General features: G+C 42.5%; 7 protein-coding genes across 8 annotated transcripts; 4 read left to right on the forward strand and 3 right to left on the reverse strand.

The window, feature by feature from the left end:
- The first annotated feature begins 1,495 nt into the window (after window positions 1–1,495).
- On the forward strand, window positions 1,496–8,578 carry LOC146558560 (uncharacterized). 2 transcript variants are annotated; one of them, XM_085246628.1, is made up of 3 exons: window positions 1,496–5,899; window positions 5,990–8,315; window positions 8,406–8,578. In XM_085246628.1, the coding sequence occupies exon 2, from the start codon at window positions 6,227–6,229 to the stop codon at window positions 7,541–7,543; it is 1,317 nt and encodes a 438-aa protein (XP_085102754.1). In that variant the 5' UTR covers window positions 1,496–5,899; window positions 5,990–6,226; the 3' UTR covers window positions 7,544–8,315; window positions 8,406–8,578. The 2 variants fall into 2 exon arrangements, with proteins under 2 accessions (XP_085102754.1, XP_085102755.1); XM_085246629.1 differs by lacking the exon at window positions 1,496–5,899 and having other exon boundaries at window positions 5,913–8,315.
- Window positions 8,579–8,593: 15 nt separating this feature from the next.
- On the reverse strand, window positions 8,594–38,154 carry LOC146558561 (uncharacterized). Its single transcript, XM_085246624.1, has 16 exons — window positions 38,024–38,154; window positions 34,283–34,533; window positions 24,163–24,256; window positions 23,897–24,070; window positions 17,612–17,785; window positions 17,184–17,230; window positions 16,527–17,074; window positions 16,398–16,438; window positions 16,155–16,186; window positions 15,979–16,043; window positions 15,638–15,687; window positions 14,333–14,547; window positions 12,878–13,146; window positions 11,727–11,840; window positions 11,493–11,634; window positions 8,594–10,941 (listed from the first exon to the last, which is right to left on the reverse strand). The coding sequence occupies exons 2-16, from the start codon at window positions 34,524–34,526 to the stop codon at window positions 10,631–10,633; spliced, it is 2,520 nt and encodes an 839-aa protein (XP_085102750.1). The 5' UTR covers window positions 34,527–34,533; window positions 38,024–38,154; the 3' UTR covers window positions 8,594–10,630.
- Window positions 18,443–23,881, reverse strand: LOC146558562 (uncharacterized). Its single transcript, XM_085247671.1, has 2 exons — window positions 20,352–23,881; window positions 18,443–18,479 (listed from the first exon to the last, which is right to left on the reverse strand). The coding sequence occupies exons 1-2, from the start codon at window positions 21,749–21,751 to the stop codon at window positions 18,443–18,445; spliced, it is 1,437 nt and encodes a 478-aa protein (XP_085103797.1). The 5' UTR covers window positions 21,752–23,881.
- Window positions 38,155–55,070: 16,916 nt separating the features above from the next.
- Window positions 55,071–55,957, forward strand: LOC146558563 (uncharacterized). Its single transcript, XM_085246637.1, has one exon. It carries the CDS (start codon window positions 55,150–55,152, stop codon window positions 55,753–55,755), a length of 606 nt encoding a protein of 201 aa, XP_085102763.1. The 5' UTR covers window positions 55,071–55,149; the 3' UTR covers window positions 55,756–55,957.
- Window positions 55,958–56,622: 665 nt separating this feature from the next.
- Window positions 56,623–57,757, forward strand: LOC146558564 (uncharacterized). Its single transcript, XM_085245898.1, has 2 exons — window positions 56,623–56,697; window positions 56,980–57,757. Exons 1-2 carry the CDS (start codon window positions 56,623–56,625, stop codon window positions 57,730–57,732), a joined length of 828 nt encoding a protein of 275 aa, XP_085102024.1. The 3' UTR covers window positions 57,733–57,757.
- A 581-nt stretch (window positions 57,758–58,338) lies between these two features.
- Window positions 58,339–60,941, reverse strand: LOC146558565 (uncharacterized). The gene is made up of 5 exons (XM_085245899.1): window positions 60,735–60,941; window positions 60,309–60,400; window positions 59,736–59,930; window positions 59,571–59,647; window positions 58,339–59,314 (listed from the first exon to the last, which is right to left on the reverse strand). Exons 1-5 carry the CDS (start codon window positions 60,883–60,885, stop codon window positions 58,339–58,341), a joined length of 1,491 nt encoding a protein of 496 aa, XP_085102025.1. The 5' UTR covers window positions 60,886–60,941.
- Window positions 60,942–63,999: 3,058 nt separating this feature from the next.
- LOC146558566 (uncharacterized) lies at window positions 64,000–67,651 on the forward strand. Its single transcript, XM_085246638.1, has 4 exons — window positions 64,000–64,064; window positions 64,364–64,781; window positions 65,200–65,359; window positions 67,450–67,651. The coding sequence occupies exons 2-4, from the start codon at window positions 64,440–64,442 to the stop codon at window positions 67,464–67,466; spliced, it is 519 nt and encodes a 172-aa protein (XP_085102764.1). The 5' UTR covers window positions 64,000–64,064; window positions 64,364–64,439; the 3' UTR covers window positions 67,467–67,651.
- Window positions 67,652–70,705: the final 3,054 nt, after the last annotated feature.

The raw sequence follows: 70,705 nt of genomic DNA on the forward strand, positions 1-70,705 counted from the left end.
TCATATACAGCACATGAGCAGCTATGCAAGCATTAATTACAGCCTTTGCATCCTGTCTTACTTCAACAAGACATATAGAGAACACACAACTGACAACGTGCCTTAGCATCGCTACGGTACTTGAAGCTCACTTCCCCCGCTAGCCAGTCCATTAGCCTAGCACGGTCACGTTCACATCACGATCTCATTCAAAACACAATACTTCAACAGTACTTAACTTATAATGGTATACTTTCATTCATGAGTTCACAAAAGTCTTATTGCTTCTACTGTGTTACCTATTAGTCATTTTGAGGACTAGTAACCCACCTGTGTATTGAAATAAAGAGGCACAGATCATGAACTTGTTTACGATTAAACTGCAGGATTTATTCTGCAGATTTGCCTCCCAGGGGGGTTTACGCTCCTCCTGGCCGCTATGCGCCACCTACTGGTATTTTTTAAGTAATGCCATGGAAGATGTAAAGTGTAAGTAGAAAATACTGAATCAACACTGAACGATATACAAAGACCAAAATATAACTGGGGTGTTCCCTTTTTTCCTTGTATGAAGACATAAACTGAACTAACATCCCCATAAGTCTGTTTATCTCTTAACTTTTTAACTATTAGTGTAATCCAGATTTACCAGCCACACATTTCAACTTAAACACATATGGTAACCTTTTACAGGTTCAGCAGGTGGGGGGGGGAGGGGGGGGGGGTTGTAATGTCTGGTGTGAGGGAAATAATCATAACTAACAGTAATTTCTATTGACAGCTTCACTAGATTTTCTTAATGTACAGGCTGTGATCAGCTGACCTGCTGCTCTTTGTGGATGTACACAACTTAAGTTAGCAGATGTTCCCTGAGTTGTCCTGGCTGATTTCATCCTCTACACTGGCAGTACACTGTTTGTTCTGTCTTTATATTAGACACTATACAACCATCATCAGCTAAAATTCATATGAATCTCTGCTACACTTGATGTAAGCTAACTGTGACCATGAAACCACAGCAACTGTGCACCAGTCACCAGAGGTGGGACCAAGTCATTGTTTTGCAAGTCTCGAGTAAGTCTCAAGTCTTTATCCTCAAGTCTCAAGTCAAGTCTCAAGTAATGTCAGGCAAGTCAGAGTCGAGTCTCAAGTCACTGGTGTAAAAGTCCAAGTAAAGTCACAAGTCTGAAATTTTGAATTTCAAGTCCTTTCGAGTCATTAAAAAAAACGAAAAAAAGCATGTTGCAGTTATGCTAAATGTAAATATTAGACCATGTAATTTTTAAATCTGTGTTTTTCCTCAACACATGACAAAATAGTGAACTTAGAAAATATACACAAATTGTGAAATTGCACCTCTTTAGAATGCAGCTCAATTAAACCTAGCTCCAAGAATAATTTTCACCGACGGTTCTAAGATAAGCTGCATGTTATTCTTGGATGCGGTTGTAGGACCAGCTTTAAAATCGCATGATAAAAATATCATACATATAAAAAAAAAAAACTGCATCACCAACGTAGCCTGGACAACATTTGCTAGTTAGATGAAGTCAGCTATCTCATTGTAGCATATTTATATGCATATTTATAATTATACGGTTCTTGGAGTGAGTGCATACACTCGTGAAGTTTAGTAACTTACGGTCACTGCAACAAGCCCAGGTACAGTTTACCGACGGATGGGTACAGGACCTTGAAATGCACCGTGTAGAAAGTAAAGACCATCGTACGAACAAAGGTAAGTTTACCAGTCTCACAAATCGTCGTCATAAATACACATTCCTTAACCGTTTATTAATAGGACCTTTGAGCTCAACGATAATTAATTAGTAGTGGAAATAATTTCTGGTAGCATCACAGAAATGTAGCAGTGACAATAATACTGTATGCTGTAATCGCACTGGACAATTAGTGATACAAAACAACTGTTTTACCCTGTGAATAAAAGTATATGTTTTTGTCAGTGTACCATAATAACAGAAGCGAAACGCAATATTGTGTCAGGACAATTCACTATTTATGCACAATAAACAAAGGAGCATAGCGCGACAATTTCTGTTCAGCGCCAGACTTGCTTGTAACCTATGTAACCTATATCACCAATTATGTTATGAAAATGACTCATTAACTACAACAGCAGACTGACCTTCGTGTAAATGCTTGGAGCAGACTAACCTGTGAGCTGGAGTGTTCTGGGACGTTATATTTGATCTTTGAATGGCTGCAATCCAGGCCATCCGTCGCCTCTTTGTTACTTCGGAAACATGGCTCGAACAATTTCTCTTCAACGACGTAATCCGATAACAACCGATCTCTTTACCCGTCGGCTTCCCGTGGCTGTCATGTGACCGGCTATTGCAGTTAATAATACAACAGCTTCTTGACATTTTTGTGTTTCTTTTTATCGCTGTGTGACTGATTTCAATTGAAAGCCTGCGTGCGCTAGTAACTCTTGTCACGAGTTCCCAGAATCATTTGCGGTTCTACCCGTGAATGACGTCACATTTTCAATCTCTATATAATATGCATGTTAAATTTTATATTTGGGGTGAAATATCAAGTCTTTTCAAGTAAACCGGTTCAAGTCCAATTCAAGTCCCAGGTCATTGGTGTAAAAGTCCAAGTCAAGTCACAAGTCTTACAACATTTTTTCAAGTCAAGTCTAAAGTCATAAAATTAATGACTCGAGTCTGACTCGAGTCCAAGTCATGTGACTCGAGTCCACACCTCTGCCAGTCACACACTGTTCTTTACTGTAAATCTTTCACAGTGCAGCAAACTAACCTGTTTATCCTGCAATAACCTGCAGAGGATTTTCATGCAGCCTTTAAATAACATAGTTAGTCTTCCTCACTTTGTTTAGCAGCAGGTTTTACACTATAAAAAAACATAATGTCACATGTACAGATTTTAAAACATGAGGAATTACATTTGAGCTTTAAATGAGCAGTCCTTCCCTTTAAATCTAAGCTCTCTTCTTCATCTCCTGTCCTGTCTTTCTTATTTTTTCCATCTCTGAGTGAAGTTACCTCTTTCTATGGGTAGAACTTTGTGCCATCAGAAACTGAATTAAATAAGTTAAATTCGAATTTGAATTAGGGGAGACCGGGGATAGTTGTAACGTGGGTCAGTTGTAACACTTCCAATTTCTCCAATCAGGGCTAAGTTTCAAATGATGTGACTCATCCTGTGCATGCCCAATTCAGTTCTGCTATCACACGTGAAAAATCAGCACATTTTGTCAAACACAGACAATTTAACATGAAAAAAAGTAATTTGTATGCCAAAAAGTAAGTTTTTCTACTTTATTTCAATTTGTGATAGCATTATCTGCTTTGCAGTTAAACTCATCAAACTTAAATTATGTTATTTGTATGTCTATGGGGATATATTCTGTGTAAGTCTTTAGTGCTAATGTTTTAGCCGTTGGCTGTAATGTTAGCTAGTTCATGGCTATAGGAGTCTGGGTCAGTTGTAACAGCAACAGTCTGGGTTAGTTGTAACAATAATGCAGATGTTACAACTTGCCACACTATTACTTTAACTTATATTAAACAAGTTGGGGCAACGACATCAGCAGAGAGAGGTTCACTGGTCGGATTTGTATATGCGGTTAATGCCATTGGCAACACAATTCCTCCACTGTTTGTGTTCCCACACATACCGGTACATTATGCAGACCTCTGTGTCAGAGATGGACCAGTAGGAAGTACTGGTAGTGGAAATAAATCAGGATGGGTGCAAGAAACAGATTCCCTCATCTTTCTGAAGCACTTTGCAAACCACACCAAGGTAAGCCATGATAAAAAGTAATGGAATTGCGATGCTGGTGAACGACTACATTTTTTCAGCTTCATTGTTATGTTCAAAATTGGTGCAAGAGTTGTAGGTTATAATGCCCACTGAGCCAATGAGGCCAAACTCAAGGAAGACCAACCAAAATTAATGAAATATTCAGTTGCAGAAAATTCCATAATATGTCTTTTTTGGGGGGTTGGAATATGTTCAAAAGCTAGATTTCTGCATTCTGTCACACACACACAGCTACATAAATGGATGTAAGTGCATTCATGTGTTGAATAAACAAAGATTACATGTTAATGTTTTGTTAGTACCCTTATTTCATTGTGTTACATTTTACCCCAGGATGTGTTACAACTAACCCAGACTATGGGGTTAATTGTAACATTTCACTCTTTGTGTTTGAGACCATACCATGCAATGGGTAATTGTGCTGCAGAGAAAATAGCTGCATTATTTAATAGCAGAGACATGTAAATACTTTGCATTACATTTTGAATCCACTACCTTAAAAGAGCTTCAATTTACAGACAGAAATGTCAAAAATGTTACAACTATCCCCGGTCTCCCCTACTCAGATTGAATCTGAATTGTAACTTGAATAAATGCTTTTCAAAACTAAAATTAAAATGTTTTGAAATTTGAAAAATTTAAAATTAAAATGTTCATCATGTCAAATGACTACCGGATAAATTCTCAGGTTGGTAATAAATGTATTACATTTAAAAGAACAAGCGTCATGTTAACAAATGATAGCCGTACAGTAACTTTTATGCTTATTGTAGCTGTTAGCTAAAAACGCTAATTTAGCGTGATCGACTGTTTCCAGTTGAATTCCAAAGTTGTCATCTTGTACCCTCTCAGAGCCCTGTAGGCTTGCAGAGACTCCTACAGTAGGGAAATGTACAAAAGAATGTCCAACCATTGTATTTTAGGTTTATATATGTGTTACACTGCATCCAAACTCTTTAGCTAACTCAATAACTTTAGCTACAGTGAATAGTTGGTCAAATTCTTTAGTGCAGCATTACTGGATCACCTCTGTTTGAAGTGATATAATATGATATATAACTATGACTGAAACAGCAAACTTTGTAAAAAAAATAAACTAAACTAAACAAAAAACCAACAACAACACTTCTCATTCTCTAAACGTTTGGCCACAGCTGTAGATTACACTATCAGTGCTCGTTCACTCTTGTCAATAATTACATTTCTAAATTCTCTGTGCAGTTGGAGGTCAACAATATCTAATATGGGATGTAAGTCCCCAAAAAATGAATTCTGAAACTGAAATTGAATTGTAGAACTGAAACTGAATGCTGAGAAGTGAAAGTGAAATTATTCGGGAGCTACATTTTTAAATGATAAAATAGTTTCAAAGCAAATGAATTCATTTTCAAAATATAAAATTCAATTTCAATTTAGTGACGATCATTTTCAAACCAATACACTGAATTTCCAATTAAGCTAATTCAAATTCAGTTTTAAAAAAGCATTTATTCAAGTTACAATTCAGATTTAATCTGAGCAATTCAAATTCAAATTTAACTTATTCAAATTCAGTTTCTGATGGCACAAAGTTCTGCCCATATCTTGCTTTTCTCTCCCTGTGAAATACAGCAGCTGCAACACACTGTGAGACAAACTGCACACAGTTTGTGTGTTTGCTGATGTTTGGTGAGCTGATAGAAACGCTGCATTTCAAATTACCTGACACTTAAAAAACATTACACACAGTCTCAGTTACATGTGGTTGAGCTTCAGCGTCGGTTACAGACTCCTCTACAGTGACTCTGTTTGTCAGGGTCCTGGGTCTGAGCAACCCAGGATCCCTGAGCAGTTATGAATTATATGATTATTATTATATGTATTTTGGTGTTGCTGCTGCTCTTCTCCATGCTTGTAGATGTGAGTGTGTGTGTGTGTGTGTGTCTGCGGGTATGCTTGGAGGATGGAGCTCAGCCACCTGCAGGCCTGAGGGGTGTGGCCCTGCGGAAGGACTGGCCACACCCGAAGTCACACCACACACCTGCTGCTGATCAGGCCTCGTCGGGGGAGCTACTTAGGAGAGAGTTGGAGCTCCCACCGACGCGGGATCATTTCCTTGAGACTCCACGTTAGTCGTCCCATTGAATTGAGTTAATGTGTGTAAGTGTATGCCCGCGGTTATTTGTGTCCTGACGGCTGCGTCTATTGTTTCCCGCAGGAGGAGCGTGGAAGGCACGAAGAGCAGCGAGCACCGGGGGGTGCTGACACGGGAGCGGAGAGCACAGAGACACGAACTATTCACGCAGAGACACGACACGGGAGTCTGGGAGAACACGGGGATTTATTGTTGTTTTTGTTCCACTCTGTAAATAAACACACTGTTTATACATAGAGCACCGCGCCTGGGTCCTCCTTTCCCCACATCCCCACGGTCTGCCAGCCAGACCGTGACAGAATGATCCCGCCACTTATGGACCCAGCGGTCTCCGAGGAGAGGCTCAGGAGGGAAGTTATGGATGAAGTGTACCACCTATGTGAGGTGTGGTGGGAGAAGCCAGCGGAAGGTTTGCGTCGCGCTGTGGAGAGGCGGCTGCAGGAGATGCTTTTTAAATTCCCCTGGCTGGTGGACTCCCTTAATGCGGTGGTCCTGGACTTCCTACTTTCCACCCTCCACCTCCACTCTCCTCCTCAGGCTGCCCACCAGCTCGGACAGCTGGTGGATTCACTGCCTGAGACGCCGGCCCCGACGCCGACACGGAAACGACGTTCGCGCCGCCAGCGTTCCTCACCGCAGCTAAATCCACAGACATCTCAACAGCCGGCTGTAGTGAGTCATATGGACAATTCATCGTCACTCACCTCAACTGTTTACTCTGGGGCTATGTTTATACGGTCAGCTGCCCAGCCGGTAGCCAAGGCGCTGCCCGCGGCCCAGCTGGTCGCTATACCTCAGCCTATCGCCCGGCTAGTGATCCAGCCGTCACCTGCTGAATCATCCCCCGCGACATCTACCTCACCGCTTACCGTTTCATCCTGTTCACCATCCACATCACACGCTCAGCCATCTTCTCCACCAGCAGCAGCCTCCATTCCACTGCCCACTCCAGCGGCCTTGTCCGGAGAGAGCGACCTCACCCGCGTCCAACGCCTGATGGACTGGGTAACTCACACCACCAACGCAAGGGCAGGAGTGGTGGGGTTAAACGCCATCGAGGCAATCCTGGAGGGAAACCCCTACCTCGGCCAGCTCAAGGGAGTTTCCGCCTGCCTTTGCACCCTGCGTAAAGCCCGGGGGGTAGTGCAAGCTCGGGAAACCTCAGACTTCGTCCGGCTGCAGCAGGAGCTCAGCATGCCCGAGCAGGAGCTCAGCGAGCCGGAGGAGCCCGCACCGTCAGCTGAGGCGCTCAGCGAGCCGGAGGAGCTCAGCATGCCCGAGCAGGAGCTCAGCGAGCCGGAGGAGCCCGCACCGCCAGCTGAGGAGCTCAGCATGCCCGAGCAGGAGCTCAGTGAGCCGGAGGAGCCCGCTCTGCCAGCTGAGGAGCTCAGCGAGCCGGAGGAGGAGCTCTCGCTGCGAGCAGTGGAGGAGCTCTCGCTGCCGGCCGAGGAGGAGCTCTCGCTGCGAGCGGAGGTGGAGCTCTCGCTGCGAGCCGAGGAGGAGCTCTCGCTGCCGGCCGAGGAGGGTCCCGCTCGGCCGGAGGTCAGCGGACCGGAGGGACCTCCACGTCTAGCGCGGCCTCCTCGCCGTCCACGTCCGGTGCGTCCACGTCAGTGATCGGCGCGTCATGGACCTGGTGCCACGCCTCGCTGTTGCTCACCGGAGCAGCGACATTGCCATCGGACCCGTGGCAGGCCACCAGAACCGTTCCGCCGCCACCGGACCCGTGGCAGGCCCCCTGAACTGTTTTGCTGCTGCTGCCGGACCCGGGGCCGTCCGCCGGAGCTGCTATGTCGCCGCCGTTGGGCTCGAGGTAGGCCCCCTGAACTCTCTTGTTGTGTTGATGGGCCGCCTGTGACTGTTTGTGGCGTCTTTTCGTTTTCTTTTTGCACCGCTGCGGGATGCGCGGTCTGACTCTGAGACTGTGGACTGGGTCGGTTTGTTGTTTTGTTGTTTTTGCTTGTTTCGGTTCTGGCCCTCCGTCCTGGTTACCCCAGCCGCCCGCCCTGGGTTGGTTGTGCTGTTTTTTATTTTGGTTTTGGGGTCGTCGGGAGCCGACCCTTAGAGGGGGGGTACTGTCAGGGTCCTGGGTCTGAGCAACCCAGGATCCCTGAGCAGTTATGAATTATATGATTATTATTATATGTATTTTGGTGTTGCTGCTGCTCTTCTCCATGCTTGTAGATGTGAGTGTGTGTGTGTGTGTGTGTCTGCGGGTATGCTTGGAGGATGGAGCTCAGCCACCTGCAGGCCTGAGGGGTGTGGCCCTGCGGAAGGACTGGCCACACCCGAAGTCACACACCTGCTGCTGATCAGGCCTCGTCGGGGGAGCTACTTAGGAGAGAGTTGGAGCTCCCACCGACGCGGGATCATTTCCTTGAGACTCCACGTTAGTCGTCCCATTGAATTGAGTTAATGTGTGTAAGTGTATGCCCGCGGTTATTTGTGTCCTGACGGCTGCGTCTATTGTTTCCCGCAGGAGGAGCGTGGAAGGCACGAAGAGCAGCGAGCACCGGGGGGTGCTGACACGGGAGCGGAGAGCACAGAGACACGAACTATTCACGCAGAGACACGACACGGGAGTCTGGGAGAACACGGGGATTTATTGTTGTTTTTGTTCCACTCTGTAAATAAACACACTGTTTATACATAGAGCACCGCGCCTGGGTCCTCCTTTCCCCACATCCCCACGGTCTGCCAGCCAGACCGTGACACTGTTGTTCTCACAGGACTTTTAAACTGGAGACAGATTACAAGAACAAGAGAAAAAGTAACCAACACTCCATTTCCACCTTAGGGCCTAAAGCAGGATCAAAGTTCTCTTGGGCCTCTGTGCAATTCAGTTTTATTTATACAGCACCAAATCACAACAACAGTCACCTAAAGGTGCTTTATATTGTAAATTAAAGACCCTACAATAATACAGAGAAAACCCAACAATCAAATGACCCCCTATGAACAAGCACTTTGGTGAGAGTGGGAAAGAAAAACTTCCTTTTAACAGTAAGAAGAAACCAACTGATTGAGGGGAGGAAGACAGGATAAAGACATGCTGTGGAAGAGAGCCAGAGATTAATAACAAGTATGATTCAATGCAGAGAGGTCTATTAAGACACAATGAGTGAAGAAGAAACACCCACTGCATCATGGGAATCCCCCAGCAGCCTAGACCTATTGCAGCATAACTAAGGGAGGATTCAGGGTCATCTGATCCAGTCCTAACTATATGCTTTAGAAAAATGGAAAGTTTGAAGCCTAATCTTAAAATTAGAGATTTCTCGATTTAACAGGGAGCCAATGAAGGGAAGCCAATATAGGAGAAATCTGCTCTCTTTTTCTGGTCAATAATGTCAGTGTTATCTGAGTCCGGTCCACTAACACCGATATGAGCGTCCCTGTACTGAATGTGGGAAACTACGGCTGGTCTTTATTGTCTGATCTAATGACTGCATCAGAACTAAAGAAGCCATTTTCATAACTTTAGTTCAATGAGATCAAAAGTTTGTAGGCGAATAAAACTGTCCTTTGAAGAAAAAAAGGATAACTTTTAGTTTGAGAGAGCTGAGGCACGTACCACAGAAGACGGATGGAAGATGGATGACCTAGTAATACCTTTTCAAGATTGGGCAGACCTCCTACAGCAGTTGATATTTATTAAGAAGTGGTTAAAATGATGCATCCTCAGCCACTTCCAATAACACTTTTGAGTTATAACAATCAGTGTGAGAAGAGCATGGTGCTAATATCAGGCCCACGTTCACACTTGTGCACTCGCCTCACATTGTGGAAGCAGGACCATCTCCTCCCTGCGGGTTTGTTGGTTCATGGAGTCATTTTCATTTGATTTACCAGCCAAAATATTGGCATCCTTGTAACTCCCAGATCTCTTACTTACTTTACAAGAATTCATTCTGTTTTTTAACTAAGCCAGAAGACAATAAACTTTCCTCTGCTCAGTGAACATCAATGAACATCACTGTTAACAACCTGAAGCCTAGTCGGTTCAGCGGAGTCATTGGTGAATTTGAACTTGGTCAACATGTCAGAGCACAAGTTTGGCTGCCATGCTTCTCACCATAATTTAGATTTATTTACTAAAAGTGAAGCAGAAAAATAAAACCCCATCATCAAATCAATAAATCAATATAAAAGTAGAAATGTAACTACTTATATTTTATATAATACAAGTTTTCACAAACGACAGTTCAAATATCTGAACGATGTAAGGCGTTTCCAGGGTATTCAGTTACTTTTAAGAAACTGATGCACATTAAATTTCAACATTCAAATATACACGTTGGTTGTCAACCAATTGGAGGTCACTGTATTTTACAACCTGGGTGATGTCATCAGGAAGGAGGTGCCAGAGTAAAGCAGAGATTCTGGTGTTTCAGCATCTTTGTGTTGCTGGTAACCTTCATGACGTAGTTTACATTGAAGTTATTAGCTGCCATCATGATGTTACAGTCACATGCCATCCACACAGGAAGTGATTCGCAGTGGCATGGCGCCCAGCGACCACAAGTCAGTAAGATTCAGCAACTTCAAGCATCTGTGGGCAACAAAAAAAAGGACAACCCCCTCCCCCAAAAAAAAAAACACAGGCAAGCGGCCGGGTCCTGAGATAATCTTTTCTTAGCTTTGATGTGTGGCAGTGACCATCAGTTTCAAAGCTTCCTGTGTGGACATAGCTGAAGCTCCATCTCAGCTCACATGCAGGGTTTCAGAAAAGTATGGATCCAACTCACGGAGGCCATCAATCAGGGATGAGCTGGCTTCTTCTCCTTTATTTCGCACCACATCGATCACATCCCGAGCTCGGTCAGCTCTGGGTTTGATTCTGGCTGAATCCATTTCTTCCATATTTATGATTCCCTGTTGGAACAGGCTGTCCAGCAGCTGGTTCAAAGTCGAATCCGACACTTGATCCACAAACTGCTTCCGAATGAAGAGCAAATGCTTGTCTGGTGGGAGGCTCTGCAGCCTCAACCGATTGTCTCTGGTCTGAACAACATCTGAGGGAATAGAGAAAATTTGTAGATTTCTTCATAGCAGAATAATCAGCTTCAAAAAATCGAGATAATCTCTGCTGGTAATTAATCAGCACTGAATGTCGCTGAGCTTCAGACACTCTGTCAGTAATAGCATGAATCACGTGGCTGGAGACAAATTCAAAATGAGGAGATACAATTTAATGAACACAGGACAGGAGGCCGAGCTGGAGGTGCTCAGGGCCTCGGTGAGAATGGAAACAAGTCCATCAGAGGGACAGCTGAGAGTCAGAGAGGTTGCGATGGTCTGAGCATGTGCAGAGGAGGGAGGGTGGAGAATGAAGATGAAACTGCAGGCAGAAGGAAGGAGTGAAGAAGGACATGCACAGGTTTAGAGGATGCTGGAATAGGAAGAGATGGTGGCAAATGATCCTAAACAGAACAGCCGAAAGAAGAAGAAGAGGAGAATGAAGGAGGAAGAAAACTTGCGGGTGATCCTTGGTCATTACTCAAAAGCTACCACGGACCACCGTTTCTCATCATTTCTGATCGAGTGTCAGGTGTAGTGATGTTACCGCTCAGATCAATGTCCCGCCTCCAGACATCTGTCTGCATTTGGTCCTTGACTGTTATCGATACTTCTTCAGTGTTTGCAGGAAGGCGGATCTCAAATGTTGGGTGGTAGTTTGGTCCAAAATCCAGGTGAAATTTTTCCTCCTGCAAACACAGTGCAAGTGTCTCCATCATATCCAGAGTCCTCTGATGGAAGCGTGTCAAAGGGCTCCACCACAGAGAGATGAATTACTCACCTCAGGCTGGATTCTACAGGCGACTGGACACAGAACTGTGTATATGCAATCTTTGAAGAATTCACAGTTGGAAGGCACCGGGATGTAGTCAGAATATCTGTGTTTCATCCTCACCTTAAAATATGACAAGTTTATTTCTAGAGTAATTTTAAATGACCTCATGATGAAATATACATGTGAAGAAAACTGCTCTTTAAGAGGCAGTGAAATTATAAAGAAAGAGTATAATTATAAAGTAAACCGACAATCTTCTCCCTCTGAACTGCACTGGATGCAGTGATAAGGAAACGTTCTTACTTTAAGACTAACAGTCTCTTTTCCATGTTTCACCCTCTTTGCAACTGATTTCCCACTAGGGATACCCAGCAACCTCTAACAAACATTCACCAACCAGTTGGGGAATACATAGTTTTCCTAGTGACTGGAGATTGCAGGGGTCCCCGATCTTGGCTCTGTGACAGCGCAGAGATGCAGCAGTGGTTAGCCGAGAGACGTAAATCATCTGCCTCTGAGCTGTTGTGGTAACCCGGAGACAAAGATCCAGCTGTGGGACAGTTGTACGTATTCTGACCACCATTTTTAACATGATGTTTCTGAGAAACACTGTTTGTGTAATTTGTACATTTCGTTGTACAAAATATAAAAATACTACAATACCATGGAGCCTTAGCTGTCTTTGCCATTCCATGTAGCCATGATAGTAGTGAATTCAACACTATGAATAACAACAGTTTCAACAGTGAAACCCAAGCATGAAGCCACAAATGCTCAGTTCACCCACAAATGATGCTGAATTCGATGGTAAGGGGCAGAATGAGGTTTGAGTTTTCTTCCACTCAAATGTAACCTCCTCTAGAGCAGGTTAGTTCTTTATCATAAATTCCCATTGTAATGCACCCTAGTATTACTTAAACCACCTCATGAAGTACAACATCCATAAAAGATATATAGTCCCAGTCGGTCTGGGACCTCCCCAAGATCCCCTGGAAGAGGTGGAAGATTCTTCTGAAGAGAAGGAAACCTGGAATAACTTGTATTTTCTGCTGTCTCTGAACCTGACTTGACCCAAGTAACAGAAGATGGACAAGCTCCGAGAAAGATAAAATTAATTAATACTGAAGGTAAAGGTATAACCTTTCCTAGATCTTTACCTCTTCCACTGGGATGTTGCTTGGCAAGAGAAACACATTGAGGTTTTGCTTCTGTGTTTTGGGGTTTGGCAGACGGAGGAACAACAAAACTTGGCCCAAAACTGGTTTCTCCTTGTTCCAAAACCTCCTTATTATGTCCCACACGAGTCCAAAGGAAGAGAGGTGAGGAAATTCCACAATCACATGAGTGTCTGTGATCTTTAGGGGCTTGAGGACGTTCATTTCCCCATCAGAGATGTGGACGACAGACAGACAGTTGGAAAGCAGATCTGTGAAAACAAAGAGCCAGCAGATATCTCTTCGACTCCCAAAACCTCATTACAATGACAGTGTGAATCTGATTTTACAAAGAAAACACTTCAAATGGTGTCCTGGGTCAGGCAATGGATCAAACCCCGTTGCAGAGACACAAGTGAGTCTCCTTCATTTCTACCAGGTAGGACCTCTGTGGGGAGAACACAGACTGATGTCCCTGTGTTGGTGTTCCTCCATCATCATAACAATGATGGTCCAGGATCAAAATCACTATTGACCATTCACATTGTCTGAGCATTCAGTTGACATTAGCTAAGAAGTTAGCTTATGCCATCAAATGCTGTCACTAACAAACTAGCAGAAGTAACCTAAATTTGGAAAAGGAAAACTAACTTGATAATACAAGTAATTATAAATATAAATTTTTCCTTCTACTTCCCAAAGCTACAACAACGCAACAACGTGATTGGTCAGCTGCAATGCCTATCCTGGGCAAACGTTCTTATCAACACCAACACAGAGATATCAGACAGACTACGGGGGAGAGGCTTCTGGAGAATATTTAAACGCACCACTTATGTGATATGCAGAGGTGACTGATTTTGCTTTTAAAAGTACACTGTGCATTTTAATCCAAGTATAGGCAGTTACTCTAGTAGAGCTGGAGATGGCCGTAGACGGCCTTAACCCAATAGCGGGACCAGTATCTTCTCCTTTGTGCAAAGAGGAATAGGACGAGCATTGCCAGAGCTACAAAATGACCCCCAGCAGGCCACTGGTGTTAAAGTCTCTGACCAGTAAGAAACATGGGGGCCTGAGGGACCGACATCCTCATTCAGCATGACGGTGGGTCAGTGACGGTCTGGGTAGGGACAACAAGTAAGGCTGCAGTGTGAGAGCAAAGTGGCTGTACCATGGGATGATATGGTACTATAAGGTCATTAAGATAAGATGAGGCCTGATTATTCAAGACCTTGAATGTGGGGAGCATGATTTTGAATTCTGGATTTAACAGGGAGCCAATGAAGGGAAGCCAATTTAGGAGAAAAATGCTCTCTCTTTCTAAGTCTACATTAACCAAGAGTCTCCTTTTGAGCTCTGACATTAACAGGGTCTCAGTGATCATTATGGCAGTCAGTAGGAAAATTTCTGCAGCCTGTAGGGGCGTTAGCATCCCCACATGAGGAGTGCTTTGCTCACCATCCTTTGGTACACAGTGTGGTAGGTGGAGCTGACGGACTGCATCCTTTGAACTCTTAATGTTAAACAGTGGGCCTGCAGCCATCTTATTGGACTGCTGAAGGAGTTTCTCATCCCATTGGACGGTCTTGTACAGAAGCTCTGCCTGCTGACTGATATCAAACACGAGTCCAGTCAGAGTACACTGGAACACACCTTGACCAGGACACCTGAAACTGAAGCAATGCAGAGATGAGTGACCATGTTAAAACCTGCAAACAAACAGATATCTGCATATGAATAAATAAGGTCATATATAGTTTGTTCCTTTGTTATTATTTGCTTCCTACTTTTTTAGGTTATAACCCATTTGTTTAAAAATCTACCTGTGTTCCTGTTTCCAACCAGCTAGGTCTACAACTGTTAGCTAATTTATCTGCTATATTCCCTGATACAAACCATCTTGTGAATGAAAACTTAACTTTCAGTTTTTTAGTTGTTGGTGGAGTTTACAAGCTAACCAACCGATCTGCAGGCCTGTGTGACTGACACCTCTGACTCTGTCCTTAAAGCTACTGGAGTCACTCTTCCACGTTCAGGGTTACAGCTCCCAGTGCTCCTGTTACCTGGCCACCTGTTATCATTGTTTTCTGGGTTTTATTGTTTATCTTCAAGAAAAGAGATAAAGGAAAAAATATAATCCCAATAAAAAATCCTCTCTGTTTCCAGTCCTGTTGGTAAATTCATCGGAGAGATAACAAACTGCTAAGCCTCCCACACTTAAATACACGAAAGCACGTCTAGCTTTCAAATCAATGTTTATGTCATGGCTGTGTGCAGGCAGGCAGGAAAAGGACCCAATATGCAGACTCCTGGAGGCAGAACTTAAACTCAAGGACCCCTGCTTTATTGGAGGCATAAGTTGAAAACCGAAAAAAAACTAGAAGGGCTACAAACTGAAACAGAACCAAAACACACAGGCCAGAATGAGGGATGACGCGACACTGAATGGGAACACATGCAGACACTAAATACAAAGACGAGTTTGGGAGGAAGCAAAACAGAATATGTTGACCTTCAAAGTAAAACGGGAAACAGACTGGGCACAGAACTAAACCTAAGAACTAGACAGAAAAAAACCCTCAAAACTAGAATACAAAAACAGAACTCAGAATACAAGAAGTCATATACAAAGGAGAACTCATAGGATAACAACCGTGACAGTTTAACCCCAATAGAAGGAAACTGTGGAGACGGGAGGAGGAAGACATAGTCTGAGGTCTGATGAGCTTCAGATTTGTTACATGCAGACTTGTGCAGGATTACCTGTAAAAGATGTGTGCAGATTCACCGTACACCTCAGGTGTGAAACTGGACTGAAAGAAGTAACATTAGAGGTTTCAGGAACATATACTTGGAGAAGAAAGCTAGGTCGTGAATCACATCAACAATATGTACCTGAAAGGGTACAAAACTGTCAAAAAATTACAAATTAGTATTTGCTGGGAATGAGTACAAAGCTTGGATACAGCACAAAGTTCTCATATGAAATGATGAATCCGTTTCTGTACTGACAGTTTGTTGTACAAAGAGTTGAAAAAGTACCAGCCTACAACAGATATTTGTTAAATCTGTGTTTTAGAGTCCTTAAATATCTGGAAACTCACCTCGATCATCTTTGTGTTATCCTCTGACAAACCAGGCTGTGTGTCTGCTTTTACACTGGAAACACCTAAAGACAAAAGATCAGCAGCAGACGTCAGTAGGTTTGGGCAATTTGAACCTGGCTTGTTAACATTTTTGAAAACTTTCCAGCAAAATACTTCTAAGTCTGAGTACTCACAGGAAGCTTTAATCATCGTGAACCCTTCAATCCTACAGAGACAAACAATAGTAACTGTTTCTGTAGATCCAGTTTATGGGTTAGTCTGCCCCCTTGGACATCATACAAAGAGTACATCCTTTCTTTGCTGTATACTGGTGTATTAAGCTGTAACTAACCAGAATGAGCTAAACTTTCAACTGAAGTAAGTTATGACATAATCTAGTCTCAGGTTCAGTTTTACTGCATTTAATAATTTGATACCTGTGTGAAGGTTTTTCGGTCAGCTGTCTTTTTCTGGCATCCTGACGTGGATATGGGAACAAAATCAGCAAGAAACTCTACACAATAAGTAAGTGTTTCTATAACAGGAAGAGACCAGTGATACTCAACTGCACACAGAGACACTGAAGAACCAAATGACCAAAATCCAAATCCAGGATACAGAGTTTCAGTGAATGTGGTGTTAAAGGTGTGGAGGTGGATCAGAGTGTCAGGGGAGACACTGTAGAAGGACAGAGTGCCAGCAGGACAGTCCACATACACCCCTACTCTGTGAGAGACCGAGGAGGAGGAGGAGGAGGAGGAGGAGGAGGAGATCGTAGTTCCTCTGTCATTGTGCCACACAGAATAACAACCATCATCAGAGCAGTTCAAACTCCACGACTGGTCATTCCATCCAAACACACAGTCTTTACTGAATCCCCTCCTTCCGATTCCTCTGTAACTCAATGAAATAAAAATGTCTCCACTCCACTCCACCTCCCAGTAACAGCGACCAGTCAGACCATTTCTACACAGCAGCTGAGTGCACCATTCGAATCTGTCTGGATGATCCGGATACAGTTTATCGCCTTCCATGTATGTCACCTTCCTGTTTCTATCAGACAGTTTGAGGTTTCTGTACGCTGTGTTTGTGTCGATGTTGAGTTCACAGAAATCTGAGTGAAAGTATAATACAGCTGCAGTTATTGATCCATCATCTGTTCATTGAAGATGGTTGAATGTGTGCTGCTTTGTTTTCATGAATCACATGAAAAACACACTTACACTTCCTCAGGCCTGGTATCAACCATTGGACTCCAGCAGGCTCCACCCTGAAAGGAGGAGGAGCACAGCTTGTTGCAGCATGCACACATGGACATTGTGTTGAAATAATAAACCTAAATTAAAGTTGAATCTAAGATGAATGTCATGTTAGTTTGGTTTTTTTTAATTCCATCTTAGACTAAATTAAGTTTTGCAATATTTTCAACAACTGGACAGGTACACTTAAGTAAAGTATCTCTAAAATATTGTGCTGTGGTCGCTCCTTTCCAGGACAAACTGACAATTAACCTTCAGGAATGATTTATTCTGCCTTTCATAACATCACTTGGGCTCGGGAGGTAAAACGGGTTGTCAACTAATCAGATGGCTCATGAAGACTTTGGTTCAGGACCTGAGGAAAGGACAGGTTCACTTAGGACTCTACATACTTGAGAGTGTCCAGTCTCCAGCATGGATCCTTCAGTCCAGCTGACAGCACCGTCGTTCCTGAGGCGCCTGGATGGTTGTAGCTCAGGTCCAGCTCTCTCAAATGGGAGGGGTTGGAGCTCAGAGCTGAGGCCAGAGAACAACAGCCTTTCTCTGTGATCAGACACCCTGATAGACTACAGAGACACAACACACTCACTGCATCATGGGTTTCTTGTTTTAATGTGTCAGAAGTTACTTTGAAAAATACTTATGGTGTGTTTTATTAATACAAACACTTAAATCAAAGCACATTACTGGTCCGCGTGTGGGGTTGCATTAGCAGGCAGCAAACTGTTTAAAACCACAGACACGTTTTAAAGAGCAGCGCACCGGCATACATTTGACTCCCATCTCCATTATTTCTGTTTGGTTTTGTGGTTAACTGAACTGCAGGAGCTTGTTGGTAGTTGTTCACAGTTGTTTCCATTTCTTGAACAGTAAAGAGGGATAATTGTGAGGTTCATGAAGCTAGAATAAAATCAATAATCATTGCCGTCTACAGGAACGGAACAGTCCTGCTCCTTGGCATTATTTAACTCCTTTTGAATGTTGGTGAGGTACTGAGATAAACTGCTACTTCACTGGCTGTGCCTTGTCAGTGTAAGATGGAAACTTAAATAATAGAGTGAATGCTAGCAATAGGTAAATCAGCCGCGATGATTCTCCTTGAAGATGAGCCAGATTTGAGCTTGGTGGCCAGTTTCGTAATCAAATTCCAAGGCAATCAAATAGTAATATAATTGTCCTGGGCAGACTGTGGCTCAGGAAGCAGCTTACTACCAGTCAGAGGGTCACTGGTTTGCTCCGTGCTTCTCAATCTCAAAGTATCTTTGGACAAGGTACTGAGCCCATCCATCAAAATTAAAGTGTGTCAATGCAAGTGTTAAACAATGTTTGTGTGACTGGGTGATAGAAGTGAGTAACAGATGTTAGGTGTGGCTGTGTGCAGGCAGGAATAGGACCCAAGGTGCAGACTCCGGAGACAGACGTGAACTCAAAAAGGCTTTAATTTGGTACTCAAAAATATAACATAACTGAAAAAACTCAAAACAAACTTAAACCAGAGGAATGACAGAACACACAGCTAAGAAAACGGTAGATCGCGACACAGACACTAAGAAACACAGGGCTTAAATACACAGAGGGAGCAATCAGGAAATGAGTAACAGGAGGGAAACACAGCTGGGGCAAATCAGAACTGACGAGACCAAAGAAGCGTAAACTGAACACACTGAGAAAAGACGGAGACCTTCAAAGTAAAACAGGAAACACATAACACAGACTGAACAAAGACACAGACTCACATGCAGGCACTACAGAGGGAACAGAGACGTGGGAACAGGGCAGACACAAACACTGACTGAACACGGGGATATAGGAACTTAAGATACACATAGACGCGAACTAGACAAGGGGATGCAGGTGATAGGGGAGACAGAGCAACTAAAGAAGACAGAGACCTAAGCCATAAGACAGAACTCAAAGAAACCAAAAACTAGACAGTATAAATAATATCATAAACTCAAAAACCCTGGGTCGACGACCCAGGCATCCTAACAGTACCCCCCCCCCCCTTAAGGGGGGGGGGGGGGGGGTACTGTTAGGATGCATCAAAAACAAAACATCAAACATCAAAAACAAAAAAACAAAAACAACCCAACCAGGGTGGGCGGCGGGGGAAACAGGATGGAGGGCTCGAAACAAAACAAGGAGCTCGAAACAAAACAAGGAGCCAAACCAAAAAAAGAAAGAACAAACAACGGAGCCTGGAAAGCAACAGAAGAAAACACAGGAACAAAGTCCAAAACAACAGCACCAAGGCCCAGGCATAGTCCAAAAGCAAACAAACAAAAGAGCTCACGAAAAGCGCAGAGGCCCAGGCAATAGTCCCAAAAAAGTTCAGGGGGCCGGCCCGGAGGCTGACAGCACGATAGTCCAAACCCGGGCAGTTCAGGGGGGCGGCCCGGAGGCTGATGGTCCAAGAGCCCAGAAAACAGTTCAGGAGGCCGGCCAGGCGGGAGACGGCGACGGAGCAGATCAGGAGGCCGGCCGGGCGGGAGGCACCGACGGCGACCGAGCAGATCAGGAGGCCGGCCGGGCGGGAGGCACCGACGGCGACGTAGTTCAGGGGGCCGTCCATGACGGCAATGACGTCCAGTCATCGGCCGGACAGGACGTGCAGGACGTGCAGGCCGTGCAGGACGAGCAGGACGTGCAGGACGTGCAGGACGTGTAGGACGTGTAGGCCGGGCAGGCGGAGCTACAGAGGCTGAGGTCGGATCAGGGAGAGCTGCAGACTCGGGGGCCGGACCAGGCGGAGCTGCAGACTCGGGGGCCGGACCAGGCGGTGGAGCCGGTGGTGGCTGAACGGCCTCGCCAGAACCATCAGCAGACACTAGGACGTGCTGGCTGGGTCCTCCCGGACCCCCAGCTGACGAGGCACGAGGCTGAACGGGCCCCTCGGACCCTCCAGCGGAGACAGGTGGCTGAAGCGGTTCCTCGGACCCTCCAGCGGAGACAGGTGGCTGAACGGGCCCCTCGGACCCTCCAGCGGAGACAGGTGGCTGAACGGGCCCCTCGGACCCTCCAGCAGAGACAGGAGGCTGAACTGGCCCCTCGGATCCTCCAGCAGGAAGAGACGGCTGAAGCGATTCCTCGGACCCTCCAGCGGAGACGGGTGGCTGAAGCGGTTCCTCGGACCCTCCAGCGGAGACGGGTGGCTGAAGCGGTTCCTCGGACCCTCCAGCGGAGACGGGTGGCTGAAGCGGTTCCTCGGACCCTCCAGCGGAGACGGGTGGCTGAAGCGGTTCCTCGGACCCTCCAGCGGAGACGGGTGGCTGAACGGGCCCCTCGGACCCTCCAGCGGAGACAGGAGGCTGAACGGGCCCCTCGGACCCTCCAGCGGAGACAGGTGGCTGAACGGGCCCCTCGGACCCTCCAGCGGAGACAGGTGGCTGAGCAGGTGACTGAGCCGATAGGTGAGCTAATGTCTGAGCTATGGAGAGAAGTTTAAGTTGTATTGACTGTTGTAACGATGGCAGTAATGGCGGGTGAGGTGGTGGATTAGCAGACGGTTGGACTAGGTTGTCTGAGCCTACGGATCCTACAGAAAACTGCTGGACGGGCTCACCTGAGCCTCCAGCGAGGTCAGAAACAGGTGCAAGTACCTGCCGGACACCAGCCACTCCCACCCGAGGAGAAGGTACGGGTGCAGGAGCTAACTGGTTCCCGGTCATCCTCACCCTGGGAGCCGGGACAGGCACAGTCAACGGCTGGGCAGCTGCAGTCCCCACCCGAGGAGCTGGTACGGGTGCAGCGACAGGCAGAGGCTCAGCCAGCCTAGACACCCGAGCAGGGACCAGCTGGACCTCAGCTTCCCTCACCTGAAGCACTGAAACAGGTGCAGGGGAATGCTGGGCCTGAGCTGCCCTGGGAGCAGGAACACAATGGTGCGAAGGAGCAGGCTCAGCAAACACAGACTCTTCTAAAATGTTTTTTAACTTCCTACCACCACCACGTCTAACAGTCTTAATATTCTCAGTCTTAGCAGTGTTCATATGATTGTTAGTCTCCAGCTCCAAGGAACGACAGCAATCACAACTCACCACCGGGAGTTGCTCCGCAGAAAAAGAGTGGTGACGGTGTGAGCGTCGCCTCCTCCGGGAAGTGGGAGGTGGCGAACTGGGCTGCGAACCCTCCAAAGGACCGGGCTGCGATGAGGAAGCAGAGAGTTTGTGAAGCTCAGAACGCAGCAGACCCAAAAACAGAGCGAAGGACTGCAGCGGAGTGAGTCTAACGTCCGGTGTCACATAATCTCTCTTCCTCCGCCGCTTAACTCTCTTGTCGGACTGGTAATCCAGGGGTGAAGGCGGAGGTGTAGCGACTGGAGAGAAGGAGCACGTGCTCAACCTGATCGCCCGAGGCATAGACACTGGCTCGGCCGTAGCCATTTGGAGGCTGCGGGGCCCTCCCAAAGCCAAACGTGACCCATAGAAGGGTGACTGGAGCTCCTGGGCATGCTCAGCTTCCTCCCTCACGATCTCCTTGAGGAAGGCAGAAACTGCGGGTCGCTGATACCACACGGAGTCTGCTGGGTCCATGTTCTGGTCGCGATCTTCTGTTAGGTGTGGCTGTGTGCAGGCAGGAATAGGACCCAAGGTGCAGACTCCGGAGACAGACGTGAACTCAAAAAGGCTTTAATTTGGTACTCAAAAATATAACATAACTGAAAAAACTCAAAACAAACTTAAACCAGAGGAATGACAGAACACACAGCTAAGAAAACGGTAGATCGCGACACAGACACTAAGAAACACAGGGCTTAAATACACAGAGGGAGCAATCAGGAAATGAGTAACAGGAGGGAAACACAGCTGGGGCAAATCAGAACTGACGAGACCAAAGAAGCGTAAACTGAACACACTGAGAAAAGACGGAGACCTTCAAAGTAAAACAGGAAACACATAACACAGACTGAACAAAGACACAGACTCACATGCAGGCACTACAGAGGGAACAGAGACGTGGGAACAGGGCAGACACAAACACTGACTGAACACGGGGATATAGGAACTTAAGATACACATAGACGCGAACTAGACAAGGGGATGCAGGTGATAGGGGAGACAGAGCAACTAAAGAAGACAGAGACCTAAGCCATAAGACAGAACTCAAAGAAACCAAAAACTAGACAGTATAAATAATATCATAAACTCAAAAACCCTGGGTCGACGACCCAGGCATCCTAACAACAGATTAAGGAGGCAGATCTTAGTTCATCCCTCTAGCCCGTGTGATATGAGACCCAGCTGAGATCTGGTGATATGTTAACTTTAAAAACTGCTTTGACAGCATCAATCCTTTCAGATTGCAGTAAGTTTGGCGCATGACCAAAATACATGAGTGTGAGCTGTTATTTGAATGCCACACTTTCTCCAGCATGAGCCGGGATTATTTAGGTTCATCTTTGATTTTTGGAGTTCTGAAAAAGCTTAATATTATAGTCCACTTAAACTCCCTCGATGTGTATGAATTTGTAGTAAAATTAGCTTCAATGCATATTACCTCTACTTACTTTAAAAAAAATAACAGTTTCTTCCTCCCAACTCTGCTTAATAGCTACAAGATTATGCTGGTTCATGGACACAAAAATGTCATATAAAGTACTTATTTTCTATCCTCCTGTCACAGCTGGTGTGACAGGCAGGATGGTGTGTTTAGAGGTGTGGTGCAAAGCACAGGAATGGGAGAAAAATGAAGTATAACAAAAAGTGAGCCTTTATTTGGGCTAATGTCAAAACAAAAACATGGCAAACTAGAGAAAAACTAAAAATAAAACATGAAAAATGTGCCATGAACATGGCCTGCAGAGGAACATGAAAAACTATAACGTGAGATAATCAGAACATGAACAGGAGCTGGAGGGAAAACCTGAGACATGAAGAGCCGAGACTCACAGAAGCATGTAGCGAGACAAACAGATGACCCGAGACTGAACAGAGGAAGACAGAGGACTTAAATACACAGAAGGGTAATGAGGGAAGTAGAAAAACCTGGGGAAACACAGCTGACACAAATGAACATGACACCACAGGGGAAGCAAAACTAAACACACTGAACATGGAAACACAAACCTGCCAATTAGGACATTGAACATACAGACATGAAATACCTGAGGAGACACGGAACACAGGGAGACACTAAAGCAGTGGCATAACTCTAAGTAAAACACAGGACAAGACAGATTATACAGAGCACAGAAAAAGACTCATAAATCAGTAGACATAGAAGAAACGAAAACTAGAATAAAAAGTCACCGCTGCGGGGGTAAGTGTTTCTTGCACATATTCTATTGCCTTTACAGGTCTTGGAACTCTTTATCTTCATCTCCATTTTTAATATGGAGCCTCGCCGGGTACAGTCACTCAAGTTAGTATTCATGGACCCAGATTACTCTGCAAGGCTCCTCACTACAGTAGCCATATTGCTCTGACTATCCATCAAGCAGTGCAGCTTCATAGCTTACCAAAGATGTGCTAAAACATTTTTGACCGATTTTTGAGCACTGTGTACCACATAAAATCGGTTCGAGGTCAGTAAGCACAACGGGTATTCATACATAAGGCGCACTGGATTATATGGTGCACTGTCGATTTTTGTGAAAATGTAACAACTTTAGGTCCATCTTATAGTGCAGAAAAATACTGTACATCATGTCTGTTTTAAGATGTGCAATGTGTATTGACCTGAGAGTTTCCAGTTTACAGTGTGGACTTGCCAGACCAGCAGACAGAAACTTTATTCCTGAATCCTGTAGGTCGTTGTTACTCAGGTTCAGCTCTCTCAGGCTGCAGGACTCCGTGTCAAGAGCCGAGGACAAAGCTTGACAGCTTCTCTCTGAGAGGTTACACCCACCCAGCCTAAATTGAAAATGAAAATGTTCAGGGGGTTTTTCAATTCCATATCTAAACAGTTAAAGCAACAATGTTGAGGTGTGTCTCTACACACTTACAGAGATTTGTTGGAAGTTTTTACCCATGGCAACAACCTCAGAAAAGTCTTCTCTGAAGCAGTGTGTTTCTTCAGGTCAAACACCTCCAGGTCTTCTGAAAATAAGAGTTGATCCTAGATCTATTCAATTCAATTTTATTTATGTAGCGCCAAATCACAACGAATGTCGCCTCAAGGCGCTTTATATTGTACAGTAGATACAGAGAAAAGCCCAACAATAATATGACCCCCTATGAGCAAGCACTTTGGCGACAGTGGGAAGGAAAAATGGTAAATGGCTTGTATTTGTATAGCACTTTACTAGTCCCTAAGGACCCCAAAGAGCTTTACATATCCAGTCATCCACCCATTCACACACACATTCACACACTGGTGATGGCAAGCTACATACACAGCCACCCTGGGGCGCACTGACAGAGGTGAGGCTGCCGGACACTGGCGCCACCGGGCACTCAGACCACCACCAGTAGGCAATGGGTGAAGTGTCTTGCCCAAGGACCAACGACCGAGACTGTCGGAGCCAGGGCTCGAACCGGCAACCTTCCAATTACAAGGCGAACTCCCAACTCTTTAGCCACGATTGCCCCAAACTCCCTTTTAACAGGAAGAAACCTCCGGCAGAACCAGGCTCAGGGAGGGGTGGCCATCTGCTGCGACCGGTTGGGGTGAGAGAAGGAAAACAGGACAAAGACATGCTGTGGAAGAGAGACAGAGATTAATAACAGATATGATTCAATGCAGAGAGGTAACACATAGTGAGCGAGAAAGGTGACTGGAAAGGAAAAACTCAATGCATCATGGGAATCCCCGGCAGCCTACGTCTATTGCAGCATAACTAAGGGAGGATTCAGGGTCACCCCTAACTATATGCTTTAGCAAAAAGGAAAGTTTTAAGCCTGATATTGAAAGTAGGGATAGTGTCTGTCTCCCGAATACAAACTGGAAGCTGGTTCCACAGAAGAGAGGCCTGAAAACTGAAGGCTCTCCCTCCCATTCTAATTTTAAATACTCAAGGTTCTTCAAGGTTCTTCAAGGTTCTTTATTATTTGTCACATGCATAGCAATACAAGTATAACACACAGTGAAATGTAGCCTGACACGCTCCTCGACATGTGCAAAAATTGGGGGGGGGGGGGGGGGGGGTGTAGAGGAAGAACATTATATATATATATATATATATATATATATATATATATATATATATATATATATATATATATATATATATGCACACAGACGGCTGTTAAGTCCCAGATCCCTCAGCTTTGTGAACAGTCTGCTGGGCACTATTGTGTTAAACGCTGAACTGTAATCAACAAACAGCATTCGCACATAGTTACCCTGTTTCTTGTCCACGTGGCTGAGAGTGGTGTGTAGGACGTGGGCGATGGCATCCTCTGTGGATCTGTTGGATCTGTAGGCGAACTGCAGCGGATCTGTGGTGTCTGGGATGGCGGAGGAGATGATGTTCTTCAGCAGCCTCTCAAACACCTTCATTACTACCGAGGTCAGTGCAACTGGCCGGTAATCGTTCAGGGATGAGGGTTTGCTGTTCTTGGGCACAGGGATGATGGTGGATCTTTTGAAGCATGTGGGGACCACAGACTTCGCCAGGGACTCGTTGAAGATGTAAGTGAACACACCTGCTAGCTGGTCAGCACAGCAGCGCAGCAGACGGCCGGTGATGCCGTCTGGCCCCGCCGCTTTCCTTGTGTTCACTCTCCTCAGTGCCGCTCGGACGTCATGCTCCGCGATGCTGGTCACCGGTCTCTCACTGATGACGTCACTGTCCTCGGTAGTCAGGCGGTAGATAGCATTAGCCGCCTGGCTAACCTCGAAACGGGCGTAGAACCGATTCAGCTCGTTGGTGAATGCAGAGTCGGCGTTGATCGGCGCAGTGTCCCTGGCTTTGTAGTCCGTAATGGTGCGTAGTCCGTGCCACATACTCCGTGTGTCGCCCTGGTGGAAGCAGGACTCCACACGTTCCCGGTACCTGCGTTTGGCATCTCTCACCGTGCGCTGCACGCCGTATGAGGCCGCTTTGTAGGCGCTCATATCGCCAGTGGCGAGACCCGCGTTGTAGGAGGCGGTCCTGGCGTTTACTGCAGTGCGGATCGATCTGTCCATCCACGGTTTCTGGTTTGGGAATGTGGTGACTCTCACAGTGGGGATAATCTCCTCTGCTAGCATATTGACGAAGCATACTGCTACTTCCGTAAACTTGTTGATGTCGACTGCGCATGTTCTGAACATGTCCCAGTCTACGTCGTTGAGTGCGTCCTGTAGCGTAGCTTCTGATTGGGCAGTCCACCGTTTTACTTCCTTCGTGGTCACGTCTTCCCTCCGTATGCTTTGTTTATACTGGGGAATGAGGAAGATGGCGTTGTGGTCAGACTTCCCAAAAGCCGGGTGTGAGACAGCTTTGTAGCCCTGCTTGTATGGCGTGTAGCAGTGATCCAAAATCCGATCCCCTCTCGTTGGACACGAGACATGCTGGTAAAAGTTTGGCATGACTTGTCTGAGGTTCGCTTTGTTAAAGTCTCCTGCTACAATGAGGGCTGCGCCCGGGTCCTTGTTTTGAAGCGAGCTCAGCACATCATGTAATTCGGACAAAGCCATACCTGTGTCCGCTTGGGGTGGGATGTAGACCGCCGTGGCGATGACTGAGGTGAACTCACGGGGCAGATAGAAAGGGCGGCACTTAATGCTCAGGAACTCCAGATGTGGCGAGCAGCCGCTGGAGAGAGTAGAAATGCTCCTGGCATCACACCACTTTCTGTTTACCATGAAACACACTCCTCCACCTTTGGTTTTGTTCGACTCTGCCATTCTGTCCGCGCGGAGCACAAAGAATGAATCCGACGGAGTTACGGCCTGGTCCGGCACGGTGGGGGACAGCCATGTCTCCGTGAAGCACAGAATGTTGCAGTCCCTCATGTCACGTTGGAAGGTGACCCTTGCTCTTAGATCATCGAGCTTGTTCTCCATGGATAGTACATTGGCCAGTAGGATACTGGGCAGTGGTGCGCGATGCGCCTGCTGTCTCAGTCTGTTCCTAATACCAGCGCGTTTTCCCCGGCGCTTCTTTGTTCTGCGCCTCGGATGAGCGGCCCGTCCTTTGTTGTTCTCCGCGCCGCGTAGAATCTCTGGCGGCCAGGAAGGGTCAGGTTTAAAAGTGTCCAAGATTAGATGTGCAACCTTGGCACCGATGTTTACAAGTGATCCGCTGTCGTATACTATAAGACTAGAGGATTTTGGGATGTAAACCAGAGCAAAAAATAAGTAGTGGCCGCGCCATCTTTTTTTTTTTTTTTACTCTAGGAACAACAAGTAGGCCTGCAGTGCGAGAGTAAATTGCTCTAATAGGGTGATATGGTACTACAAGGTCATTAAGATAAGATGGGGCCTGATTATTTCAGACCTTGTATGTGAGGAGCATGATTTTAAATTCAGTTCTGGCTTTAACAGGAAGCGATTGAAGGGAAGCCAAAACAGGAGAAATATGCTCGCTCTTTCAAGTCCCTGTCAGTACTCTTGCTGCAGCATTTTGGATTAACTGAAGGCTTTTCAGCAAGATTTTTGGACATCCTCATAATAACAAATTGCAGTAGTCCAGCCTGGAAGTAATAAATGCATGAACTAGTTTTTCAGCATCACTCTGAGACAGGATATTTCTAACTTTAGAGATGTTGCGCAAATGGAAGAAAGCAGTCTTACATATTTGTTTAATATGTGCGTTGAAGAACATATCCTGGTCAAAAATGACTCCAAGGTTCCTCACAGCGTTACTGGAGGCCAAAGTAATGGCATCCAGAGTAAGAATCTGGTTAGATACCATATTTCTAAGATTTTCAGGGCCAAGTACAATAACCTCAGTTTTATCTGAATTAACAAGAAAGTTGGCGGCCATCAAGGTCTTAATGTCTTTAAGACATTCCTGCAGTTTAACTAATTGGTGTGTGTTATCTGGCTTCATGGATAGATAGAGCTGGGTGTCATCTGCATAGTAGTGAAAATGTATGCTATGTCTTCCAATGATACTGCCTAAGGTAAGCATGTATAATGTAAACAGAATTGGTCCTAGCACCAAACCCTGTGGAACACCATAATTGACCTTAGTGGGTGAAGAGGACTCTCCATTTACATGTACACTGTAAAATATAATATTGTGTTTAATTAAAAATATTAAATAGGCTGAACTCAGTTTTTATCAATTTGTTATTAGAACTAGATTTAAATAAGTTACCAGTACTTTTTATGCAAAAACACTATAAACTCAATTTATTTGAGTTGTCTTAACTTAGAAAAACTAAGTAAGATGGAAGTTTTGCTTCTCAGGGCGGAAGGATGAAAGATGTGTTTTGAAAATGCCATGTCACTACCGTCCTCCTCCCTCGCGGATCAGTCTGCATGTTCATGGTGGCAGTATTTGTTATGGAATATGTTGATTAAACCTGGAAAAGCGTCAGCTCAAGATATTATTATTGTCATTGCTATGGATCTTTACCTGATACACTGACTTGGTGAGTAAATGTTTACTCTTATTCAAACTGATTTTGTGGCTTCTCTTACTTTAGCACCAGGTTTATAATCTTGCTAGCTAGTTAGTGTTAGTGTTTGTTTTGTGCCCAAATCATTTTGCACATCATTAGAATGAAAGTTATTGGCCATGTTTGCATAGCCCTTTTTAAAATTATGCTTTCATGACATTATTGTGTGTTGGGTGGTAGTCATGGCTATCCAGACTGACAATTGGGACATTGAGTGTCACCTCTCCGGTGGGGAGGCAGCCTGAGATTGTCCAAATTGGAGTCTGTTTTATACCAAATGCAGAAAAAAATGTTTTAAGAAAGCAAATGGCCTGTATTTATATAGCGCTTTACTAGTCCCTAAGGACCCCAAAGCGCTTTACATATCCAGTCATCCACCCATTCACACACACTGGTGATGGCAGCTACATTGTAGCCACAGCCACCCTGGGGCACACTGACAGAGGCGAGGCTGCCGGACACTGGCGCCACCGGGCCCTCTGACCACCACCAGTAGGCAACGGGTGAAGTGTCTTGCCCAAGGACACAACAACCGAGACTGTCCAAGCCGGGGCTCGAACCGGCAACCTTCCAATTACAAGGCGAACTCCCAACTCTTGAGCCACAATCGCCCCAAAAGCAATTAAGTTCATGTTCCAAAAAATATGATTGTTTGCTTGCAGGACAACAGGAGAGATGAGTCCTCCGTCACTGATGGTGTGGTCAGTGAAGATGGTCGCCTGCAGGTTCAAGCTCATTGCATCTCCAACCCACATCCACTGCCACTATACTTAAGGGAAGTTAAAGACTTTCTTCTGCACCTACATTTGGATCACCTCGATCCATGATAGTCATTCAGGCAGTAATGCCTGGACTGGAAACAAGCCATCCTTAAAATATTACAACATTGCAGCTCCTGTGTTGGAATGCAAAACAAATGTGTTGTTTAAATTAGAGACTGCACTTGTGACAGAACAACAAATATTTTATTTTGATTATATAAGTAATGTAAGTACAAAACAAACTTGTGGTAGGTCTAAACTTATTTTCAATAATTGCATCTGAGACTTTGTTTCATTGTAAGATTATAACAGTGATGACAATATAATTGTTTGTTGTTCAGGAGAACAGTGTCCAGTATGTTGGCTGTTATACTTTCTTGTGTTTGAAAATAAAAGTTGGGCTCATTTTAACATCATTACAAAAAGTGTTGTTAATTATTTTTAATCATATTCAGGTTACCACAAATTGTTTTTTCATTTAGTTGAACTTGAAATGTTTGTCAGTAGGTAAACAATTAGTATTGTACAGTCAGAAATATCAAGTTATTCTTAATACTGCAGACTTGCAATGTATAAGTTGTCCTAATAGTCATCTTAAGTAAGCTTTACTTAGTTTTTTTGAGGCAACGAGTTTCCTTAATTTTTTTGAGTTCTGGGAACTAACAAGGCTGTACAGTGTACAAATTGGAGTCTATTAGATAGATATGATACAAACCACTGCAGCACAGTACCTGTAATACCTACAGCATGTTCTAATCACTCTAATAGGATATTATGGTCGACAGTATCGAACGCTGCACTGAGGTCTAGCAGGACAAGCACAGAGATGAGTCCACTGTCAGAGGCCACAAGAAGATCATTTGTAACCTTCACTAAAGCTGTTTCTGTGCTGTGATGAGCTCTGAAACCTGACTGAAACCCTTCAAATAAGCCATTCCTCTGCAGATGATCTGTTAACTGTTTGACAACTACTCTTTCAAGGATTTTTGATATGAAAGGAAGGTTGGAGATTGGCCTATAATTAGCTAAGACTGCTGGGTCTACAGATGGCTTTTTGAGTAAAGGTTTAACTACAGCCACCTTGAAGGCCTGTGGTACATAGCCGATTATTAGAGATAGGTTGATCATATTTAAGATTGGCGCATTAATTAATGGCAGGACTTCTTTGAGCAGTTTTGTAGGAATGGGGTCTAAAAGACACGTTGATGGTTTGGAGGAAGTAATTATTGAAGTTAACTCAGAAAGATCAATTGGAGAAAAAGAGTCTAACTTAACATCAATGGTACTAAAAGTAGCTGTAGATAATATTAATGTGGGAGGATTATTGGTAATGTTTTCTCTAATGGCTAAAATTTTATTTGTGAAGAAGTTCATGAAGTCATTACTAGTTAATGTTAAAGGGCTGGTTGGTTCGATAGAGCTCTGACTTTTTGTCAGCCTGGCTACAGTGCTGAAGAGAAACCTAAGGTTGTTCTTATTTTCTTCAATCAGTGATGAATAGTAAGATGTTCTGGCTTTGTGGAGGGCTTTCTTATAAAGCAATAAACTATTTCTCCAGGCTAAATGATGATCCTCTAAATTTGTGAAACACCATTTCCTCTCCAGCTTACGAGTCATCTGCTTTAGGCTACGTGTTTGAGAATTATACCACGGAGTCAGGTACTTCTGATTTGAGGCCTTAGTTTTCACAGGAGCTACAGTATCCAGAGTCGTACGTAGTGAGGAGGTAAAATTATTAACAAGATAATCGACCTCTGATGGGGTAGTGGTCAGATAGCTGCTTTGCTCTATGAGCATTGAAGATGATAACAGTGGGTGGATTATATTCTTAAACTTAGTTACAGCGCTTTCAGAAAGACATCTACTGTGATAAAGTCTGCTCCCCACCGCTGTGTAATCAATTATTGTAAATGTAAATGTTATCAGGAAATGATCAGACAGGAGAGGGTTTTCAGGAAACACTGTTAAATGTTCAGTTTCTATGCCATATGTTAAAACAAGATCTAGACTGTGATTAAAGTGGTGGGTGGGTTCTTTTACATTTTGAGAGAAGCCAATTGAGTCTAATAACAGATTAAATGCCATGTTGAGGCTGTTATTTTTAGCATCTACATGAATGTTAAAATCACCCACAATAATTATTTTATCTGAGCTGAGCACTAAATTAGATAAAAAGTCTGAGAAATCAGAGAGAAACTCTGTGTAAGGCCCAGGTGGACGATAGATGATAACAAGTAAAACAGGTTTCTGATTTTTCCAGCAGGGGTGGACGAGGCTAAGCGTCAGGCTTTCAAATGAATTAAAAGTCTGTCTTGGTCTTTCGTTAATTAATAGGCTGGTGTGAAAAATTGCTGCCACACCGCCCCCTCGGCCTGTGCTTCGAGATTTCTGGTAGTTAGAATGACTCGGGGGTGTTGATTCATTTAAATTAACATAATCATCCTGCTGCAACCAGGTTTCTGTAAGGCAGGAGTAAATCGATTTGTTGATCAATTATTAAGTCATGTACTAACAGAGACTTGGAGGAGAGAGACCTAATATTTAATAATCCACATTTCACTGTTTTACTCTTTGGTTAAGATGTGGATACTGTATTGTTCCTTCTTTGTGATTTTTTATGTTTAAGTTGTTTGTTGCTGGTTTTTAGTTTGTTTTTTGTCTGTTTGGGAGCTGACACAGTCTCAATGGAGATGGGTTTTGGGGGGGGGGGGGGTAGCAGGAGGAGAGAAGCTGCAGAGAGGCGTGTCAGACTGCAACTCTGCTTCCTGGTCCCAACTCTGGATAGTCATATTTTGGGGGGATTTAATACATTTGTCCATATTTCTAGAAATGAGAGCTGCTCCATCCAAAGTGGGATGGATGCCGTCTCTCCTAACAAGACCAGGTTTCCTCCAGAAGGTTTGCCAATTATCCATGAAGCCCACATCGTTTCTTGAACACCACTCAGACAGCCAGCAATTTAAGGAGAACATGCGGCTAAACATGTCACTCCTGGTCTTATTGGGGACCGACCAGAGAAAACTACAGAGTCCGACATTGTTTTGGCAAACAGATCTTTATACAAAGTCTTTTTCAAACATGCTGTGGTAGCTTTCTTCCTGATCCTAGTTGTGCCTGATTTCTCCCTTTCACTTGGAATCAACCCTAGATCTTTTCTGTATAATCTGGAATGGAACAGACCTTAGCTGACCTTGAATCAGTTTGTCAGACATTTCCAGTTGGTTTTGAACCTCTGAAAAATGGGGGAACCTTGGAAAACCTTGAATCAGAGCTGGAAGCCTGTCACAGATTGATTTGATTTAAAGTCCACAGTAATGGTGTCCAAATTCTTATGGACCTAACATTAGCAGCTGAAGCAAGTGATTACATTTTGTCTAGTAGTTCCTGTTTTGTCTTTATCTCACTATGATTGCATTTTCTATCTTCTCTTTGCTATCACCTACCAAAGTTGGCAGAAGCAGAAGGATGCCCCTCCCTGATTCTGGTTCTGTTAGAGGTATCTCCTAGTTCAAAGGGAGTATTTCCTTTCCACTGTCACCAAGTGCTGCTCATTGGAATGGTCTCTTTAATACTGTTGCTCTTTGCCTTATAATGTAAAGCACCTTGAAATAACTTTTACTAAACTGTTCTATAAAACTGAACTGATTTGACATGAAAGTGCATTGTGAATTGACCTCTAGATGAAATTGTGTATGTTCTTCATCTTTTTACAAATACTTGTAATTACTTGTTTATTTTTGTCCCACTCACACTGGCAATAAAAAGATAATACAATCAAAGAAATTCAAACCAGAAATTCACAACATAGTAATCATTCTTTGCACAAATAGCCCTAAGCTACAAAACACACTGGAACAAGTCTACCTCTGATAAGATGAGTAGAAGTATGCCCCCCAACTTTATCTTGGAAACATCAAATACTGTTCCCCCCAGTCTGTGAATTATTCACCCTCAGGTACACACCAGATTTACCTTTTGTCACGTAACGCTATGTGGCAGGCATGATTTATCCCAAACGCAGGACTCAAAATGCAACAGGATACACTCCAAGAGGCAGCTTTATTTTGGCTGTGAACATGCTATGTTCATTATAAATAAGAAAACATGGAAACTGGAAACTAGAAACTAAGAACTAAGAACTGAAAAACAAGGAACCTAAGAACAGACTCTGAAATAACCTGGGTAACTCAGCTTTATCCCAACAGTTTTTTTTTTTTCAAAACAATCACTTTGTGTCCTTCACCAATTTAGTCTTGACATTTAAAATTATAACCCAACATAACATTTAATTTGTGAAAATCAAGACTTTTTTTAAAAAGCAAAACAGGAAAAAACAACACTCTAACAACACTCTAAAGACAGAAGGGGTTATCATACAACGCAAAGATCATAAAATCCAGGATCCATCCACCCTGCTCACTCCAGATCAGGCCTGACAGGAAGCTGCAGCTTGTCCAACACAAAAACACAACGTAAGACAAGTAAACCCAGTGCACCGTGGAACACAGAAAAGTCCCTTTATGCAGTTTACTCTTTCGTCACACACACACATTTTATTTTATTTTGTGGACCTCCTCATCACCACCATGTCACCATCACAGTATCTCCAGTTGTTCCATACTTTAAAGTATTTGAGCAGTAGAATAAAAAGCAGAAGCTAATGGTCCTCACACCTCACTAGGTATCCTTCTCTTCCCCTGTTCTTCCCTTCTCCACAGTGGAAGAAAGTGAAGTGTGTTTAAATCCTTTCAGCAGAATAAATCTGAGGCTCTTATGTCCACATGCACCTTCTTCTCCTCCACTGACTTACCTTTATTCATCTTGAGCTTCTTTGTGATCAGATTGGTCACTGTCACAGCATCATTCAAAGCATATTTCTGGACTATCAGATCCACCGTTTCCGTCCTGCTCAAAGTCTCCAGGCCCATCTTCCTGATGGCCGGGAAATCTCCCAGTAACTCCGGATCCTGGAGATAGCACTGGAATGAATTCAGCTCCTCATCTCTCAAATCCTGTAGCACCTCCAGCAGCTGGTGCTTCACCCGCATCTCCATGTCTGACCTGTGGAAACATCAGAGCTCACCTGTGACTGTCAGAGAGCTCATGGGGTTTCAGACCAGCATAACTGTGCACACAACACAACACAAATTCCTCCTACCCGTGACATCAGTCTTTATAATTCCTTCCCATTTCACCTGGGCTCCTCAGTTGTAAGAGCTTGGTTTTATTCTACATCGTACTCTTTAACTTAGGACCATTTACAGTGGGATGCAAAAGTTTGGGCAACCTTGTTAATAGTCATTATTTTCCTGTATAAATCGTTGGTTGTTACAATAAAAAATGTCAGTTAGATATATCATATAGGAGACACACACAGTGATATTTGAGAAGTAAAATGAAGTTTATTGGATTTACAGAAAGTGTGCAATAATTGTTTAAACAAAATCAGGCAGGTGCAAAGATTTGGGCACTGTTGTCATTTTATTGATTCCAAAACCTTTAGAACTAATTATTGGAACTCAAATTGGCTTGGTAAGCTCAGTGACCCCTGACCTACATACACAGGTGAATCCAATAATGAGAAAGAGTATTTAAGGGGGTCAATTGTAACTTTCCTGCCTCTTTTAATTTTCTCTGAAGTGTAGCAACATGGGGGTCTCAAGACAACTCTCAAATGACTTGAAGACAAAGATTGTTCACCATCATGGTTTAGGGGAAGGATACAGAAAGCTGTCTCAGAGATTTAAGCTGTCTGTTTCCACAGTTAGGAACATATTGAGAAAATGGAAGACCACAGGCTCAGTTCAAGTTAAGGCTCGAAGTGGCAGACGAACAAAAATCTCAGATAGACAGAAGTGACGAATGGTGAGAACAGTCAGAGTCAACCATCAGACCAACACCAAAGACCTAAAACATCATCTTGCAGAAGATGGAGTCACTGTGCATCGTTCAACCATCCGGCGCACTTTACACAAGGAGATGCTGTATATGAGAGTGATGTAGAGGAAGCCTTTTCTCCGCCCACAGCACAAACAGAGCCGCTAAGGCACATTTGGACAAGCCAGCTTCATTCTGGAATAAGGTGCTGTGGACTGATGAAACTAAAACTGAGTTATTTGGGCATAACAAGGGGCGTTATGCATGGAGGAAAAAGAACACAGCATTCCAAGAAAAACACCTGCTAGCTACAGTAAAATATGGTGATGGTTCCATCATGCTGTGGGGCTGTGTGGCCAGTGCAGGGAGTGGGAATCTTGTCAAAGTTGAGGGACACATGGATTCCACTCAGTATCAGCAGATTCTGGATACCAATGTCCTGGAATCAGTAACAAAGCTGAAGCTGCGCCGGGGCTGGATCATTCAATAAGACAACGACCCAAAACACTGCTCAAAATCCACTAAGGCATTCATGCAGAGGAACAAGTACAACGTTCTGGAATGGCCATATCAGTCCCCAGACCTGAATATTATTGAAAATCTGTGGTGTGAGTTAAAGACAGCTGTCCATGCTCGGAAGCCATCAAAACTGAATGAACTAGAGATGTTTTGTAAAGAGGAATGGTCCAAAATACCTTCAACCACAATCCAGACTCTCATTGGAACCTACAAGAGGCTGTAATTTCTGCAAAAGGCGGATCTACTAAATATTGATTTCATTTCTTTTTTAGTGGTGCCCAAATTTATGCACCTGCCTGATTTTGTTTAAACAATTATTGCACACTTTCTGTAAATCCAATAAACATCATTTCACTTCTCAAATATCACTATGTGTGTCTCCTATATGATATATTTAACTGACATTTTTTATTGTAACAACCAACAATTTATACAGGAAAATAATGACAAGGTTGCCCAAACTTTTGCATCCCACTGTAATTTAGCAAACTTCAGCTTATTTTTATTTGTTTTCAGATAAAGACTTTGTGTTTTCTCTCCTTCATATTTATATTTGAATTCTGCGAAAGTAATTTCCCCTCCCTGGATCAATTAAATGTTGTGATTTTACAAACACACTGTTCACAGAACATGCCAGTTTCCAGCAGTGCCCCCTTGTGTTTAAGAGGAAAAATCATGAATCATATGCACCGAACGACAGTTGAGAGTACCCAGCCTTCTTGGAGTCCCTGGGTGGGATGCTTGAGGGTGGGTCCACCTGGGGATTCTGTTGTTTTACTGGGAGACTTCAAAGCTCATGTAGGTAACAACAGTGAGAGGAGGGGAGTGGCTGGGAGGAGATCTGCCAGATCTGAACCCAAGTGTTGTTCTGTTACTGGACTTCTGTGCAAATGACAGTTTGTCCATAACAAACACCATGTTCGAACATAAGGGCGTCCATAAGTGCACGTGACACCAGAACACTCTAGGCCGCAGGTCAATGATCTACCTGCCCTACCCTCACCTAGGGTCACAGCTACAGATGTTGACCAAAAGAACGAAATCGCAGATACAAGCAGGGAAAATCAGCTTTCTCCAAAGGGTGGCTGGCTTCTCCCTTAGAGATAGGGTGAAATGTTTATCCATCCAGGAAGGGCTCAGAGTAGAGCCGCTGCTCCTCCACATCGAAAGGAGCCAGTTGATGTGGTTCAGGCATCTGACTAGGATTCCTTCTGGGCGCCTCCTGGGTGAGGTGTTCCTGGCATGTCCCACCTGGAGCCCCCCGGGGCAGACCCAGGACATGCTACAGAGATTATATCTCTTGGCTGTCCTAGGAACCCCTTGATGTTTCCCCGGACAAGCTAGAGGAGGTAGCCGGGAAGAGGGAGGTCTGGGCTCCTCTGCTTAGGCTGCTGCCCCGTGACGCAACCCCAGATAAACGGAAGAAGATGGATGGATCGACTGAGAACAACAAAGCTGCAGAAAGAACCTGTCGTTATGCAAACGAGCAGTTTATGATAAATTAATTTACACCAACACAGCCATAAAGACGACACGTACAGCTCACACACTCAAAAACAGCCGATCGACTCACGCTGTAAATCATTCTGTATTCACACGGATTCAAAACCTCTGATGCTCTGTGCAGCCAAGGCTTCATGAACTGTGACATCAGACACCTGCTGCAGGTGAGCAGATAAGCATCCAGTCTCACACAGAGACACACACACAGACAGTCACACACACACTCGTTTCTCGTATCATGTGATGGTACGTCACAGCGCACATGTCTGAGTTTTCCATGCATGTGCGACGCGGGTAACAGTTACCGGTTACAAAAAACAGACGTGCCAGTGCTGCGCGTGGTATGTGAGCGGCCCATAACTGACTGAAGCGACCGCTGCTGTGTCACGTGCGTAAACGCGCCACTCTATTAACCTGAGGGCATGCAGCTACAGGGGTTAAACATCTGCACTGCGCAGTCTCCGTGTGTTCCTGTGGGGAAGGCTCGACCCCGCTGAGTCACCCTACCGCTTGACCCTGACCAGCTGGCAAACCAGAAGTGAACATCTGCCTGTAAGCGGAACAGCAGCAGCACAGCTCTCTCTCTCTCACACACACACACACATGCACACACCTACACACACACGCACACACGCACACACACACGGCTCACCTCTGTTGACAGTCCGGAAAACTCGGACCGGGGTTGCAAGTTAGACGGTCTTCTCCTGACTTCCGGTTTAAAAGGTTTAAGCCAATCAGAAGCTCCAGATGTTTGCCACACCCAGGAAACGTTTAGCAGCCTTTCAGTCACTCCCCCCCCCCCCCCACACACACACACGCACACATGAAACACTTTCACTTTGTTTCCAGATGCTTCTTCATCATCTGCCTGTGCAGACTCCCTTCCTTCGTGCCAGATGTGATCCATACCGCCTAAAGTGATGTCATGAGGTAGTAAATATTAGAGTTGAATGTCTGGAGACCGGTCGAGACCATTTTTACGTGGTCTTGGTCTTCTCTTGGTCTTGCTGTCTCGGTCTTGCTTTCTCAGATCGACATTGGCTATATCGCAATTCAGGGTCTGCAGTACACAGCCTTAACTGTCCTCAAGGACCACGTACTCAAAGACCGCTAAGGCCGGAAGTGCGAGGCTTGTGAAATGGGACGGTCTAGCCTTCGTCGCGCTGCCCAGGTTGCCTAGCAACCATGATACTAACAGCTGGAAACGTTTCATACAGCTTTGTTTGACAGAAATGAAGGAGAACATATTTTTGTTCATTTGTTTCTACATGAGCTTTGTATGATTTTGTATGATCTGAAGCTGAGACCACAGGACTGTAAAAACATGATTTTTGGGCTTCATTTCTGTACTGAACAGTCATTTTAAGATTAGTTGGTAAATAACAATTAGCTAATGTTATTCATGAGACTAAAGTCATCTCACTTTGGTAATGCAAATATAATATGGCCAATATTATAGTTATTATATTAATCATTATTAGTTATTACAGCAGTGAGTTTGAACTCTGTGTCAACTTGAATCTTTACTGAGCTTCAGTAAAGATTCAAGTTGGAGTTATTTATATTTGCTGTCACCTTAAATCTTCACTCAAAGACAAGTATCTTTGACAGTGTATATATAGGCGTATTATATATAAGAGACAAATATTGTTTTTAATATGTTGGTGTTAAGTTGAAATATTAAATGTTTGTCATTTTTATGTTTACCATTTGTACATAGTTTTAAAGAATTCTTTCTGTCCTCCCCTCCCCAGATCCTTAAGATTCTGGGAGGGGGGCGGTAGTGTTTTTATCACAGGAACACCCTTGTTTGAAGTTGGCAAACTTCCTCCCCTTTGTATGGCTTCACTGTGTTATCTAGGGTGAACCATCTAGGGTGTGGGGGAGACTACCCTCTTTATGACCAAGGATGTTCCTCTTGTGCTTTTATGTTATATGACCCTTTGATCAACAGGATCACACACACACACACACACACACACACACACACACTTACTTAAATACAGAAGTTCACACATCTTTGTAAACTGTGTCTCAATAAAAAGGGCAGCAAGGGAGGTCGTGGTCGAGGTCATTTTCGTGGTGGACACAGGCCTCCCTTGCGCAGGTGTTTGATCGAGTGACTGTCTTGTTTTCTTCATGATGAATAAGTCTCTAGAATTAGCGGGGCTTGTGGAAACACAGACACAACATTTATTTGGTCCTTCGGAGCCGGGTGTTGTGCCAAAAAGTGATTGTCTGCCAAAAACTGATTTCCAATGTTTCCGTGTATTTTTTATGTGTAATATCTTTACGTATGTTCGTAAATAGACTGCGGTGAACAGGGTTTACAAAGGGGTTATATATAGAATTTAAAAATTATCAGTTTTTCAAGTATCTTCACAACTCTGTGTTATTGTACTTACATTATAACCAATCCGGTCCTTTATCCCTACTTAAAATATTTTTACAGAACTATTGTAATATTTGCTGCCATTTCTGCTGTCCTCTTGGCCAGCTTACTCTTACAAAAGACATTTTTAATGTTAATGAGATTGTTTTTAACTGCAAAAATAAAGGTTATATAAAAGTCACTGCCAAAAACTGATTGTGGCTTCTACCTTGTTACACGGATGTTGTTTGTGGCTCAAGATGACTATATGTAATCCATGAGGGATGCATTTGACATCTGTTTCATATATTATAGCCCAACAAGTTACTTATAGCAGTTTAAATACAAGCAATCAATTTTTGGCAAATACCGGAAATCACTTTTTGGCAGACAATCACTTTTTGGCACAACACCGGAACCTAACACATTGCATCCACCGAGGAGAGGGAGAGGACGCCACCGCAACGTCTGGGATGATTGACGTAAAGCCCTGGTGTTTTTGGCTTGTCACCAGGCCGGGAAGTTTGCGCCTGAACTCCCCTCGGGATGGATGACGATTGACGGGATCCAGAGACTCTTCCCATGAACGTAAACAAACAGTGAGTACAGAAGGCCTTAGAGAGCGGCTACGTGACCCTGCGTTGAACGCAGGTACGGGAGCGCGCTAGCAGCGTGAGAGAGACGCAGGCTTCTCCGTCGTGTGGGGCGTAGAGACAACCTAGGTTCGGTGACTCCGCCGTGAAGAGAGTCCGGAATCTCCGCCATATGGGGCGTTAGAGAGTTTTCAACAGAGAGCGCTAGCTGTGCGTGTAGACACAAGCAATAGGCCTATGTTGTGTGTGTGTGTGCGGGCCCGACGTGGTCTGCGTGAGTGTGGCTGATTGTTGTCTAATGGAGAATAAACTGTGTAAGTCTGCCTTGAAAGAGGATGAAATACACTGCAAAGTTTTTATTGGGCAGCACGTGATGTGTGGATCGTTGACGAATGAAGTGTAATTGTGATTTAAGCAGAAGTGAGTGTGAGTGTGTCTGACGTCACGGTGTGTGTGAAAAGGTATCCAGCTGGGGCAGACATGATTCTGCAGATCACCTGCCCAGTAGACAAAAATAAATAAAATAGTTGTGTTGGTGAATGATAGTGTGGCAGGATGAATGTTATCCCTCGGTCCAACCCACTTTCAGCCTGGCCCCTTTAGGGGGCGCTGGTATAAATAGTGGCCATTTGAGTGTCTCTGCATCGTTTGCCTGTGATCTCCTTTTTGGTCACCTGACTTCCTCGGTGTGGTAGAGATCGTTTGTGGGTTACTCCTCTAAAGTCTCCATCGCGGCTGGTCGTAGCTATAGAAGCCTCCTCTGAGCTATTCTGCTTACGTTCTGTGACCCGGCTTACTTGGTACGTAATCAACTTTTGTTACGCTCTCTGCCTTCTATTGTTCTTTTATAGTAATTATTTATTATGTTTCGCAGGAAGTGTGGACCTTAGTTTTGCGCCAAGCTACGCGAACTGAAGTGCTGCTGTTTTGCCTTGCTGTGCTTTTACCGTCTGTTCCCGTTGTGAGAATTCTTTCCCTGCTGCTGTCAGCTTTTACAGTGGACGTCGGCGTGGACAACGGCCATATGCATGCCGGTTATCGGAGTCAGCTGGCGTGCATATTGATTGACTGTTAACTTATCGTCGTGTGGACGGCAAGTTGGAGCAGTACGGCGATTCCGTTTGCTCCAGATTTTAGAGTTTTATTCAGATTGTATGTTGTTTTATTGCTTTTTGATTTGTAGTTTGGATTTTCTGTTACACCACTGGTGGGAGGCCCTTTTTCTAGCTGTAGATCACCAGTGTGGTCCTGCAGTTGGGTTATCCCCCGGTGCTACACATTAGTTTGTTGTAATATATTAACATTTTCTTTGTTTCTTTTATTCAGATGCGGAGTGCCGACGTGGAGGAGACTAGGGTGCCTTGGTGGTGGGATCCCTTGAGTGTACACACCTGCCTTGTCTAGTTTATTAGTGTGAGTGTGTGATAGTGTGTTGCACTTGTGTTTTGGTGTGTTTTCTTTCTGTAGTTGTGTGTGGCATCCCTGCCCCTCCACTGGTAAGCCTCAGCTCTGAATACCTTTTTAAGCATATTTGTATTTGAATATTTATGATTATGTTTTTATTCGGTGTTTTAAATAATTACCAATAAATTGTCAATTTGTTTATTATTGAACCTCGTCTCTGGATTGAGTATAGCGAACCTAAGTGCCTTTTTGGTGATTTAGTGTCATTTCCAGTATTCTCTGGGTGAAATTCCCAGGGTGGCGTTGTCGTTCTTTAAAACTGAAGAGTATTTACTTTATATCCCAACCTCGTCTCGCCACAATAGCATGAAGAGTGTTTGGTGTTTCTCAGTCTGAAACAGCTGTAATGCTATTTTCTGTTTTGGAGGAAAGTAAAGTTAAAAAAAAAAACAGAGATGTGTGTTGTTTAAGCAGTGATGAGAATAATGAAAGTGTGATGAGAGAGGAACAGAAAAACATACAGGAAATGCATTAACCATACTAACCCTTACATGCATATACACTGTTACATCCCCCAGGAGGATGTCTCTTCTCCCTATTAACCCTTTGTTTTGTCCAGGCTCCACCTCCTCTGTCCTGATTGGATGTTGCGCAGAGTCCGGCTAATTGGTAATCAGCAGAGCACTACTTAAGGCCTGTGGAGCTGTGCTTCTGTGCCCTCTGGCCATTTTGGGTGCCATACTTGTGAAGGCTTGCATGCCTTTGTATTTTGTGTGAGCATTGTTGTTTCATGTTCAGACTGCTTGTAGGGGAGAGCTGCCTTTTGTTTTGACACCCTGTTTTCTCCTGTTTATGTGTTGTTAGGTAGGTTATGGTTATAGGTTGTATATTTTGTTTCTTTGGAGTTAGGTAAGTTTCTTTTGTTTCTACATCAGGGATGTTTTGTTTGTTATGTTGGCCTTGGCTCTCCCTGACGTTACACCTCGGTCTGAACCCCATCACCAGTGTTAAATAAACCTTTTAAAATTACCATCTTGGCTCCTCCTTTTCTATCCACATTTATGTTCGTCCCTTCAACCCCCTAGACTAGCCAGGGGACGTAACAACACATACAATGATACTCATGAAGACCAGACAGCATCTTAAGCATGAGATTCTGTTTGTCATCTTGTCCAAGTCACTAGTAAGATGAAAGTGATACATAGACTAGTGGACTGAATATTATAGGAGGACAGATGGTTGCATCATAGAGGAGAAAACAGAATGCTGATGAGAGGTTTTAAATGAGTGAGCTGAGTGAGTTGATTGTGAGTTTCTGGTGTGTGAAGAAGTTTTAACATGGCACACATTTAGTTACATGAGAAGAAACTTATTATGTGCTGAGACAACAGGGTTATGTTGTGTGTATGGCTGATTTGGATGAATGCTTGAGATTAAACTGGCTGTTTATTTGTCTTTTGTTATTAAGTTGAGCCTGCCAATTGGGTTGTTACAATTTATCCCCCTGGCATGAAGAACACGTGTCATGACTTTAACAAGGCCTTTCTTTCCTTTATTTTCTTTCTTTCCTTTTATTTTGTTACTTTCATGGTGCACTGAAAGTTTTGTTTGATGATCTTTGTTTGAGCAGATCTGCACGATTAGAACCGAAGCGTCGTCGAGAAAACTGTTGAAAAGTGAGCTTCTCCAAAATTAAAATGGGCTCAGGAGAAAGCCACTTATTTGGGACAATTAGGAAACAAGTTCCTGTCCAAAAGAATTCAACGAGGAAATCCAGTCTAAATTCTTTTTCTTTTTGAAATGACGTCGTTTTGCTGAGCGTGGAAATGAATGCGATGATAATTTCCACAATCAGCAAAAGAAGGAATCACTGAGTGAATATGTGTGAATTTTAAAATAAATGGAGAAGCTGACAAGACTGACTGACTTAATACCATTGTGTGAAGTTAACCCCCACCTGACAAAGGTGTGGATGTATCTCTGTGTGTGTCTCTGTTGCAGGAGAAGGAGACCACAGGAGGAAACTTGGGTCACATGACTATGTGAACTCTGAAAATTTAACCTTTTAGTTTAAAATTTTCTGTGTCTGTGAATTTACCAGGTACCATTCACTACCTTGTGTTGCTACCAGAGATTACTGTGAGAAAGAGTGTATACACCTACGCAGCGCTAACATTTACATTTCTTTTTACAGCAGATGGTTAATCATGTGATTTGATCATGTGATTTACAGCAGGACGCAACTTAATATGTTTTTCTACCACAGGATTACTGAGATTTTGTGTGAAGGAAACCGTAGTTACAGGCTATATGTTGATGATGAAATTACACTGTGTTAAAATGTTGGAGAAAATGTGAATGTGACAGGGGAGAAATTAATACAGTGTGATGAGACCATTGTTATTTTTCCACAGCGAGTGTTAACTTTATGACTTTTCACAGCTCCTCTGGAATCTGGATGGCCGACACCTGACAACCAGGATGAACCGTGTGTTTGGCTAATGTTTGTTTTTCTTTAAGAGTGCTTGTAAAGGATTCAGCACAGACAGACAAGTGACGATTGAACAGATGTGCAGTGGTTACAAAATAGTTACATGGGGCTCATTATCTGACCACTATTGGGCTCATGGTGAGTAACAAACTTAAGGGAAGTCACTGATTACAATGTGGAATGACGTTGAGATGTTAAATAATTTGGAACAAATTATGGGAAAAAGTAGGAGTTTAATGAGTTTAGAATAAACCTGCAATGATACTTGTCTCTGTGACGCTGAATACTTTATTACACTTACGAGCTGCAGTTGGTTGCAAATATGAAGTTGTTTTAACTTTAAGACTTTTTCTTCTAGGATACAGGCTCAGGGTGGAGCTGCGAGTTAAACAAGCAAAACATTTAATTGGTGACTAATGTTTTTACACAGGGTTACAGCTTGGAGTGAAGCTGCTCCAAGGGACAAACCCTGGAGATTGTTTTAGGGAGACTGTGCAACATTCTTGTACATGTCTCATTGGGGAGTTGACACATGGCGAGAGGAGTGTCGTTTTTTTGATTTGTAGATGTCGTGAGGTGCCATGACGAGAAGGAATGACTGAGAGGATCGCCCACAAGATGGAAGCTGAGGCCTGGAGAGAGTCTTCAGGAGGATCAGAGATCACCTTCAGCACAGAGAGCTGTGCTACTGGGCATCCAAAGGATTGTCACGAGGAGACTTTGCACAGCAAATCTTAAGAGTTTCGACGTTGACGTTAAGGAAGACAACTAAGGTGTACGACGTGCTCTGCCTTAAATCTTCAGCAGCGTTGGAAAATGCAACATGAGGTTACGTGCCAAGCTCCAAAAAGTGACAGCGCAAAGGAGGTCCAGCGATGGACTTGTGGTTCTGTGAACAGCACAAATGCCAGGTGACTGTAAAATAACTAACAGCATTTTTTTCCACAAGTGAAGCCAGTAACTTACTATCATAAAGATTAGCTCTAGTTGCTTGTGCTTTACCTCCATGCGTGAGATCAGTATGTGCAGCAGCTTAAGCTGTACAATGTTTCAATAGTTTATTTCAGCTTTTGACATTGTTAGTTCCACACGAGGTAGATGTTTACTACTGCAGACTAAACTTACATTTCTGTCACCTACAAGACACTTGCCTTTAATGTTACTGTTACTCTCACAATCACACATATTACCATAAAGTGGTGCACAATTCTGAATCTGTCAAACCCTTTTTGCCAACGAAAGAGGAGGGCACTTCTCATGAGTGTAGAGAACACGTGGACAAAAAGTGTAAGCTGAGGGATGACTTAATAGCTGTGCCACTCGTTGAGGGAAAGGTTTGGTTTGTTCATGATTTGAGTTTTACAATAGCAGAGGGACAGACTAAAACAGGTTTTACTGTAGCAGACAGTGAGAGAGTATCTATGCATGACAACTAACATGTTTCATATTTGCTTGAGCAGCAGAGATGCTAGCTTTAACGGAAGCGTGTAAAGCTGTAGAGAGACAATATGCCCTGATAGCCAGTGTGTATTTGCTACTGTACATTTCTTTGTAGTGCAGTGAGTGAGACGAGGTGTGACAACCTCTACAGGGAAACCTGTAGAACACACCAAACTCTTGCAAAATCTGCTGGAGGCAGTGTTATTGCCCAGTAGAATTGCTGTATGTAAATGTGCAGCACACATGTGAGGGGAAGATCCAATTGCGTTAGGGAATGTTTTTGCAGATAACATCGCAAAAGAAGCAGGTTTAGGAGAACATGGTGTTAACATTTTAGCAGTACAACATCAGCAGACATGTAGGGCCACTCACCTACTGCAGGAAAACAGTTGTGATTTACAGAAGGAGCGAGCTTGCAGGGTGGTGTTTATTATCTGTGTGATAAACCGATATTTACTCTATTTAATTTGTAAAATATGTGTACACACACGTAGAAAAATATTTAGTATACACATCCAGAAACGCATATACTATTATATATTGTACATATATTTATTAGTTTCAGATGTAGACATTCTTGTATTTTGCTTGTTTACATTATTGTATTTTGCACAACTCTGTTGCTTGTGAAGCTCGCACACAAGAATTTCACTCACATGTGCTGTACCAATGTACCTGCACATGTGATGTGACAATAAAAGTGATTTGATTTGATTTGATATTGCCTAATAATTTGTATAAGACTGCTGCTATTTTGAGCCATGGGCTATACCATGTCTCAACAGGAGGGAGATGAGCAGTAGTTTATACTCACTCTAGGATTATTAAATACTTTTAAAAAAAATGCAGGTAGAGAGAACTAACGGGACAGTAAAGTTAAGACTTAGGAAGACAGGCAGGACATGGTTAGACTGTATAGAATTAGTTAAGATATACATGAGGATTACTCCAACAGAGAACGGTCTGACTCTTTGAGATTATATATGTTAGAGCATTTAGAGTTCTAGTCTTCTGTAGTGATGATAGAAAAGCAGAAGAGAGAACATATTAGCAGATTAGATGCTTGAAATGTTTAAAAGTAAAGTCTTGAGAACAAATGATCTGCCAGATGATTCTGTTTCTCCGCAGGAACAGAGTCTGAAGTCTGGAGATTGGATGTTGATAAGGCCATGGAGAGGAAGTGCTGGTCCAGTCCACGATGGAAAGGTTCCTATCGGGTGCTGCTGACAACGACCACAGCAGTGAAGATTCCTGGAAGAAACACTTGGATACATCAAGCGCACTGCAAGAAGGTGACACACATCCAGGCCAGCTCGGAGTAAGTGGCAGGAAGACCGGGTACAAAGGGGGGGGGAAAGCCTCCAGGGCCCTTCGTCTCAATCCGGTGAAGAAACCAACTGAGCCACAGGTACTCATCAGAATGGCTGGGAATGTGCTGTGCATCTTCTTGAGCCTGTGGACCCAGAGTGGGATGACAGGGAGCGCACTGGGACAGAGCAAACCATACCCAGTACCCGCATGGGTTTTCAACAACTACTGGTGGCAGTTTAAGAACACAACCGCTCACATAAAGAACGAGACCAATGGTTATGCTTGTGATGCCACTGGCTACACATTCTTCTGGACTGTGGCCATATAGCATCACTGAGAGCGAGACAGTTTGTTTGGTTGCTTTAGCAACACATCCAGGAACACTGCCAACTTTTCAACTGCTCTGAACCTGAATGGAAGGTTGATTCACCAGTAGCTGGGAAGGTGAACTGCTCTGGTACGACAGACCTGCTGGTCTGACTCAAAGTATCTGACTTGCTGCAGGACATTGAACAGTTAAACAAACTGGAAACAGGCCAATTGCCTATGTGTATGAAGGGCAATGGATTAGTCCAAGTTGGAGATTTATCATGGAATTTGTGCAACATCATCTATTCTTTTGTCTTCTGCAAGAAGGATGTAAACAGAGAAGCCTTTTGTCTACATTTACATCATGAACACTTGAGGTTTTGAGCCAAGAAGATCAAAACACCTTGATCCAATTTCCTTTACAATTCGTTTTCTGTGGTGACAACAGGACAGGAGAAGAGTTGTAAATGCAGATAATTCACCAGTTGACTCTAACCCCCACAGGATGCCTACAATGAGATTTGGGGGGTTGATAGGAGTCATAAAGAAGGATGTTGACCAGGCTGCAGCTTTGAAGTTAGCTGAGAGCCACATGGACAAACAATAAAGTCAACTGATGTGTTTAAATGCCTATGTCTGTATGCAGTTGGATTGTAGTGACATATGATTTTTGAGAATGATGATTCTTCTTGTTCGACTGTTTACATTCAGTTGTTTACTTGAAGAAATACATAATGAATTGCACGACAGGAGTAGATCCGCCACAAGGCTGGATAGTTTGGTTAATGTCTGGTCCTTGGTGGCATCTTCTTTTGAAAATATTAATTCCTGTTTTTGTATCGTTGATACTGATTTGCTTATGTAAAGGATGCATTTTACCGTGTATAAGATCAATGCTAACTAAGATGATTTCCAATACATTTGTTAATTATGTACTTTTGCAACAATATGACATGACTGAAATTACTGACATGACACAAGCCTGTGTATAAATGACGCCTGTGCTGAAAATGTTAAGCAAGAGGTGCATGGCTGAGAATATATTACATAGGAATAATTTGGAGCATAAAAATGACATAACAGGAGGGAAATGTTAAGTTGAAATATTAAATGTTTGTCATTTTTATGTTTACCATTTGTACATAGTTTTAAAGAATTCTTTCTGTCCTCCCCTCCCCAGATCCTTAAGATTCTGGGAGGGGGGCAGTAGTGTTTTTATCACAGGAACACCCTTGTTTGAAGTTGGCAAACTTCCTCCCCTTTGTATGGCTTCACTGTGTTATCTAGGGTGAACCATCTAGGGTGTGGGGGAGACTACCCTCTTTATGACCAAGGATGTTCCTCTTGTGCTTTTATGTTATATGACCCTTTGATCAACAGGATCACTCACACACACACACACACACACACACACACACACACACACTCTTACTTAAATACAGAAGTTCACACATCTTAGGACCATGTGGGCGTGGCTTTGTTCTGACGTGTTTTGTGTAAACTGTGTCTCAATAAAAAGGGCAGCAAGGGAGGTCGTGGTTGAGGTCATTTTCGTGGTGGACACAGACGAGGCCTCCCTTGCGCAGGTGTTTGATCGAGCGACTGTCTTGTTTTCTTCATGATGAATAAGTCTCTAGAATTAGCGGGGCTTGTGGAAACACAGACACAACAGTTGGCATTACAAAATTTTGCTCAATGCTTACATATATGTGGAAAAAGCAAATGTATGAGCTGTGATAACTGTTTCTGATAGAATGAAGAGTTGACTGATATATTAAATATTCCTTTATTGGGTGAGAAGATCATACCATGTCATAACTGCTTTAAGTCATACAGAATAGATATCAGAGCCTTAAACAGGCTGACATCTGCTAAATGGGTCAAACTGGGCAGAAAGTCTACAAACACATAACATCCTTATAGAATATGGTAAATGGCCTGTATTTGTATAGCACTTTACTAGTCCCTAAGGACCCCAAAGTGCTTTACACATTCAGTCATCCACCCATTCACACACAATTTCACACGCTGGTGATGGCCGCCCTGGGGCACACTGACAGAGGCGAGGCTGCCGGTCACTGGCGCCACTGGGCCCACCAGTAGGCAGTGGGTGAAGTGTCTTGCCTAAGGACGCAACGACTGAGACTGTCCAAGCCGGGGTTCGAACCAGCAACCTTCCGATCACAAGACGAACTCCCAATTCTTGAGCCACAATCGCCCTGGCCATTGTAAATATGATGTAACACTATAGATCAACTTAGCTCAGAATATATAAAGCATATAAACAATTACAGCAATATGATGCAACAAACACAGCAGTGCTACTAAACCAAAATACTCAAAGCTTCATAGAACTGAAACAAACATGGACATTTATTTTTAGGTCCATTCTGCTGCTGATACATACTTTAGGTTTTTGAACATTAAACTTGTTTCTGCCTTTCATAGTGTGTAACTTGAAGGCCCTGAGTACTTTCTCCCACACTGAAAACACTGGAATGATATAATTATTTGAACATTACCAAATAAGACTGATTCAGAACAGACAATTAGTTATGTTAAACTTTTCTAGCAGTCCTTCACAAACAAGGAACAGTCTGTCTCTCCATCTGTCAGCTGGTGCTCGCTCCTCCTCTTCCTCACACACTGCTGAGTTTGTCCTGGTGGATCATCAGGGGTGCAAAGCCTCACAGATGATGTGCAGCAGTGGGTCCCTCAGTCTGTCCTCACTCTGGACACTTGCAGATGTCACACATGGAAATCAAATGTGTGATAAGCTGCAGGATTCAAACACAAGTGTAACTTATAAATACATGTTCATACTTTTATTACACAATCAGAGAGAAAGAAAAAGAGAGAGAGTGCAGGACAGACAGACAGGTGACAGTCTCAGGTGTATACACTGCTACAAAACAGCACAAGAGAAGGAGGATTTAGTGTTTGTGTTATTACGAGTGCTAAACAAGAAGAGTTCCCAGATGGTACAGTGGACACATGTGTGACTCCTGTGATTAAAGCATCTTTTTTTTTAGCTTAACGAGTGAACCGTCAGCTCGTTCAAACACACGTTAAAGTCCATTTGGCTCAACACCACCGAGCAGAGGCAGCAATATAACATAGCTGTCACGATCCTTGGTCTTTTGACCCAGCGTTTTGACTTTTAGTTTATGTTTAAGCCCATCAGGTTTTCTAAGTTCATTTTTTATCATGCCTAGGTTGTTCTAGTTCTTTGTTATTAGATTCCCATTGTGTCTTCCACCCCTGTTAAGTCTCCCTTGCACTTCATGTGTTTCATGTCTGTGTCTTACGTTGTCAAGTTCAGGTTGTCATGTCTGCGTTTTATGTTTCCTGTTTTATTTTTGAAGAGGTCTTGTGTTCCTGTGTTCATCGTGTCTAGTATTACTCTTCCACTGGGACGTCGTTATGTTCATGTGTGTCAGCTGTTTCCCCCATGTGTTCCCACTTCTCTCATTAGCCTCTTGTGTGTATTTAGTCTGTTCCTTCTCATTCAGTCTTTGTCGGATCGTCTGTGCTGTTCCCATGCCAAGTCCTGCGTTCAGGTTTTATATATATTATATATATATATATAAAAACCTGAACGCATATATATATATTTATATATATATATATATATATATATATATATATATATATATATATATATATATATATATATATATATATATATATGCATATATATATATATATATATATATATATATATATATATATATGCACATATATATATATATATATATATATATATATATATATATGCATATATGCATATATATATGCATATATGCATATATATATATATATATATATATATATATATATATATATATGCATATATATATATATATATATATATGCATATATATATATATATATATATATATGCATATATATATATATATATATATGCATATATATATATATATATATATATATGCATATATGCATATATATATATATATATATATATATGCATATATGCGTTCAGGTTTTTATATGCATATATATATATGCATATATATATATATATATATATATATATATATATATATATATGATGAGCATGCATATGCATATATATATATGCATATGCATGCTCATCATCATTGCCATGTTTAGAGTTTTGTTTGTTTTTCTGTTTGCCAGGGTTTTTCAAAGTTCGTGCTTCCTTTCTAGTTTACCCAGTTTAGATTATTGCTTAGTTTACATTGTTTTTGCCCTTTTATTTTGTACTGTTCTGTCTGCCTTAATAAACAGCTCATCATCAGTTAACTTTGAGTTTTAGAATGTCTGCACCTGGGTCCACTCTTCACAATCCACGCAGTTTGCCTCGGCAAACTGTGACAATAGCTAACATTAACAGTGCAGTGAATCTTGCTTGTGCCGTCATATTCAGAACTGCAAACCAAGCAGCATCACTGACTTTCAGCTTGTTGTGTTTGTGGATGTATGACTGTCTGATAATTATCCATAAAATCCTCTGTAAGATTAAGGTCGACTATTGAACGGCGTATATTTTAAAGTAAAGGCTTTAAAACCAAGTAAACGCTGAAAGTACAAACATCACTAATGTCACATAACTTTGCCGACATGTGGCCAACAGTAATATTTTAATGTTCTTCATTATTAAACATTTGCACATAAATAAGTTACATAATATTCAGTACTTACTTTTAAGAGCTTACTCTTTGGCCGGTCTGCTTCCACCGTTTTGTTTTTTTTGGAGCAAAATTATCCACACCCACTGCCGCGCTATGAAGTCTGGGATATGTTGGGCCATGAAGTGTACACTGCCACATCCTTAAAATTCAGGGAAATGAAGGACGCATTTGAGGGCCGCATTTCGAGCAGCCTTTGAATTGGGACAGCCTTCGTCGCGTCGCTGTGACGTAATCGGCCTTAAAATGCGGCCTTTAAGGCTGCAGACCCTGAATTGGGACACAGCCCCTGGCTGCATCCTCCTGAGGACCCGGCCTTCGCGGTCTACGTGGGTTGGGTCCTCAGATGGTCGGGTAGGCCGGAAGTAAACGGCTGGGGAAATTGGTAGTGATGTGCGATACCACTGATTTCCTTTCCGATCCGATACCAAGTAAAATCCAGAATTGCATTATGTAATTGTAATAATAATATAACAATATAGCTTCACAATGATTACAGTACATCAGACTACTTGTTCTTATTGCTTAATGATGCAGAGTTCATCATATAGAAATAAAAAACCTGAAGTTGTGTGCTATTTGAGCATGTTGCCTGCCTGCAGCACTAAAGGACTCCGTGAGAGACGTCTGTCTCGCCCTAGCAGCACCTGTCCCTCTCCTCCTCTTCAGTTTGCCTCAACATAAGCTCATTGTATTTGTATTCTTGTATTTTGCTCGTTTGTGTTGTTGTGTTTGCACATCTCTGTTGCTTGTGGGGCTCGCACACAAGAATTTCACTCGCATGTGCTGTGCCAGTGTGCCTGCACATGTGATGTGACAATAAAAAGTGATTTGATTTGATTTGATTTGATATGATTTACTCTGAGGTGTTTGACGAGGTTAGTGGTGTTGCCACGACACCTCACTGTCTTGCCACATGTATTGCCAACCGCGTCTTGGCTGTTTGTGGAGGTAAAATATGTCCGCACATGACTTTGTTTACGCTCAGCCATTGTTGTGAGTGCGCACGCCAGGTGCAGTGTTGCCAACTTAGTGACTTTGTCACTATATTTAGCGAGTTTTCAGAGCCCCTTAGCAACTTTTATTCTAAAGAATGACTAGAGACAAATCTGGTGACTTTTTCTGGTGTTATTGAAGACTTATTTATGACAACTTTTTGATGTGAAAGCACGTATCGCTCTTCTCAACAAGCAGCGGGTGCTGCTGTGGGCACCTCGCCCGTGCCAAAGCGCTCACGGGTGCTGCTATCAGGGCAGGAGATGTTCCCACCTATGCATCCAAACTGCAAATGAATCGCGTATGAGTGAAGCCTCTGCTCCCGCACTGACTGTAACGCAATCAGTTCTTCTTTTACTGTTATGTTGTTTTGTGGATCACAAGGTTTAAAACTACTTAAACACACACACAAAGTAACTCCACCAGAGTGCCTATTTTGGGTCACTTTTGCCGGTCCAAGCGCAGATAAAGGAATAAGGTTGGAATTGTGACATAAAAAAAACAAAAACAATAATCGCTAAAAAAATATATACATTTGTAATTCTAAATAAATTCTAAATGCATTTAGGACGTTTTTTTACTCACTTTATTTCTCTTCTTTTTTTCTCTCCTACAACATGGGTTACAATGATATTAGCATGACCAATTATGCAAATTAGGCGATGACGTTGTTTAGTGACTTCTAGAGACTTTTAGTGATTTTCCTTACGGAGGAGTTGGCAACACTGGCCAGGGGTTGTGACACATTTATACAGCCGTATTTCGCATATGACTATGAAAGGCGTAAGAGGAAGTAGTTTCTTCCAATTTAGACAATCCAAATGATATAGTTTCTTTCCACTGTGTTCCTGTTAATGAAAAACTACAAATTTACCCCAAAGTACTAAAATATCTATATTTTAATGTGAGAATCGATTCTAGAACATAAATTACTGGGATCGGAAGAATCGATATTTCAATATCGATCTGCACACCACTAGAAATTGGACGGTCTAGCCTTCTGATTGGCGTCACCGCTGTCTCGGTGGAGTTTAATAAACTCGACCGTCTGCTCCTTCCCAGTAAACACCAGTATGTGGGCCCCACATGGGCTATGGGGGTTCCAAGTGGGGATGGGCTTACAATGGGCATCCAATCTGGGACCCACCTGGGTTAGCCAAGTAGGACCCACTTGAGCCAGCCCAGATGGGCTAGGTTCTATGGGCACCATATGGGTAACATATGGGAAGTTGCATGAACAGGCAACTGAGTTTAACGATCTTAGTTAAGTATAATTATTAGTCATGTGTAAGTATAAACATGAATTAAGATGAAATAACTGATAATAAATTATGCCAGAGGCAGCATATGTATATTTAATTAATAACAAAATATACATATAAAATATATTAATATAAGTGAAACACAAAGAACAGATGTGACTTAAAATTGTAAGACGCTTAATAAAATAAAACAAATGGTTTTACATTTGAGTGGGAAAAAAATTTCACTCCATGTAGGAGTGCTTTTCGAAATCTCGCGTTATTTCATGAAATATCACGAGGTTTTCTCAAACTCGTCCCCCCATTCTGGAACATTCTTCATTTCGCGCCCTTGGACAAAGCTGACAGTTAAGCTGGCAATTTTTGGATTAAGTTCATCTTTGAGCTACGGACTTATTTTCTGCACTAACGGTAAGAACTTTTTGACTTAATTTGAATCCCTAAGTATAAATGAAATGTTTACAAAGTTATGATGCTGCAAAGTAATGTATGGCACAAGTGCTGGCGAACTTTTTCCTAGCACTCAGGCAAGGCTAAGCTAGTTTAAATTTTTAGGTAATGTTGGATTTAGCCAATTTTCAGTTTGAAAGCATTTTCTGGTGTCCTGTATACTGCTTAACTAGCACCAAAATTAATTACTGCGTGTACTTAACATCAAGTTGTACTTAAACATTATCTTGGTTTTTCTCTATGATTAGTATTAATAAAGGACTGTATTAGACCAATTTAACAAAGTTCTAGTTTTTTAGGAGGAATATGGGAGGGTATTTTCACTATCAGAGCAACCAAAATTGCTTTGGTGTTGTCTTTATAGACTACTTGCACTAAGGCATGTGACGTATTTCCGTTTCCAAATAGTACCGCTTGTGCGTTTCCGGTACGTTTGCTTATCTATCGGTAGCTATGCTAATGTCGCTTCAGAATGAGTATAAAAAGGAAAGTATTTAAAACAGAACATTTTCAAAAACAGGAGAAGAAATACTCCGAGCATTGCTGTGTCCCACTTTGTTCAGCTTCAGCCAAATTTAACGGCATACTAAGTTTTCATGCCTTTCCGACCCATTCCGACTTGAGAAGACAATGGCTGGTAAATATACGCCGGGATCATTTCACGATTACCTCTCACACCAGGGTCTGCTGCAGACACTTTGCCAGTGATCAACTCATAGAGCCAACAACCCTCGATGGTCGAAGGCGGCTTATTAAAGGTGCCGTACCAACACTTTTTGAGTGGAATGGCTATAAAGTTGAACCACCGCGGCGTAGTGTTTGGGAGAGAATGGAGCGACGCCCTGAACTAGTTCCTCCTGACGATCAAGAAGAGCACAGTCTTACAAGAGATCATGACTACTGCTCAGTCCCTGAGCCATCTGCATTGGACATATCTGCATCAGCTGCAGAAGACCTGTCCGAAGACGTGGAGACTCTGAGGAAGGAAATACAGGAGTTACGTGTCCAGCGAGAATTTGGGTTACAGCGTTTTGCTGGCTCCGACACTGACATCCGATTCTATACCAGGTACATCTAAGTTCTATTCAAGCTAACTGTTTAAAATATACCAAGGTCACCATCAGTTAAATTTCGAAAGTTTTTCCAGTCTTAATGAAAACAAAATAGAAATTTACTTTTTCTCTGCTGATTGTATGTTTTATGTAGATGCTTTAGTATTTAAACAATATCCTAATGCTACAGGTAAAATACAACACCAAATACTCTTAATCAGACTATTTTATACAGCATTCCATTAGCATATTTGTCACAGTTCACATTATTTTTATGTCAGTGTGTAATGTTAATTAATGATTGACATGATGTATGTCTCTCTCGTGAATAGATTTCCAAGCTAAGATAAGATAAGATAAGATAAGATAAGATAGAACTTTATTAATCCCTCGGGTGGGTTCCTCTGGGAAATTCGACTTCCAAAAAAAGCACAGCAACGACCAAAGTTACAGTTACAGAACTGTTATATATATATATACACACACACACACACACACACACACACACACACACACACACACACACACACACATATATAAATACAGAGACAAATATAAATAAAATATACAAAGGGGATAAATAGAATAAATAGGAATAAAAAATAAAAATACAAGTGAATTGCACATTTCAAGTATTGAGTCTATTGCACTGTTGACTATTTACAAAAAGTATTGTTCCCCCCTCCTTTGTCCTCCTGTTTCCCCTCCCTCTCCCCTCCAGAGAGGAGTTAAACAGTCTGATGGCGTGTGGGACAAAGGAGTTTTTAAGTCTGTTAGTTCTTGTCTTGGGGAGAAGCAACCTGTCACTGAACAGACTCTTCTGGTTGTTTATGGCCGTGTGCTATGATCATTTGATGGCATTCTGGGTTTTGATTGAGCCTTGCATCTATAAAATGATCCGGGTTTCAAGAGCCAAGTCAGCTGCCAATCGGGACGAAGAAGTGTTGACACCTGCACGCACATCAACAGTAGGTTATGGGTTTGTTGGTAGTTAGAACTAGAGGTGTAATGTTATTGTATTTATGTACAATAACATTACTTTATGTACAGTAGCATACATACACAGGTGTATGTATGCTAGACTCAGTATCCTTTACATACATACACCTGTGCACTACAGCACCTCATTGTTTACCCCATGGTACAGTATGGTATGCCTAACCATTACAAAACATTTAGCCAAGAAAAGAATAATTTTACTAGTTCATAGCTTAAGGAGTAACATTTTCCCTTTTGTTTTCACCTTCCAGAGGCAGCTGCTACAGCCAATTGATGAGTTTTTTCTTTTCCTGGTTTTCCTGTCAGTTGGTTTGAAGGAGAGGGACCTGGCACACCGATTTAACATACACCAGTCCACAGTGAGCCGCATTATTGCAACATGGACAAATTTTCTTGCCACTGCACTGGGGTCTCAGTGCATCTGGCTTACACGTGAAGAAGTGCAAGCTTACCTCCCTGAGGAATTCAAAGATTTCTCAGACACCCAGATGATCCTTGACTGTACAGAGCTGAGGTGTCAGACACCATCCTCACCACTTCTCCAAAGTGAAATGTACTCTTCGTACAAATCCCACTGTACGATGAAAGCCCTGGTTGGCATAGCTCCACATGGTCCAGTGACATTCATCTCTAATCTGTATGCTGGTTCGGTTAGTGACAAGGAACTATTCAAACAATCAGGCATTGCTGAGAAGTTGACTGAAGACATGGCAGTGATGGTAGATAAGGGCTTCCTAATCACTGATTGTTGTAAATGCAAAGTGTACTGCCCACCTTTTCTATCTAAGCAGAAGCAGATGCCAGCATACCAGGTTAAGGAGACGCAGGCCATAGCCAGACTCAGGGTACATGTGGAGCGAGTCATTAGGAGGATCAAACAGAACAAACTTTTTGATAGCATCATTACCATGTCACATGTTTATAATATCAACCAACTGTTTGCAGTGGCATGTATGCTGTCAAATTACCAGAACACAGCATTAGTTAAAAAATGGGTTAAGTGAGACAAGATGGATTTTTCCCAAGACACCAGTGCCAGTACAAGGAAATGACCTGCAGCTGAGGCCACTACAGTTGAATTTCTTCCTTCTCAGCTGACAATACTTGATTACAGAACTGGTACTTGAGTGCCGATAGTTGAGTTTCAGTTATTGATAATTCAAATTCATTGCAAATGTTTAATGTTAATAATACTGTTTAATTATACTACTATTATTACTATTCAGATTCAACAAAACTATTTATCAAAATTATAAAGTAAATCACTAAATCGTTTTAAAACCATAAGTGACATTGAACTTTTGTAACATCAAAAATACCATTTGTCATTTTCTACAGTTCAGTTGTGTTATTGTCTAAATGTATATCAGTATGCTAGGCATGGAGTTTTAAATACTTACCATGTAAATAAGTTCTGCACAAATTCAATGTTTTAATGTGTGTTTTTAAAAATTAAATTGATGCCATTGCTTAAATAACAGTTTATTGATGTCACATAAAAGTAACATGTAACAACAAAAGAATTCATGAAATATATTGAAAATAAAACATCAGTTATTTTGTTCCAGCCAGCCTGAAGGATCTGTTTTTCTTTTTGCTGTTTTCACTGTTCATTTTTTCAAACACGGGTATCTTGGCATATATATGTAAAAAAAGAAATAGTCTGCCTTTTCTCTGATTGCACTGTGCACATCTATATCCATGTATATTCTTTGCACTAGGTAGTCCTCTTGTGCCCACACAACAAAGTCACACCACTGCATCCCACTGATGAGCAGTTGTCCTTGCACTTGCCAGTAATATGCGTGGCTCTTTTTTAGTTTAGGGGTACCACATTCCATCTGCACATATTTGCAGTCAATAAAGTTTTGTACATTGGGACATTTGAATTCGACGAAGCCAAACTGGGGGTATTCATTGGGGTCAAAAACAACACCATCAGGAGATGCAGCAAGCCAGGGGGCAATGGGGTGAATGACCAGACCACAGGGTGAGTAGTTAACATTCATTAGCCTACTATACTCTGCTGCTATTGCAGGCTCCATCTCAGTTCCTCTCCTCATGTCTGCTGTCTGCCTTGTTCCCTTCAATATATGCTCTGCTAGTGACTCGGCCGAGCTCTGGCCTCTGACGTGACACACCTCCCGAAACCTAGAGGCAGTCACTCTGGGCCTGCGGAGCTGATGCCACTCAGACGAAGAGCTTTGCTCACGTGTAGCTTCCTCTATTTTGTGAGCCATTTCCAGAGTTACAGACAAGCTTTTCAGATGCAGAAGCTCTTCTTCTGAGCACACAAACACACAATCTGATGGCAAGATGTCATACCCCTCCAGAGGCAAGTGCGGTGTTGGTGGTGCATCGCGGTGTAGTGTGATGTACCGGGTTGTCAAAACCGGCTGCTGATATGACAGAACACTGCCCTCCTGCACCAGCCCAAAGGCACTTTCCACAAGGGGCTTGTCAGGTCTCATGTTCATTGTGGTCACAAGTGGCCTGTCCTCAATATTAAATTTTGCATATGCCTCCGTTATTCTGAACAAGCAGGGATCTGGTAACGGACCCACCATGCCTCTGTAGAAGCCACTCCTAAAGAAAACATCAATGACAATAATGTAAGGGAGAAGGTTATTATACTGAACAACAACTAAACTAAAAACTAAAAGGTGTAAAACAGTGGTGCATAAGTTAGAGACTGGGATGTATATGTACATGACTGAGTTAGCCGTCTTCAGAAAGTGTAATGTTGTATGTAAATTAATACCTATTCTGACACATGTATGTATGAAAAAAATAGCAACATACATTTGTAACACATGAAACCAAATTTTACAAATGTAATTACCGTACTCCAGTCTGGGCCATCCTATTTGGTACTGGCTTAGTGAAGATCATGGAGTTGATGGGTCCTGGCCTCACACCCTAACAGAAGACACATTTACTATGGATGGTGTTGCTGTTCATATGTAAACATGGACTAATTCAAAAACTTTAACCTCATTTAAATTACCACTGTCCGTGGCTTGTGCCATTGCTGTTCAGATTCCGTGCAGCTATGCACAGGGGGGACAACCGGCACTCTGAGTTGTGAGTAGTGTGCTGTTTGGAAGAGCAATGCCACTGTGTGATTGCACATAACAGCGCCTGCCACACAGGAGCACTGGCTATGTGTCAGTATCACCGGCGATGAATCCAGAAGCTTAATCTAAGAAGAAAGAACGAAAATTAAAAATGTAACATCTTCATGGAAGAGCCGAACAGGAACATAGTTCAGTGTTATGGTTACGTACCCTCCTGAATGCTTAGTGTTTCCTTCTCTCCCTATTAAAACAACTTAACCATGCTTGATAACTGTAATAACTTAGATTGTGTATATTTGCAGTATTAACTTGTTGTCAAATGTTTCTGATCACCCAAACACACGTTGATTTAACTATCTGACTAGTCAAATTAGGAGTGATAAAGCAGGGAGACAAGGAAAACATTCAAGTTGATGGGCCTTTAGGAATGAACTTAACTAATGCTTAAATGAACTGAACCCCACAGAACGGGGATTAACAACTTTACACAGCTTCCTGCCTACACTTAGTCTGTGTGGTGCCTCACTCTTCCTCATCGACCTGTAGCACAGGGCTCTCACACCGACCTCCCCTGACAACCTGTCTTTATTGGACACTGAATAAAGATACAAGTACCATTAGCATTATTTCTGTATTACTCATTTCAGCATGTCTTAAACATATATATTTTACACTTAGCAAGAGTAGCATTAGGTAGTTAACTACCTCCATAGTTAGCCAACTACCTAACGCTAATATAACAGTGTCTAACAACAAAAGTGACATTAGTTAAGAAAACCTCAACTATAGTTTAGGACGACATAAAACACCGTTTAAGAAAACATGTAATGTAGAGAACTGACATCAAATGAAGGACATAGCGGAGTAACGTAGCGTTTGCATTTGACGTTAGCTAGCATTTCTTTGTCGGTTAATTTACGTTTTCTTACCTTCGTAGTTGTGTATATATGATGCAGCATATAACTTAAATCCTTTATCTAATTTGCTGGCGGGGGTAGTCGTCACTCTGCAAATCCGATGAACATCGGTGATGTTCAATTTTGGGAGCTCTTGTAGGCATCGAGTGTAGAACGTCGCCATGGTTTAACCGCACCGGAAGCACTGGAGCAGGACTACATAGAACGCGGAAGTGTTAGTGCAAGTAGTCCATTAGCTTCATTCCTCACGGCTAAGTGAGGAGGGTAGGCCATGGCCATGAGCAACTAGTCCCCAGCTTTTGCCCCTGTGTCAGGAGCATGCACAGCAGTCAGAGAGGCAGATCAGTGAGCACTCTATTTCTGTAGAAGACATAATCATCATTTTTCTTGCCATTCTCATTTTTCCAGAAAAAGCAAAAAAGAAAATATAGGTATTCTTGATTTGTTTGGGGTTTTTTTTTTATACACACTTTAGTATGCAACTTTATATGTGTAGTTGTTTTAGTGAGAACTTCATCAGAAATACTGTACTGACTCAAGAATCTGCCTCTTACTGTTGTGCAAGCTCTGTACATGAGGGAAACTGATTATTTAAGCAGAACTGGTCGGTCTTGTTAGGGCCACAGTGCCAACTCCTTTTACTATGATTGCTGTGGCCCTCCTTTTTTCCTTTTTGTAATGTATATTTGGCTAGAATCTACACATTTATTTATTTATAAAAAAGAAAAGCAATTGCTCTTTGGATGTGGTCCTAAAGATCTGTGATCTTTAAGTGTTTGTCTGATGCCTTATTTATGCATGCGCGCTGTTATTTTAATTTGTTTCATTATGGCTTAAATTTGTTTGAATTTTGTGCATGCTCCTTTATCAGCCTTCCTGCATGGACAGCTTGTGTGGTTATTGGCCAGGAGGGTTTGCAATTATCTCAAAACTTGAGATGTTTGTTGTTTTGATTATGACTATGGCTACTTATAAATTGCATAGTCACACTATTACAATAATATGTTATTAATATCTGTATATTGGTTTGATTTTGCTGTTGGACAGTGGAGTGAATAGTAGCAAGGGTTATGTGTGATTTCTTTCTTTCTTTATTTTTACAGACTTTGACATAAGAACAGTGTATATTTCAAAATTCATTTCTATTTAAAATTTGATGCATGCCAGAAATATACTAGTAGGAATCTTTTTTTGAGTTTGTAACAATTAGAATTGTTACTTTATAAAGTGATGTCAGGGTCTTTTATTGTAATACAACAGCTTTTAAGGCTGGTGTAAGCATCACAGCAGATGTCTTTATGCCAAAGTAACTGAGGATAAAACACAGAAAAAAGGAGATTTTCCTAGAGTGGCTTTTTAAATCAGATAGCCTTAGAAATATTCTGCAGTTGAACAAAAACTGAAGAAAACCATGAATCAATATATGAACATTACCTGATGCTGCTGCTGAAGTAAAGCAGAGCAAAGTTACAGAAATTTTTTTTAGAGGTTTTATTAGTGAACAAGGTGAGTTTTTTGCAATTTGGCACAAAAAACAACTGACAACAGCGCTAAGCACAACTGTACACTGATGTATAATAAGCAAGGGAATAATGTGGAAAACATATTTCAGATGGGGAAACTTTTCTTGAAGTATACTACGAGAGAGCTGTGCAAGAAGTATGATGTTTTGTTTTGGTTTTTTTTGTCTTTTTTTCAATCGTGGTGGAAACAAGACAGGAAGAGGGAATTAATGACAGTATTTGTCATGGTCCCTGTGCCCCGCTGGTCAATCCTCTATGGGGCAATATGTTTGTGGTTTGTTTGCTCTCTCGCCCTCTCTCTCTCACTCTCTCTCTCTCTCGCCACGGCGATGCTCACTGCGGGCTCCCGCTGCTGGCCCACACACCTGCTCATCACCACACTGGCCGCTGATCCCAGCTGATTACTGCACTACTTAGATGGCGAGTCTGCACTAGTCTTCGCTGGATCGTTGAGCTATCAGTGTCAGTTAGACTTGTGTTTCTGCTAACCTGTACCTTGAGAATTTCTTATAATTATCCTGCTAACCCGACGTTTTGTGTGTAGATCATTTTTGGAACCCGATGCGGAGAGGAGTGATTGAGGGGGAACGTTTTTGTACAGAAAGTGTGGAACACCCTTCTCCCAACCCTGTTTCCCACGGACCCTGGCGACCCGGACCCGTTTCCCCTGCACGTTGTATATAGCCACTTGGTGTATGTGTTCACTGTAAATAAACGCACTGTCCTTCGCTTAAAGGAAAACCCTGGCCTGCGCCTGAGTCTCTTTCGGAAACCTTATCAGTATTTATCAAATGTGAAGCGTAGTTTGGATCTTCTTTTGCTGCTGGTTCAGTTAATTTTGAATTTTGATTGGAGAGTGATGAAACCTGGAGCTTCAGAATCTGTGAGCTGTCTTTCAGAAAGCAATGGAGCAATCTCAGAGGACAAAGAGCTCAGAAAGTTGTTGAACATTTTAGTTTCGTTTCACAGTAAAATGAGTCAGAGCATCATCAGGACTTAATATTGTACTCTGATTCTTTTGAGAATAAAACACTTGAGGAAGAGCACTACGATTGCGATGAACATGCTAAAGATTATGTTATCATGAAATTTCTGTTGACTAAAGGACTGATGAAACTTTGTGCTATGGCCAGCAAAGAGCACCAGGTTGGGGTGTCACTTTGAACGAGCTGGGTGTGGGATATGGGGGTAATGCGCAAGCTTATTTATCTTTGGTTAAAAAGTCCCCGAAAATGCAGACAGTCTATGCAAATTCTAACTGATTTCAGCATTCATGGTTTCTGTCAGGCAATATCTTCCTTAAAGTTTTGCAAGGAAACCAAGGTCTCTCATTGAAATTAGCACGTAGAAAGCAACTGAATTGAGACAAGTTTTGCTTTACACAAGCCCAGTTCTACTGAATAATATACCAAGCCAAATGTATAGATACTTTATACTGTTATCTGTATCTACAAGAATTCATCTAAGTCCTGATTTGTATATTGATAACTGACTGTGATTATGCAGAGGATGTTTTGAAGCAGTTTGTGAAAGATTTTGCTTTGATTTATGGTCTTGACTTTGTTGGTTATAATATACATTCTTTAATACACCTAGCTCAAGATGTACGGAAGTTTGGCCCTTTAGACAGCATTTCCTGCTTCCCATTAGAAACCTTCCTTGGTGGAATTTATTTGGATTCTGGAAGCAGATTGGGAAAGGGAAGCGGAAAAGGAGGTAATTGTGTTGAAAACACCTTAAAAGCAAAAATTAGAAACCTTCCTTGGTGGAATTTATTTGGATTCTGGAAGCAGATTGGGAAAGGGAAGCGGAAAAGGAGGTAATTGTGTTGAAAACACCTTAAAAGCAAAAATTTATTGAGATTATAAGAAAAAAAAAACCTGACAGTTTCTTTAGCAGACACTTGCCTTGCTGCTCATCAGGTTCAGATATGATTTCAAAATAGCGCTTTATAATTTGTTGACTTTTAAAAATCTGTTTTAGACTTTTTTTTGATGCCATTATATACATTAATGTTTTTAGTTTGTAGGACTAACCAGTACCCTAAATTATGTGTTTGGATTATTATTTATTTGTGTGTGTATGTTTGTTGTATTTTGTTTGTTTGTTTGTTTTAAGGCCAGTGATCCCGTCGAGCTCTGATGAGGATTGGGACAACACTGCGGAACAGCCAGAGACCTCACCACCATCAGCAATGGAGAATAGACATTCAAGTGAAACTCACTTCCTGAACATCACTCATCCATTTGTTCAGCCGCTACAACCCTCAACTCCTTCACCTGTGGTTTCACAACCAGTTCCAAGACAACTTCTACAAGCCACCAATACGAGCATGTTTGTACGTGTTCTAACCCTCCTGGAAGACATTAAGGACACTCAGAGGGTCCACAGTCGAATGCTACAGTCTCTCCTTACACAACGTGATGGACCAGTTGCTGCAGTATTACCCGAGGGTGCTGTATTTCCCATCCGGACAGTAGCAGATGTGGCAGCACTGGAGCAAAAACTGGCAGACCCTGTCTTCCTAAAAGAAGTGGTAAATAATAATGATGTAATAACAATATTCAATGATTAATGCCTCAATCAGTCTGTGTTTCATGCTAGCAGTTATGATCAAGGAAAGTTGCTGTTTGTTCGAACATGGTCAGTGTAATGAAGGAGTGGAAGGAGAGCTGAACAAAAGTTGCTATTTTTGTTAATAAAATAACTTCTCCAAACATTACCTAGTTATAAGTTGTGCCATGCCAAACCCAAAACTTAAGAAATTACTTTTGGTGAATCATTTAGCTCTTTGCATTCACATCAGACAGTGTTTGACTTTGACACCTAACTCTTTCTCAGTCAATTAGCATCAATATTATAGAGCCTAATTACTGTGTAGCTGTGCTTGCTTTCTTTTAGGTGTGACTGATGGTACTACTGTCAGTAAAATTATTGTCCTTGCGTGTCCTAAGGTTGCTGTTGTGGCAGAGATCAGAGGGAGCACTGTTGATGAAGCCACAAGAAGAATGATGGCCTTCATTATGGACAATGCTCTTTCCAGGCAATATAACTTCGTTGGGTGCCATGCAAAGCGGGAATTTCGAGGGCTTAAAGTTTTTGAAGTGCTATATGGTAAGTTCATTAGTTGTAAGATATTTTGTTGATGTTTGAATAACGGATGCTCACTACAGCTGCAGTCATTCAGAAACAACTTTTCTCTCCACCATTGTGAGCGGCTAGCTTCGCAATAACAGAAGTTTGACTTGATTGACGCGGGAATGTTCCCAGTTAGCCTAGCGGTCAGCAAGGAGGCTTCAGCGGTGCATTATGGGATCTGTAGTTTGTATATTATTAGCGCCTCATATCGCCGGGCCATGCATAACAATAATAGTACATCTATATAAAATGATCTTGCGGGCCGGATATAAATGTATGCCGGGCCGGATGTGGCCCGCAGGCCTTGACTTTGACACGTGGTTTAGATAGACTGTACAAATTGTGGAGATGAAACCATCAGCTCATGTTGTTCTGGAGGTTGGTGGCTGCTGGCAGGAATGACCACGTTTCTTTCTGGCTTGTAGCATACTTGAAGAAGTCTCTCACTAAACAGTTTTTTGGTTGCTCACAGAATGTGAATAAGCGCCAGGAACTCCAGAGCCAGCCTCTATTTTTTCCAGTGTAATTAGTAACACACTGATTTATCTGATGGCCCTATTTTTGATTTACATGAAAATAGGGCTGCCACAAACGATTATTTTGATAGTCGACTAGTCACCGATTATTTTTGCGATTATTCGACTAATCAGATCATCATCCATTGGACGTAAAACTACAGCTTATTGCACCAGCAGCATCTGCTCTTATATAACTATCATTAGCTTACAGCTTTAAGTGTTTAAGGTCTGTGCTAACTAAAAATAAAGACAAGATGATAGTTTATTAAATTTTAATGAAATTTGCAGATTGTTTCGGTGAAGTTTAATAAACTCCTTGCTATCTAAAATATAACAGGACACCGGAGTATATTCTGGAGCATCTCACACTTCTGATAATCAGTTGTCTGCTTGACGTTTATTCAGCTGTGTAAAAACTATAACTTTAATCTCAGACAAACTGATTTACTCAGGAACAAATAAAATACTAAAAAAAAAAGCCAAACAATAACATTTTAAGTTATCTAAGTGACTCATATATATTTAACCTGAGTAGCGAAAGACAGCGGTGGGTTTGAAAACGATTTGCGGGGAGTCCGGTGTTCTCACGGCGCTAGTGAGCCTAGCCCCCGGCTCGCTAACGAGCTAGTGGGTAACAGATGTCTCCGAAAACGTCGGAGCGCTTTTGAAAATATGTGGTGTCCTGATAAACTGAGCAGATATTTGAGGTTTACACAGCTACATTCTCGCCTGAGAATATGTTAAACGTTTATTTTGTGACCCAGAAAGAATAATAAGAGTAACATTAAAACTAACTAGCTGCCGCCATTGTTGGAAACTGCGCTGGGCCGCGCTATGAATTCTGGGACACAGCTGCTTCTTCTTCTTCTTCGGGGTTTAACGGTAGCTGGCATCCTTGTACATGCAATGCTGCCATCTTCTGTTTCAGTCCGTTATTACACTCTTAAATCCTGCCACTTATTCCTGCGTCTTTTGTGATCTTACAAAGCTTCAAACGACGCGTCGACTATTAAATCAGTCGTCGACGATTTTGATAGTCGACGTAATCGTGACTAGTCGACAAATCGTGGCAGCCCTACATGAAAATTATTGGCGCCCGCCTGGCACACACCTCAAGAAGTGGAATCTGTTTTCTCCTTGGTAGATGTAGCCCTTGTTACATTTTACTATTTTGTTTTGTGTTCATTATGAGGTGCTGTACCATGCAAAAAACTGGTTAACCACTTGCCTGTTCTAAGCTCTGTGCCAATCACTGAGACAGCCCACAACACCAGTTATCATTGTAACTATGTAGACATCTTTTAAACATTTGTCTTAAATGTTTTAAGGTAAAATGTTTCACATTAATTTAATTTTTGAGTGCCTACTTGGTAAATCATTTTGTAAATAGCTTTTCTGTTTCCATGAATACTCATGGTCTTCAAAGAGTTCAATGTAGGAGGTCAAACAACTTGAACAGCACAACCTCCAAAACAACTTCAGTACTATCGCAAATCTGATTTTGTTTGTGAAAATGCACTAATTTTTTTTTTTTTTTATTTCTTTCAGGACCAATGGATTGGTGAATGAGTGAGAAGCTGTGGTTTGCTGCATTTGTTTTTCCTTTAAACTGTATAACATTTATTTGTTATTGTTTTGTGTATACTGTGGACATTTTTGTCAACTTGTTCTCCAAACAAAAAATGTATTATATAAAAAAGCATACTGTTTTAAAATTTCATAGTAATCAGTATTAATAAAAAAGATAAACTGGCTTTGTTGTACAGGTGATTTAAATTATAGCTTACTTACATTATCCAAAATTCCATCTGGGCAAACACACTTGGGGCCACCATGGAAACTGACGACAAAAATAGCTGGGTCTCAGGTTGGTAACCCAAGTGGGCCCCAAGTATCAGACCTGCTTCTATCCATCTGGGCCCCATACTCATTTATTGTCTGGGGCTGATTTGGGACCCATCATTAACCCATCTGGGAAAACACATTTGGGGCCATCATGGAAACTGAGGACAAAAGTAGCTGGGTGCCAGGTGGGTAACCCAAGTGGGCCCCAACCATCAGACCCGCTTCTACCGATCTGGGCCCCATACTCATTTGTTGGCTGGGCCTGATTTGGGGCCCATCCGGGTCCCATCAATAATCCATCTGGGCAAACACATTTGGGGCCACCATGGAAACTGAGGACAAAATTAGCTGGGTCCTAGGTGGGTAACCCAAGTGGGCCCCAAATATCAGATCTGCTTCTACCCATCTGGGCCCCACATATTTTTTTTGACTGGGCCTGATTTGGGGCTTATCTGGGACCCAGCATAAACCCATCTAGGAAAACACATTTGGGGCCACCATGGAAACTGAGGACAAAATTAGCTGGACCCCAGTTGGGTTTCCCAAGTGGGCCCCAAATATTAGCCCTGCTGCTCCCTATTTGGGCCCCACATATGTGTGTTGACTGGGTTGCTATCTTAAATATAACAGGACACTGGCGTAAATTCTCAACCGTCTCACATTTCTGTTTAATCAGTTTTCTGTTTGACGTTTATTCAGCGGTGAAAAAACCAAGGAGGAATCCACCCGGGGGATTAATAAAGTTTTATTTAATTTAATTTAATCTAATAACTTTAATTTCAGCCAAACCGGTTTACTCACGAACAAATAAAACACTGAAAAAAGACAAACAATAACATTTTTAGGTTGTCTAAGTGACTTATATATTCGTTCAACACCTGGGGGACCAATATAAACAATATTGGTCCCCCAGGACACACACGTCCTTCAAATTCGGGGAAAAGGAGGACGCATTTGTCGGCTGCATTCGGAGGAGTCTACAAATTTGGACAGCCTTCGGCGCGTCGCTGTGACGTAATCGGTCTACAAATGCGGCCTCAGGAGGATGCAGCCCATGAATTTGGACACGACAAGCGTTAATTGGAACACAGCCTATGAATTTGGACAGCCTTTGGCTGCAGACAGAGGAGAGCTTTGACCAGGTACCAAAGCAAATCATTCGTACTGTACAAATAATGTAAATATGACGGTGTATCACAAAAGATTTATATCAAACGGATCACTTGGCCCATATTACGTTACTTGCTCTTCGAGTGAATCAACAAATGGCAAAATGAAAAGCCGAACAACAACAATGCTGTCTTTTTTAGAGAGTCTTAGCTTACATGTGTTTTTATTTCATATTTCCAGTTGTTACCCTCCGCGGCTGAATAAAGCACTTTAAATTGGTTTCAGTTATGTACTGATGAACACAACAATAAGGGGCTTCTTTCAAAGAAAAATCTCAGGTAGATGTTATTTTATATATTGTGGAGGTAAGCATCAACGACACAGAGCTCTCAGTTCTCACTCCTTCTTTATTCCTCTCCAACATCAACTGCACATATCGCGCCACAAAACACAGGAACACACTTCGTTAATACTGGGTGTGAGTGGAGCCCTCTAGTGGTCCACCATACATGCCCCCACCGAACACCCAGCAGAACTAGTCCAGGACCCGGGGCTTAAGCAAACGGCCGGAACGGCTGAACCGGGGGGGTGGGGAACTGACAGAGGGCAACCCATCATATGGTGGACGCAGCGGAGTCCTATGGGCATCGTGCCTGGTATCGAAACACGGGGGGGGCTCTCAGGTAAGAATTCCCTTGGGACCCGGAGGGGTTGGCCGAGGACCAGTTCAGCTGGGGAAACCCTGAGGTCTTCTTTAACCGCAATTCCACCAAAACCCACAGAAGACGGTCAACCCAGTCGCCATCTGTTAAGGAAGCCCGGAGTGACCTTAAGTGACCGGTGAAACCGCTCGCGCATCCCGTTAGCTTGCGGGTGGTATGCTGGACCTTGACCCCCAGGCCGTCAGCCATAGCAGACCAAAGCTCAGAAACAAACTGGGGCCCCCTGTCCGAGGTAACACTGGGTGTGAGTGGAGCCCTCTAGTGGTCCACCACAATATTATGCTTTGTATGTTGTTCAGTATTTTTCTATGCAAAACAAGAGGAATTTCAATAAACAGCAGTATATTCACAGTTGAAACCAGATATTTACATACACTTTAGGGAAAAAACATAGAAACTTTTTTTCTGTTAAACATCAATTTAGAGTAAACCTGTTTGTTTTAGATAAATAAATATTGAAAGATCTTTTGAATTAGTTAAATGTCAGAATAAAGAGAGAGAGAGCTGTCTCTTTTTTATCACTTTCATCAAATTTAGGAGTACATATACACTAAGTTTATTGTTAATTAATAAGATAACTCCAGACGATTCCATTCTGAGCTTCTGATAGGTTAGTAGAGTCCATGGGAGTAAATTGGTGACACACCTGTGGATGCATATAAGGCACACCCAAAACACAGAGCCTGTTTCTTTGTCATGGGAAAATCAAGAGATATCAACCAAAACACCAGGAAAAGAATTGTGGACCTCCATAAGTGTGGCTCAATTTTGAATACAATTTGGGTGCCATTTGCAATTAAGAAATACATACAATTTCTCTCTTTACTTTTAAATTTAACAAATATGTTTTTTTATATTTATCAATCTAAAAAAATAAACATTTAGTCCGATTTGATGTTTTACAATTAAAAAAGTGTTTGTGTTTTTATCTGAAGAGTATGTAAATATTAGGGGTGCAACAATACACAAAATTCACGGTTCGGTTCGGTTCGATAATTTGGTCACATGGTTCGATATTTTTTCAATACAAAAAAAAATGTTCATGTCTTTTTAATTTATCATTTATTAAAATTATAAATATATATTTTAACTCAAAAGTACAGTTTTTAAATTTAATGTTGCTGAAA

The sequence above is a fragment of the Mchenga conophoros genome, linkage group LG15 (genome assembly GCF_057382185.1).
Source record: "Mchenga conophoros isolate Kocher_MC1m ecotype Shallow Benthic linkage group LG15, M_conophoros_male_GT1.1, whole genome shotgun sequence".
Classification (NCBI taxonomy): Eukaryota; Metazoa; Chordata; class Actinopteri; order Cichliformes; family Cichlidae; genus Mchenga; species Mchenga conophoros.

Excerpts from the sequence above, each read along its gene's own strand:
- LOC146558565 (XM_085245899.1), bottom strand. The coding sequence starts at position 60,885 with ATGGCGACGTTCTACACTCGATGCCTACAAGAGCTCCCAAAATTGAAC. Across the intron at positions 59,648-59,735 it reads GGCACAAGCCACGGACAGTG|GGTGTGAGGCCAGGACCCAT; the intron begins GTAATTTAAATG and ends GTCTTCTGTTAG. Across the intron at positions 59,315-59,570 it reads ATGGCCCAGACTGGAGTACG|GAGTGGCTTCTACAGAGGCA; the intron begins GTAATTACATTT and ends TGTTTTCTTTAG.
- LOC146558566 (XM_085246638.1), top strand. The coding sequence starts at position 64,440 with ATGGAGAATAGACATTCAAGTGAAACTCACTTCCTGAACATCACTCAT. Across the intron at positions 64,782-65,199 it reads CTGTCTTCCTAAAAGAAGTG|GTTGCTGTTGTGGCAGAGAT; the intron begins GTAAATAATAAT and ends GCGTGTCCTAAG.
- LOC146558562 (XM_085247671.1), bottom strand. The coding sequence starts at position 21,751 with ATGGACCCAGCAGACTCCGTGTGGTATCAGCGACCCGCAGTTTCTGCC. Across the intron at positions 18,480-20,351 it reads CCACCCGTCTCCGCTGGAGG|ATACTTTGAGATTGAGAAGC; the intron begins GTCCGAGGAACC and ends CCTTGTCCAAAG.
- LOC146558564 (XM_085245898.1), top strand. The coding sequence starts at position 56,623 with ATGATCCGGGTTTCAAGAGCCAAGTCAGCTGCCAATCGGGACGAAGAA. Across the intron at positions 56,698-56,979 it reads CACCTGCACGCACATCAACA|AGGCAGCTGCTACAGCCAAT; the intron begins GTAGGTTATGGG and ends TTCACCTTCCAG.
- LOC146558560 (XM_085246628.1), top strand. The coding sequence starts at position 6,227 with ATGATCCCGCCACTTATGGACCCAGCGGTCTCCGAGGAGAGGCTCAGG.
- LOC146558563 (XM_085246637.1), top strand. The coding sequence starts at position 55,150 with ATGAGTATAAAAAGGAAAGTATTTAAAACAGAACATTTTCAAAAACAG.
- LOC146558561 (XM_085246624.1), bottom strand. The coding sequence starts at position 34,526 with ATGGAGATGCGGGTGAAGCACCAGCTGCTGGAGGTGCTACAGGATTTG. Across the intron at positions 17,075-17,183 it reads GATACCAGGCCTGAGGAAGT|ATTTCTGTGAACTCAACATC; the intron begins GTAAGTGTGTTT and ends ACTTTCACTCAG. Across the intron at positions 14,548-15,637 it reads TCTGCACACATCTTTTACAG|TTTCAGGTGTCCTGGTCAAG; the intron begins GTAATCCTGCAC and ends GCATTGCTTCAG.